This window comes from Melanaphis sacchari, unplaced genomic scaffold (genome assembly GCF_002803265.2).
Source record: "Melanaphis sacchari strain LSU unplaced genomic scaffold, SCAv2.0 Contig134_pilon_pilon, whole genome shotgun sequence".
NCBI lineage: Eukaryota > Metazoa > Arthropoda > Insecta > Hemiptera > Aphididae > Melanaphis > Melanaphis sacchari.
This window is the reverse complement of record NW_020270560.1, coordinates 559,767-631,855: the sequence shown is the minus strand read 5'-3', so window position 1 is coordinate 631,855 and position 72,089 is coordinate 559,767. Positions and strand designations below refer to the sequence as shown.

At 26.1% G+C, this 72,089-nt stretch overlaps 5 protein-coding genes across 6 annotated transcripts in view; 2 read left to right on the top strand and 3 right to left on the bottom strand.

Annotated features, from left to right (window-relative positions):
* LOC112591490 (anoctamin-5-like) overlaps nucleotides 1–19,589 on the top strand; it is a 19,701-nt gene extending 112 nt beyond the window's left edge. Inside the window, exons 1-13 of the mRNA XM_025335338.1 lie at nucleotides 1–297; nucleotides 3,137–3,328; nucleotides 3,699–3,857; nucleotides 5,780–6,016; nucleotides 7,442–7,659; nucleotides 7,749–7,933; nucleotides 10,761–11,548; nucleotides 15,339–15,559; nucleotides 15,640–15,818; nucleotides 16,450–16,718; nucleotides 16,944–17,055; nucleotides 17,126–17,286; nucleotides 18,940–19,589. The exon at nucleotides 1–297 is cut by the window's left edge and continues 112 nt beyond it. Coding sequence (XP_025191123.1) covers nucleotides 1–297; nucleotides 3,137–3,328; nucleotides 3,699–3,857; nucleotides 5,780–6,016; nucleotides 7,442–7,659; nucleotides 7,749–7,933; nucleotides 10,761–11,548; nucleotides 15,339–15,559; nucleotides 15,640–15,818; nucleotides 16,450–16,718; nucleotides 16,944–17,055; nucleotides 17,126–17,286; nucleotides 18,940–19,242 — 3,321 coding nt within the window. The 3' untranslated portion in view covers nucleotides 19,243–19,589. The remainder of the gene's footprint in view (nucleotides 298–3,136; nucleotides 3,329–3,698; nucleotides 3,858–5,779; nucleotides 6,017–7,441; nucleotides 7,660–7,748; nucleotides 7,934–10,760; nucleotides 11,549–15,338; nucleotides 15,560–15,639; nucleotides 15,819–16,449; nucleotides 16,719–16,943; nucleotides 17,056–17,125; nucleotides 17,287–18,939) is intronic.
* A 7,462-nt stretch (nucleotides 19,590–27,051) lies between these two features.
* LOC112591439 (GON-4-like protein) lies at nucleotides 27,052–33,863 on the bottom strand. Its single transcript, XM_025335257.1, has 13 exons — nucleotides 33,829–33,863; nucleotides 31,526–31,655; nucleotides 31,135–31,241; nucleotides 30,677–30,944; nucleotides 30,440–30,605; nucleotides 29,994–30,065; nucleotides 29,739–29,902; nucleotides 29,572–29,679; nucleotides 29,025–29,492; nucleotides 28,849–28,964; nucleotides 28,255–28,395; nucleotides 27,645–27,852; nucleotides 27,052–27,260 (listed from the first exon to the last, which is right to left on the bottom strand). Exons 1-13 carry the CDS (start codon nucleotides 33,861–33,863, stop codon nucleotides 27,111–27,113), a joined length of 2,133 nt encoding a protein of 710 aa, XP_025191042.1. The 3' UTR covers nucleotides 27,052–27,110.
* A 5,305-nt stretch (nucleotides 33,864–39,168) lies between these two features.
* On the bottom strand, nucleotides 39,169–40,576 carry LOC112591468. Its single transcript, XM_025335306.1, has 3 exons — nucleotides 40,370–40,576; nucleotides 40,214–40,303; nucleotides 39,169–40,104 (listed from the first exon to the last, which is right to left on the bottom strand). Exons 1-3 carry the CDS (start codon nucleotides 40,477–40,479, stop codon nucleotides 39,987–39,989), a joined length of 318 nt encoding a protein of 105 aa, XP_025191091.1. The 5' UTR covers nucleotides 40,480–40,576; the 3' UTR covers nucleotides 39,169–39,986.
* Nucleotides 40,577–46,738: 6,162 nt separating this feature from the next.
* LOC112591467 (piwi-like protein Siwi) lies at nucleotides 46,739–60,067 on the top strand. The gene is made up of 18 exons (XM_025335305.1): nucleotides 46,739–47,004; nucleotides 54,609–54,922; nucleotides 54,979–55,027; nucleotides 55,400–55,513; nucleotides 56,120–56,331; nucleotides 56,550–56,735; nucleotides 56,803–56,979; nucleotides 57,062–57,217; nucleotides 57,285–57,430; nucleotides 57,493–57,601; nucleotides 57,660–57,949; nucleotides 58,005–58,159; nucleotides 58,225–58,349; nucleotides 58,410–58,578; nucleotides 59,079–59,200; nucleotides 59,263–59,420; nucleotides 59,550–59,697; nucleotides 59,763–60,067. The coding sequence occupies exons 2-18, from the start codon at nucleotides 54,623–54,625 to the stop codon at nucleotides 59,877–59,879; spliced, it is 2,733 nt and encodes a 910-aa protein (XP_025191090.1). The 5' UTR covers nucleotides 46,739–47,004; nucleotides 54,609–54,622; the 3' UTR covers nucleotides 59,880–60,067.
* A 1,212-nt stretch (nucleotides 60,068–61,279) lies between these two features.
* Nucleotides 61,280–69,843, bottom strand: LOC112591420 (ral guanine nucleotide dissociation stimulator-like 1). 2 transcript variants are annotated; one of them, XM_025335234.1, is made up of 15 exons: nucleotides 69,410–69,843; nucleotides 68,422–68,526; nucleotides 68,133–68,329; nucleotides 65,070–65,132; nucleotides 64,675–64,856; nucleotides 64,497–64,618; nucleotides 64,233–64,430; nucleotides 64,067–64,177; nucleotides 63,813–63,977; nucleotides 63,581–63,721; nucleotides 63,294–63,490; nucleotides 63,109–63,217; nucleotides 62,049–62,235; nucleotides 61,499–61,633; nucleotides 61,280–61,440 (listed from the first exon to the last, which is right to left on the bottom strand). In XM_025335234.1, the coding sequence occupies exons 1-15, from the start codon at nucleotides 69,431–69,433 to the stop codon at nucleotides 61,328–61,330; spliced, it is 2,049 nt and encodes a 682-aa protein (XP_025191019.1). In that variant the 5' UTR covers nucleotides 69,434–69,843; the 3' UTR covers nucleotides 61,280–61,327. The 2 variants fall into 2 exon arrangements, with proteins under 2 accessions (XP_025191019.1, XP_025191021.1); XM_025335236.1 differs by having other exon boundaries at nucleotides 63,303–63,490.
* Nucleotides 69,844–72,089: the final 2,246 nt, after the last annotated feature.

The window sequence follows — 72,089 nt, the reverse complement described above, 5'->3', positions numbered from 1 at the left end:
CCACCGACTCCTCCGTCGCCGCCGACGTCTCAGGAAACGCCTACCGTATCGTTCGAGCTACAGTTGAAGCAAGCGGCGTTAAGACTCGGCGCGCGTGTCGTCGGCCAACTGAAGACGAACTATGGGGACCGTGATCCATCTTCGTTGACCGCCGTAATCGGCACAGCAAACGCCAACAGAGACCACACCAGTGCCGACATCGCCTTACCAATATCATCACCACCATCACCACCACCACCACCACCATTATCACCACCACTACTATCTCCGTCACTGTCGCCTTCTGAACAAACCGAGGTGAAAATAATAAATTACTATTGATTGCATGTGAACCTTTTCACCTCCGATAAACAGGTCTCATTGGCAATAACAAGAGATACTGGGCTTGGCGTCAACAAAAGTCTTTTACACCCCCCTAAAAACCAAATAAAAAATTATTGAAACACGATTTTAGAATATTTTTTTGGTAAAATAATAATAAATATTTTGACTGAAAAAATCTTTATTTTTCCTAAAGTATGCTAATAAACAGAAACCAACAATTATTATTATAAAATTAAATTATTAATACCGATGAGCATGCTTCTGCTGTATATATTCGGTTTGAATTTAATAAATTTATCAAATTACTGTAAATTGTAAATACACAAAAACAATTCTGAGAAAAAACAATGACTATTTTAACGCTTATCAAATTTTACGAAAACCGCGGTATCATCAATTTACCCGAGCCAAAAATCATACATCGCTTGCACATTAATATATTAAATAATACAAAGGTATAAATATATTTAAAATTATATAAGTAATAAGTATGCCACATACATATCATTTTAAAGTTAAAAGAACTTTTGATAGGAAATTCTGGTTGAACTTTAAAATTCAATAATTAACTGTTATTGTTCACTGTATAATTTATAAATAGATATATTATAAATAAAATCAAATATAATATTATTTTAAATAATAGCCATAATTAACCACACATTGTAATTTATAATCTTGTCGAAATAAATATTAAAATTTTTTAACTGAAATATATATTTAATTTAAATCAAAGGCTGCATTATTAAATTTAAATTCTATTTAATTGAGTACCTAATTCTATAGTCGATTTGAGTCAGGCTAAGTAGTAGTAGTAAATATATTCTTGTTTTTATAAATAATATTATCGTTTTTTATTCATGGCAGTGTAATCTAACCAGTTTAATTGTTATTTGAAACTGGTATTTTATCATATTCTTTAGAACAAATATTCTATAATTCAATTAATTTTATTTCAAATGTTCAAAATCGAAGTCACTGAAATGTTAAATGAAAAATAAAAAGTTTTTTATAGAATTATAAAATATTGTTATCATAAAAAAATAATAAAACCTAGGATTCAACTGTCAATAGCATTACCACCATTTTGAAAATTAAATAATATGAGTATTAAATTTTAAATTTTAGGTGTTACTCATCTCTTTCAATTATAACATTAAATATATTAATGCAAAAATGACATATGATAATTTGACATAAGTTAAACAAGCAATACGCAAATGCTTTACAAAAAGTTTGAATGAACAATGGTGATGCATAAACAATATACGGTAATAAAATGGTGCATATGTTTTTACAATATTTTAAAATTGCTGTAAAATATCGTATCACATTTTCAAACTTTAGATGTTTAAATTGAAAATATTATAAAGTTTTAATTATAAAATTATTTGTGAGTACCTATCAAAAGAATTTTTTTCTTTATTGTATTTAAATAACTAGGCACTCCAAAAATGGTACCTGATTTCCGGCTATGATAGGTCTTGGAACTTTATAGAATATAGAGCACACGTTATAACCATAAAATCGTTTCTGTAATAGTATTTGAATTTTTTAAAAGGCACAGTTTAAAAATATGACAAACTTTTAGTTTTTAATTTTGATCTTTTTAAACACTTTTTAAACTTCATGTTCACGCGTTTCATATATTTTATCGTATACAAATGATATTTTATTGACTGTATCTATATACTCAGTAATACCGTTTAAGCATTTTAGTTCCTTTTTTTAAAGTTTTAACTGTTGGTGATCTATTTTAAAGACCTGATCCCCTCATTCAGAATCGTTAGTTGAAACTTGAAATAATAAAAAAATACAGCAATTAGGTATGGCCAGGAGTCCGAAATTACTAATCCTATCGGTTGCTATAGTAAATAAGCGTAGGTTCTAGAGCGTACAAAACGTTACACAATTTCTTGTAGAATTTTAGTACCTAAATAGTGTGTAGAAAACATATATTCTAAAAAAACTTTTTTTATCAAATTTTAAACTATAATAATACGTTTAATATTATTATTGAGTGGTTTTCAAACTTTTTTTACAACAAAGTCTAAACTTAAATTGTTTGCCAGCACACTTAAATCATTAAGACCAAATAGTATTTTAATAACATTAAAATTCAAAAAATTGTTGACAAATTTTTTGAATGACACAACGCGACACATTAGTTGAGAATCACAATGCTATAGGTATCTATATCAATAATTTAACTCTGATCCAATATTATAATAAAAAAAAACAAATTGGTTGTATCTTTGAAAGTTAAAATAAATTTATTTGACTTTATATTATGCGTTATAATCGTTATATTATGAAAACGTAATATAATGCTATTAAAATAGTTAAATATATTTTGCAATCTGAAATCATAATAAAATAATTTATTCAAATTATGATAGGTAGATAGGTATTGATTTTTTAAAACTCATACAGGGAATAATAGAGTTATAATTTTAATTCATTTTAATGTATTATAGAATATTATATTATTTTCAATCTTATTTTAAAACATTTTGAAAACTTTAATTTTTTACTAAACTTATAAAATATGACTTTCTAGTTTCTACTTCACTATTTGTTTTTGGTTTATTTTTTGCAAACTTTAGTTAAACAATTTATATACTATTGGAAATGTAGAATAGTTCACCTATAATTATTTATGTTAATAGATATTTCGTGAGTAGATTTTATATACTTTATATATACACACTTCCTCACGTGATTGAAACTATCAATTGTTTTCCATTAAAAATAAAATGTAGTAGATATTTAGTTAATAATATACACATTTATAAATGTTTTGTATATAAAGCAGCGGGATTCTTCAATCAAAATGCATGTTGAACGTAGAACACTCAATACTGTTGATTTTGTGTTAGCCTATAAAAGACAACGAAAGGTTGCTGAAAACAAAAGTAAACTAGACAACGAGACTGAAAGGCGAAAGTTTTATCATGAATTACAAGCACATGGGATTTTGGTAAACATTGACGACGACCCAACGGTCAGTATTCATTAAAATGCAATTTTTTTTTTTAATTGCCTATACAATAATATACTAAACTAATATTTCCCAACATTTGGAACATAAAATGTAGTGTGTGAGCCACCATAACAAAATTATTGTGAAACCCTCTAAAATTGATATTATACAATTACGCATAATACGTAGATTGTAAGATACTTGATGTTGAGCTTGATTATATTTTTTAATAAATTTGATAAAATTTATTATGGTTTTTTATAACTTTGATGAAGTACATTATTTAAAAAATTTTAAATTAAAATTGTTTGATGCTTGATTTAAGGTAAATCTAAAATACATTTGTTTAATATTTAAAATGTTGTTATAATTAATTTTTATTATATTTAAGTGTTCACTAGATGCAGGCCGGACGTGCTTTGCTTTGCTACAACTATCACAGCGGCTCTTAGGATGTAGTTGCCGGTGTCATACAACAAATAATAATAATAGCGGTAAAAGTGAAGATAAACCAACAGTTTTCAAATCAAAAGATGTTAATTATCAACAGGTATCTAACATATCTCAAATAATTTAATTTAAATGAAATTTAGCACATAAATTACTTGTTACAGTCCGTTACAATTATACCAAAATCAAATATGAAAGAATATTATAGGCTAAAATACTTTATTGTAGCCAACATGGTACCTATTACTAGCGAACAAAATAAACCTAAAAGACCACAAACCAAATATTTTTAAAACATTATCATTATAAAAATATGGTATTAAAAATGTCTATTTAGAATATATTACGAACCATCAACTACAGAATATGTTTACCACATTTGTAAGAAAATTAATCATATTATCGTATACAGTATACTAATACAGAACTACGGGGTATTTAAATAAAAAAAAAATTATGCTGACATTGGTCGAATGATGGGTATACCTACCATTAGAGATAACATAGGATCATTAATGCCATAATTTATAAAATTGTAATTTATTAATCATTATACAAAACAATCTTAAGGAAGCTCGATAATTAAATCTTAAATAGAATATTTTTCTTTTAAAATAAATTGTATTATTTGTACTAAGAAGGTAATATCATATTCAATTATTAATCCCAAAACAAAACAAATAGCTGCAAAATATTACAGCTCTCTCATAACTTAACAACTGTATAAAACCCTGTATATTTTGTTAAAATAAAATTAACTTTTTAATTGTGTAGTCTACTAAGTAATACTAAATACCTACTAATATTAGTGTACTTACTGACTATTTTACTATTTTAGTCCAACTAAATTAAATATGATTTTATTCTAAAAACGATACCTACGCTATTGCGAACTGTATCTATAGTTTTATTGACATATGAAGTAGATATTGAATTAAATCTCAATTATATTTAACAACGTATTCAAAATTTACTTATAATAATTAATATCCAATAGAATAAAATGGTTTAAACAAAGAATATTGTAATATAGATACCTACTTAATATAATTATGTTCATCATGCACATTAATAATAATTATTTTACACCGAAAACTAAGTATGAACGAACAACAATTTTACATGAAAAAATTTCTATAAGCAATTTGTTGTTTGTTATTATTATGACGTGAATTCCTAATTTTTATACAGAGTGATACAAAAAGTATAAAAATATTTTGAAAATTTTATCATATTATAAAAATATTTATCATATTAGGTGAGCATTTCAAGGAACTATAGCTATTTGTTTTTTTAACCACAACAACATTTTAAAAATTGTTTGAAGAGAAATAATTATTTTACGATTACGAGTTAATATGCTAATATAAAAAATTTAAGTAAAAATGCTTATAAAAATTTATTTGACTTTTAGTTAGAATTTTTCTTTTTTAATATATGTTAAACAACTTATTATAAAGAATTTTAATTATAATTCTTAAATTTCAGATAAGTTAATAAAAAAAATTATAAATTTTTAGCTACGAAATAATTTATAAGTTTTTAAGAGTTTACGAATTTTGTCAAAATTTTAAATTTAATCATTTATAAAAAAATATTGAAAATATATAGTCACAATATTTTTTAATTAAAAAATGAATAAATTACAAGGCACCTACTTGTATCAAATATTCAATCATTTAACAAAAGATTATAATCTCACAACCATAATACAATTTTATGTTATTCAAATATTGCAATAATAAATGGCTATTTATCAAGCTATACTTATTTTAAATATCTATTTTTAACTATTTGATTTATTAGAATAATATCTTTTGTAATGGTAAATTCAGGCACTATAGAAACATGCATATTTTATGAGTACTACAAGGCTTGCGTGACTTTTAAAGATAGTTTTTGAAAATGTATATATAAAAAAATATATATACTTTTATAGCTAAATAACTTATGAAAAATATTTTTTGATAATTTCCATCTAATAAAATTTGTTATAATTTGTCCGAACCGTTATCGTTGCAGCATTCAAATGGCAGTATTAATCATGAAAAAAATAATGAAATATTAACATCTGCTCAACGGGCACAGATCGTGTGGCACATCTTACTCCGAATAGGTTCTGGTAATCAACAGGACGCGAATGTTATGAGTCTTGAACAAATGCTTGAGACCGATATAATTTCTGCCGCCTATCCAATACACGACGGCAGTATTAAATTCGAAAAGGGAGAAGACGTGACCAACATCAATGATAGACGAGTGAGTCGACACTTCTAATAGTTTTTACATAAGATTGTAAATAACTACCTATTAATAAAATAATGTTTAACTGTATAATAAATAATAGGTAAGTAAAACTATATAAAAATTACGCATATAATTTTCTGAAAATTTTTCACGTTATCTTGAAAAAACCACGGTGTACATCTAATATAAATTTTTATTTTCTAATAGTACTCGTACTTCATAGTACAAACTTACATAATAAAATAGAACGGATTAAACAAATATAATAAATACATTAAAATAATTAATTTAATTTATGTCTTTTTGCAATTATTTTTTTTTTCAATAATAATAACATCAAATTATTATTTTATTAATAGGTATATCTATTAAATTGTCTGTTTAGAAACCCTATATCATACTTTAAACTATTTAAGTTTTGCATATGGAGAATACTTTACAATGACTTAGGAAACATATAATATACGCATAATATAATAATTTATACATAATTGTGTCTAGAAAACTTAATTGGTAGGTATATTAATAGATTTTTCTTTCATCTCAAACGCAATATTTAAACTTGAACCAATGAGCTGGAATAAAATGAAATCTTATAATCGCATAATCATTATTTTTCTTATAAGGTAGTAATTAAATACTTTGAATACCTACCTTAAATTTAATATAATATCGTAATATTTTTTTAGTTAAAACATTTTAATATTAATTAAGTTATTCAAATCATATAAATATTGTATTTTGTTCAAAATATAGTAGCTAAATTTAATAAGAATTGGACAAAATGTTTAACATAAAATCAAAACAAAAATAATGAAAATATAATAACCTTTCCTACCCTCGAAGAAAATATATTTTTATAAGTATTATTTATATTGTCCTTTTCAAGTGCATATACGAAAATTTATTATATGCAGGTATCAGGTGGTACTAGTGACATAGTCTAAAATTTTAAGTGTAATAATGAAAACTTTAGCGTATCATATGTTGAATACATGCTTAAATTTTATTATATTTTTCTTTTATACATAAGTATTATAAAGTGAATTTATATAATATCCCTCTATTTAAAATCCGGAATGACCTTTTATTCTTTAAAAAAATCCTGACAATCCTGTATGAAAGTTTTTGAATACTTACCTACTATTTCATACTTATTAATCATTCTTTACGATAAACACATAGTTTTTCAAAAAAAATCTTGTGATATATTAGTTTTATATATTTTAAAATAAATACTTGAATAAGAAAAATAATTTAATGATTATACTACAGTATATAAAATATATAGGTACCTATAATTAAGTGCTTATATTTGAATAATTAATTTAATACAAACCACTTTTAAAGTTTCAAGGACTGCCTAAAGTAACTGGGACAGGTGCTAGCTGTCGACTCTTAAGTAGTTTAATTGTTTGTTAAATTAAAATGCTGCAGGTTCTTTACGAAAAATGGGCTAGGCCAGGTCTAATCATACCCCGACAATGGAAATCCGATAAAAACATTACTGCTCTGATTCGAAAGTATTATGGCATTCCTGTAGCTGTTTATTTTTGTTGGCTCCGGTACTATACGATATGGTTAGTAGGTCCTGCCATAGCTGGACTAGTATGGTTTCTGTACGGATTGATAACGACTCGTAGCGATATACCAACGTAAGAAACATTTCAAATACAAAATCAACAATATTTACGAACATATTTTACTATGCTCAGAAATAACATTATTTTGTCAACTTGTTTAGCCATGACATTTGTAATCCAAAATCACAAGTAGCCGATTGGATCCTATGTCCAACTAGAAGGTGCAATGTGAGTTTTTGTGGCTTCACAAGGGTACTGGACACTTGTGGGCTATACAGATGGACGTCAGCTGCGACTTTCGATAGACCAGGCGCAGTCGTGTTCGCGATTTTCATGTCATTTTGGGGTAAGTAGTGAGCTGATTCCATTATTTTTATGTCAACAGTTGTATAGTTTTTCGTTATAGATTAATTTTTTTAATTTTTTACTAGTAAAATTGTACTTTTTAGTAATTTTAAAATAAGTAGTAGGTACCTATAGTACCTAGTATCTGGTATTCATAGTACCCATACACAATTCTAAAAAAATTTAAAAATTTCCAGTCATTTATTTCAACTAAGTAGATATATGTAAATTTTTAATTTTTAAAATACAATGTTCATTTTAATTACAGGAATTGAAAAAATTTTTTTTAAAAGAATTTGAGCGCTTTTAACTTTTTTTAATGTATTATAAAAACTTAAAAACTATATTATATAATCTTTAAATTATCTAGTAAACCAAAAATATAGTCTAAACGGTTAAATGTAAACAAGTAATAAAATTATGAAATAAAAATAACCTTTTTTAACAATCCAAAGGTACAATAAAAATATCTATTTGATCTCCGAGTAAGAATGGATGGTAGAACTGTTGAACAGATTATGTTATACAAATCACAAATTAATATTGGTTTCTCAAATATTATTCTCAATTTGAATAGAAAATTGAAATTTATAAATTTATTTATAATGGAAGAATTGTATTAATATATTCTCACGCGAACGCCCATAAGTAACATTTTAAGAGGGAGAGACAAAATAAAAAAATCTCAAATTTAAACTAAATAAAGATGTAATGTTATTTTAACATAAAAATATTGTATTGATACCAATATTAAAGTTAATTAAAATATATTTTAGTAAGAACAAGAAAATAATAGAAAATAAGAAAGAAAAATATAATCAAATTTATTATTCAGTATAGGTAAATAAAAATAGCACATTTCTTCGTTTTATGAGATCATCAGATAATACTATAATAATATAATATAACAGATTATAAATTAGTATTATTTGTTGAGACAGCCAACAGGCTAATCCCCTGTCTTAGCTTCCCTCCACCAATGGGCGCCCGTGTATTTTCTTAGTAGTAACCACTAAGAAATATGCATTGACTTGGAGCAATTAAAAATAGTTGCAAAGTTTTAAACTCAATAATTGAATATAATTTTAAACTGCTAATATTTTTATGAAGATGTCGTACATATTGTGTTTTCTTTTTATTACCGTAAATTTTTGGGTTCAGAATAATCTATTTTTCTCTGTTATTTTAAATATTACAGCAAATTGAACTATTATCAAATTTAGAAAAATTCATAAACGAGGAACTTCCTCAGGAATTTAAATTGTTTTTATTGATAATAACGGAATTCCTTTTCCCCACGAATTTTTTTTTGATATTCTTGTTTTAATAAAAGCAATGAGTAGTACTTTTAAAATTATAAAGAAACAAGCTGATCCTGTACACTTCATTGTCTATTAAAAGTGCCAATTATAATATTAGGTATGTTTAATTTGATATAATGAATTACTCGAAGTTGCTCGCCGACCGGCGACCAGTAATGAAACATTCCTTCGTAATTCGTATGCGTATTGAAATTATTATCTATGTTAAACAATAAATTCTCACTTATATTTATCACCGAATAAAAAGAAACAGTTTTTTTTAAAAGTTTTTGAATCAATATATTAGAATTTTTAATTATTTTAATCATTACATGGATAAATTAATAAAAACAATTCGTAAATTATATTATTATCTTCCATTATATAATAAGTATAGCTGTTGCCCGCGACTTCGCGTCAATTTCTGTTATTATGATCGCGATTAAAAAGTTTTTAAAAGAATATATTTTAAAGCACTTCTACGTAAATGATATTTTTAGTTTTATTTTCTTGTGGCAGAAGAACATACTGATTTTCTCCGCAATCTGATATTAACAATGCGACATATAGTGGACTGTGTGATAAGCATTCTTGACGTAAATCGATTCCTAGTTCCTATGTGTTTAAATTTTTGCCCCTATGATTTATTAATTGTTACGGAAAAATATAAAATAAAGATTAAAATAAAATGAAATAAAGATAAAATCGTTTTGACCGATCTAATAACCCACGGGATTAAGAATAGAACATAGTCTGCAATGAATGAGTAAATTACAAAGTTCTTTGTAGATAACACTAGCGAGTTTTAATTATTTTTGGACGAATGACGACGACAGTGACGGCGATGCCGATTATTCGGCTGTGCTATTTTCAATAATATATTATTATCATATTATTTTCATTGTTATTGTCACTATAATATTCTGTCGAAATATTATTAGTTTATTTTAATAATGTACAGGTGTATCTTGCTCGAATGTATATTATGTAATAACAACAAATGTATATTTATGTTGGCAGATTATGGTACACTCTATATTTATAATTTTACATACCGTTTAATATATATTTAATTTGATATCCATTTGTCTACGACAAAATGATTAAAATTTGGTACTACCGATTATTATTATTTATTTTTCCCGTTTTCGCAATATTTTTCACTGATGCTCCGCTTCTATTGGTCGCGTCGTAATGTTATATTATAAAATGTTAAGCCTTCCTCGGTAAATGGACTATCCAACACAAAAAGAAATTTTTTAATTCGAACCAGTAGTTCCTGAGATTAGCGCGTTCAAACAAACAAACTATTCATCTTTATAATATTAATAAAAATAAATATAATACGAGATTTATATATATAGTATATATAAATACGATTTTAAAGTCAAAACAAAAAAAACTTAAAAGCCCGAAATAATATTCGGGAGTGACTGCCCCATTATTTGCCACACGATATTCTCTCATAGATGCCCCAGATCCACAGTCGCCAGTCAGTATGCCGATTAATTTATTGATATTGTGCAGCCACGGCGTTTCAACAACTGTGGGCCACGTACGCTGGACGGATGAACGAACGGCGCGACGGCGAAACGCGTACGACGTTCGAATGTTGCGCCAACTGTCGTTGGTCCGGTGGCGAAAAAGTGCCACTGCAGCTACCACCCACTTGGCAGCCGCCGCCGCCGCCGTCGTCGCACGGGCCGCGTTGTGGCCGTCACGCGCGACAACCGTCGCCCGCCGTCCGCGGGTCCGTCGTCCACCACCAGACGGTGGTTTCGCGACCGAACAACGCCGACCGCGGTCGATCGCCGGCGCTCTCGGTGGACGCGATCCGCCAGTGGTGGACGGCCAAACTGTCGGACGCGCTACGGGCCATGGCGTTTTTCGCGACACTGGCCACCGTGGCCGCGGTGCCCATACTGATCGTCGTGTACCGCGGCCGGGTCATCGGGTGGCTCATGCTGGCCGTGTTCCACCAGGACGACCGCGGCGGACGGCCACCGCAACCGGCGACAGCGGCTGGCCGCTACGGCGACCACCACAGACAGCACAATTTCTTCCTGTTGAACTACGCCAACAGCGGCGAGCTGAGCAACTGGAAGACGGCCGTGGCCGCAGCGTGCGCCACTTTCGTCCAGCTCACTGCCATCGTGACCGTCCACCGCGGGTACAGCGGCGTGGCCAAGTGGCTCACCAAGTACTCGTATCGTTCGGCGTACAACCCTCGGTACCAGAGCCTTTACACCGCCTACATGTCTTGTTTCGATTCCGCCAATTACTATTCCAGTTTGGTTTACATCGCTTTTTTCAAGGTGCGTGCGAAACGATCCAAGTGAGTAGCGTCTTTACCTGCTACTCCGTAGTTGGAACCGTGTCCCCCGGTACTGGTCGGAATTAAAGCGTATATACTTACGTGGCTAAAAATAATATTGAATATTGTAATATTATATTATATTACGTCTACAAGATGTGAGCCGCGCAAAAAAAACTTAGCAAAAAATAACTATACTCGCATATTGCACGTGCCCAATTCTTTTTAAACAGTAATAATTATATTTATTTATTTAGTTTTAATTAAATTTCAAGAAAAATTAAATTAATTGTTCACAAAATGGTTGTTTATTGTTATCACTTGATTGTCCAATGATCCTGATGGTATTGACGAATGAAAAAAAATTTACGAGAACCAGGCGTTTGACCTGACTGAAAATAATCACGAGATTTTTTTCGTGAATCTACTCAAAAACAAAAATACTCACATTACACAATGACGACGTCAGGTTATAATTATTAGGGCTCGGAAGTTGAGTTGTTTAATATTGTTCTTTGTGTTCTCGATTTATAACAGACTATGCTATAAATTTAAACTAAACGATAGTAAGTTTAAAAATCAAAAATTTTAAATGTAATTTTATTGATTTTAGGGAAAACTGCATATTTCATTGATTTTCATTTAAATATTAAAGCATACTCAATATTTTCTCCCAAAAGAGGGGATTTACTATACTACTATATTACGTAGGTACAGTACTACTACAGTGGGTGCCGCTTAAAAGACTCACTTTGAGACCAGCACAAAGTGAGTCTTATAACCTAATAAATCTTATAGGTGAAGTGGAAAAAAAACAAAATACTTATGAATTTTATTTCATTATCTTGCTTTTATTTTAATTTACTTTTATACGAATACATATTAAATATTAGGGGAGACCGGGGACAAAAGTAATATGGGTCAATTGTAACATACTGAAGATTTTCTTCTATGATATTATACAATAATAATTAATATTATTGGTTATACGTGCGTCATTTGTCCCCCAATTGTTGTCATCTTATTCTGTTATTAGTTTGGCTTTATCGTGTTTTGTTGATCAAATAATCAGTAAAAACCTATTTTTAAATAATTCAAAAGTGAATTTTTTTTTTACGCCGTCGTATATACCTATGCTGTTTAATTTATTATTTAAAGTAACTTCGAGTAAAACCTCTGGAGATTACAATTTTATAATAATAAATTAACTTCTCAAGTAAGTTCATCATTTGTTTTCGCATTGATTAAAAAAACTCTGTATGGGGCCAATTGTAACAAACAGACTGGAGTCAATACTCAATTGTACCTATAATATTATCCATGAAAATCGATTAAATTATTTCCAATTTTAACATTTTTATTAACATTTCGTATTAATTATTAAACTTAATTTAGTTTACAAAATTACATGAAAACAGAAAAAACTTTTAATTAGTTAAATATTAAAAATAAATTAATACATTACTTATCATATTTTATTTTAATTAAGATTTTTTTGATATTGGATAGGTAGATAATAATTATATATCATGATTTGAGTCTTGTCTAGTTTGGTTACATCTACCTATATGTCATGGTTATCAGGTTTGATTTTTAATAATAAAACACAAATAATATTTTTGTGATTTTTCTTATACTTTGTAGCATTTGTTATGGCATACCTAAATTTAAGAATTCTATCTTTAGACTTTAATTGTTTGTCTTATATTTTCTGAAATATTTAAGCCTCTAATTGTTCTTTTTTTGGCAAAAATATCTTTAAACTTATTTATGTAATTGCGCTATAAATAGTTGAAACATTCAATATTTTTTATTAATTAATCATTCCGGTATGGTTTAACTAGGTGTTAGTCATTTCATTATGCTACTATCTCTGTCATCTAGAAATTAAAATGTGTGGTGAAAATCGATCAGTTTTTTAACGCTTAACGCTTATTTTACAATATACATTTTTGATTTCTTTATTTTCATATAATTTACTGACACCAAATATAATTTATAAGTAAAAATACTAAATACATTTTTTATTATTTCTAGTTTTAAATAAGGACATTTTCTGATGTAAATAGTGTTAAAATATAAACCAATTTAAATAATAACCTTCTTGAAAGTACATATTATATCAAATTATGTATATCAATATTTCTTTTAAAACCTTCAACAATGATATCTGCTTCCATAGCGATCGAAGACAAATTTCAATTTTTAAAGAAAAGATGTTTTTTATAGGATCCATTATTTTTGATGCTTTCTGACAAATACAACAATACTTATTTCTTACGTCAATCAACAAGACTTTTTTTGTTTTAGCTCCAAATATACAAGTCTATAAATATTAAAATAAAAATAATTTAATTGATAGTATAATTTTTTAACTAATCAACAAAATGAAGTCAAATTTTATTTAGATTATAAATTATAACATTTATGTTTATTTAATTGTTGTGAATAGAAAAAAAAACTAATCAATAAACATTTCCTATATCGCTAAAAAAGTGGTTTTTTTTTTTATCGACTATGTTAACCTATGTAAGATGTATATTAAAATTATTAAATAATATTGAATTTAAAACTCAATATTATTTTACGTAGGTATTTGTGTCATCGTCGCAATCTAATATTAATTTAACAACGGTGCGATGTGCATTCAATATGCCGAAATATTATCATTGAAAAGTTATCGTCTTAACTATCTATTTATTGTTTATCAGTTGGTAAATTTTTTGTGTACGATTGAAATTTTTCAATATTTTTTCAATTAAAAAGATGTTTTTCGGGAAATTTAAATTTTTTTTTCTTTTTTTTAACATTTGTTCGTGCATATTTGGCATGTTTTAGCTCATATAACTTCCGAGTACTAATAATTATGTTACATTATGCATAATTTACTAAAGATAATATGCGTACAATGTACACTATAATGCCCCCTACATTAATGCAAAACACAATTCATTATTCACTAATTTAAATAAAATAATAAAAGTTACAACATATAATTAATTATCATAAAAAAATATGTTCGTTCTTTTCTTAATATAATAGTTTAACTGGCCATTTATTTCAATACAATTTATATTAAGTATATTAAAAATTAAAACGTAGTATGAATGTTTAATTTTGTGATTCAGACAAAAATTCAACTTGACCAAGCTTTACAATAACATAATAATAACTAGGGCTAGGATAGTATAGGATTTTGCATTTTTTTTTTAGGATTTACAGGATATAGCTTTTCAAGCACAAAATGTGATTTGGTCATCTACGAGTTCAAATATATAGTTTTTATTTTGCATATTTTTGCATTATTTGTACTTTTTAAATTTAGGGTCATTTTTTCAATTTTACGATCATTTTTTTATACTTTATTGAAATCTGGTTATATTTAAACTTGAAGGAGTCACTAATTGTCCAGTGCAACAGTAAATAATTTAAAAGTATTTTTCAGTTTACAAATATTAAGTATCTATAATAATTTTAGTTTTACAATATTATTTTAGGTATCTTAAAATATATTAATTTCAGAACAAATGACGCTGGCAATTATACCAGAAGATGAATTTATTTTTATATTTATAAATATTAATTATTATTTATTAATTTATTAATATAATTATATATTTATCAATCATTTTATGAGGTCATTTTTTCTTATTGAGTCATTTTTTAATTTTTATTAGGTCATTAAAATCCTAGCCCTAATAATAACATTATACCTATTTATCTTTATGTAGGTATCGTAGGTATACATAATAAAGTTAAAACGGTTAATATTATTCATGGTATTTACATAGGGTCGCTTCGTGACTGAAGACAGACAACATGTGGATAGTTCGTCCAGATTCATGCATTTTTGGCCCATTTCTATGTTTTGGAATGTAATACATGATATTAGAGAAGACGTTTGCGATCCCGCGGCTGCTGGAACGGGATGCGTACCAGAGTTGTGTACCCAATTGGCCATTATAATGGTGGGCAAACAGCTGATAGACAACGCGATTGAGTTGACAACACCGTTAGTCATATAAACCAATTAGTATAAAAATCAATATAGGTCATTTACGATTTAATAGTTGTTGAATTAATAACTCGCAGGCTAACTTTAAATGTATGGCGCCGATGGCGGGCAAAAGAGAGTCGCCGTCGAAATAAATTGCATGGAAAATTACCGGACACTATTGTTGAAACACTCAGACACCCAAAACAATGGCAACTCGACTATCAGCTAGAAGATACTGGATCGTTGGGCCTTTACCAGGAATATTCGGAGATGGGTACAAAACAAACCATAGAGTAAAATGAATTTAAAAAAAAACGCACATAATTTAATACATTGAATCGGGGCACCGGGGCTTAGGTACTAATTAAATTAGTAGCCAACTTAGTGCGGTTAAAGTTATAATATCAACTATCATCTTTGGAGATTTTACTTTTTTACGCCTTCGGCGGATAGTGGTTAGATTTTCAATGTAATATAATTATAAATTTTACACTTTTCGAAAAAAAAAAATGAACAATCAAAACAATTGCGTAACTAACTTTAAAATCGGGTATCTTAAATTTTATTAAAATATTTGTGAAGGTATTCAAAGCTTAACAAATTAATTTTTTTATCTTAATAAAAATGGGTTCTTAACCATTGCACCCGCATCCTCAACTTATTTAACCATTTGGAATTAATATAATAGGTTACATGAGTTTGTACTAGTTTTATTTTGGCGAGACACAATTTAATTCTTGTGGATTTAACAAAACCAACCGAGTTATCGCCTTATGGCTATACTTAAAATATCGTTTACCATTTGTCGTTGACAATATACTATTACCTATGCACTGCACGGTTTGGATGATGCACTATTAAAATGCATTGATTGCTACGTTTATAAATATTTACATATATTTAAGTCATTCAGTACGGATTTGTGGTCATGTTCACAACGGCATTTCCACTGGCTCCGTTGTGTGCTCTATTAAATAATATATTGGAGCAACGTCTTGATGCGTACAAAATGGTAGCGGCTCAGCGACGTCCAGTTCCTTCCTACTTCTGTACTAATAAAAATTATCACGATAATATCATCCGAGGAAACATGAAGTGTTGCGATAACTGCAACAAATTGTGCACATGGACACAAGTTTTGAAGATTATGTCAGTAATCTCGGTCTTGTATAACGTAAGTAGTATAATATACTAATAAATTATATTCGTACCACGTATTTTAGTTCGGCAGAAAAAAAATTTTTATCAGAATTTAAATAAGAGTTATGACCAAAAGTTATTAAAAAAAAAAAAATGTATTAATATTAAATTCAAGCATTTTTGAAAATAGGTAACCAAACTTAATGTCAACTTAATTAATTCACTTATGATTAGTCATCCGTATATTTATCTGCATTAGGCATTTATGATTGCATTTACCAGCGACCTGTTACCTCGGTATGTGTACTCTCAAATCTCAACCGAAGCGTCGTCTTCGTTGGACGGCTACGTTGCTTGGTCTTTATCCTCGAGTACGTTAAACGTCACGTTATCGATTGAGTCGTGTGCTATTTATAACTTAAATTTGATCTCAATGTCTAGAAAGAAATGTGACTGAATACTATTATGGACAATTAGGAAACATAGATGCACCTGAAACATGCCGATACAGGGGATATGGTGCTGATGCTGATTCGGAGCACAATGACTATAGGAATTGGCAAGTGTTGGCTGCCCGATTAGCATTTGTCGTAATATTTGAGGTACGCATAAATATGCTATTAACTGAAAACGTGTGCGCACACGAATTGTGTATAATATATGTCAGATAAATGTAACTTTTTGAATTCGTGTAGTTATTTTTTCACCTACAATAAATATTTTTTATCATTATGAATTATAAATTATTATCATCACATTTTCTATAAAATATTTACTTACCTTACAATTTAATGAACCAAAAATTAACAATTTATTATCTATAATAGTAGTATAGGTATTTTACAATAGCTGCATACCGTAAGTAATACATAACTACTCATCAAAAAGAAAAGTTATATTAGTTAAGTGATTATATATTTGATATAGTATGGCTGTTAAAATATAACTATAATCAATTAATAAATAAAAATAATAGAAGAAAAAAAAAATCTTTTTTTAATATCTTTAGTTTATACGTCACATTTTAGCTTTATATGCTGTAATATTTTTAATTATTATTTCATTATATGATATTAAAGTATTTTTATTAAAATAAAACCAATGTTATAAACTATACAAAATATAATATTTGATAAATTTATAAAACTTTTTAATTTTAATTTATTATTATTTTGTTAAGTATTTAAATAACACCAACACACCATACGAGAAAACGAGAAAAAAATTATAATGATTCAGCTTGAGACACAAACAAAAAGGATTAGTATACAATTCGTGTGCACGAAAAACTTAATTATTAGAGTAGGTGCTATAGAAATAATAGATACTTAATCAGATTTAAATCAGATTTGAGTTACAAAAATAATTAACTACAATAGACCGAATTAGTAGTATTTATTTAAATTGTTCATGTATATTTAATTATATATACATACTATTTAAGTTGATGATTTAAATTCGTAATACGTATACCTAAATAATTATAGCATAAGTATTTAACGTATTAAATGGATGCACCTATCGATTGTGAACGGTGGAGACTTAAAACGCTAACGAAATTGAAAAAAAACATTATGTAGGTACCTATGTGTAAAATGTAGGATACACGAAATGTTGAAGATAATTAGATTACCTACTTAGTACCTATCTATATAGTATATACTACTTACTATAGCTGATCCTGCATGTCGTTATTAGTGATAACTTAAATAATGACGATGGCTTTACGCCTTTACCCTATCTTAACTCCGTTAAAAATGTAAGCTACAGATATTTTTAACACGTTCATTTGGGTGGTTTTGACCAGACATAAAATACAGTACTAAAATCATAAATATTTTATTTTCTGTAACCACTAACCAATGGTAACGCTATACAAGTAAACAAATATTCGTTTTCGTGTGCCATAACAATTCTCTACCAATTATCAGAACCATGAGTGTGATAGACTTGACATTTGGATCGCTAACACACACACATACACATATTGCTTTTTATTAACACAGATACCTACCACCCACCTACTATGCAATAAATATAGGCACATGGTTTTTTCCAATCAAATTTATTTCCACATGTCTTATAGAGAGTAGTTTTTCTTGTGCAGGTCTCTTCCATCCCGAAAACTGAGCTTTATAGACCAGTAATTCAATGCAATTTCTTACCCGTGCAGTTTCAGTATAGGTCCTTTTATTATAATACGTTTTCGATGTGCGTATATGTACCAAATACATCACACGCGTGTGTCTCGACAGCATTGCGTAATAGCATCCATCGCGGCCCTGGTGTATTTCATCCGGAAAACGTCCTCCAAGTACAAAATTCACACGGATTCGAACGTCAAAAGTCCGTCCAGCGACAAATTGGCCGCAGGTACGTCGGCCGTTAACAGCCCCAATGCAGGCTCTGCGGCCGTCATCTATGCAACAGACAGCTCTTTGGCCGCTGCAAACGACGAGATGGAGGAAGGACGGCCTCGGGCGTTCAACGGAAACCCGGTGGCTGTACTGTCAACCATGGAAGTAGTCGATATGGAAAATGATGACCAAGATAAGTAAATGAATCACGAAGTCTCGCCGCCTTCCAGGAGGCGCTGGCTTGAAGAGATAACAGGATTCGCTACGTTTTGCCGTGACTTAATCCACTATCATACAATGTATAGTAAATTTTTCTGTAAATGAAACAGTGAAAGCTAAAATTGTTTGCGACTAATAATTAATGTATCATTAATAAAAAAATTTAAAAAAAGTGTATAACCCGATTCACCTCAAAGGCGCTAGTAGTCGCTGTTTTACGGTACCTCGAAATATATTTGCATGTGCGTGATTTCCTAGCAGCTACTAAGAGCTTTTAAATAAATCTGATTTCAGCTTTTTCTACGGTTCATTTTTTAATTCATAACTGTTCGTGTAAATCAACATGTATATTATAATTTATAAGTTTATAACTCATCTCTGCAAATTAATATATATTTTTTTATATCAAGAATTTTTTAATATTTTTGTTTTTAGAAAAACGATGCCGGTCTTTATAAATACGTGAAATAATTTCGTAAACTTTTCCGTTTAAGTAATTATTGATTATTGAACCTACAGCAGATACTTATAAATGTAACCTATAAATTATATTGTGGGTAGTAAATAGGTATTATTTGTAAATTCTATCCTTGTTTTTTAGTTACGAAAAGATTCTATGAGTCTAAATATCTTAACATTGTTTGATAGAATCACTAGAATATAACCAATATAGCATCGAAAAAATTTTATATTTTCTATTATAATTTTATTATCCATTGATATTTTATTTATAAAGTATACTAAGCAAGTTCACAAACTTCCATACTTAAAACAACATATTTAATAGATAATACATGTATCATATTCAAATAAATTGTCTTATTTTTAAGAATATTATTTTAATTTTGATGTCAATTTTTACAAAAATATTGTTTTAAAGTTGTCTTACTGCTTTAGTCAAAGAAACTTAATGAATTTTAATAATTTAATTTTTATTAATTTTAATTTCTGATGCGATTGTTATGAAATTGTAAATTAATTGATCCAGATTTCACATTTATTTTATAACGAAAATTATCAGTATTCATTTGCTTGTGACATCAAGATATTTGATTTAATGAGTATATTTAACAATAAATGAAGTTCTTAAGTATATTTATTTTACATTAAAATTACTTTACAATTTAAATTATTACATGATTTATTAATTTATAGATTTATAAATTATATAAATTGTATATAAATATTTATTCATTTATTGAGATTATAAATTATGTATTATCATAAATTGACATAATTTTATTTTATATTGAAAATATTTATATGTTTAGGTACACATATTAAAATTTTTTAATTGTATACCTAAGTTTACATCAAGGTCATTAATTAATTATTTTACTAATTGGTTGTAGGTTTTGAGTGAAGTTCATAACAAAAACATCTCTCGATGCCAATAGCGACGCCTAAGGGTGCAATATTATTTTTGTATTAGAGTAATTGACTTATAATCAAATTTAAAATTAAGAGTATTAAATATAGCCCCCACGCCCCTAAGATTTTAGATTTTAAACGAAGTGATAAATTTGTTGTAAAACAATGTGAATTTTTTTGTATATGACACAATATGAAATCAATAAAATGCTTTGATTTTTAAAACTGTTGTATTCTATTTGATAGCAAATTGTATCTATAGTTTGTACTTTAGAGAAATTAAAAATGTATAATCGAAAAAAACCAAAAAGAAAATTAAGGTAAAAATTGTTTTGTGTGTATGTGTGTAATTTGAGAACAAATAACCATAGATACTTGAATTTTTTAAAAAAATTTTAAATTATTTAATATTCAATACAAAGCTTATTTAAGTTGTTGATTTCTCAGTTAAAATGTATCAAAAATCTATAAATATTTTTTAAAAGCATTTAAAGTTAAAATTTTGAAAAAAAAAATGTATTCAAAACGCAAAAATTAGTAAACCATTTTGTAATTCATTCTATGAGTATAGGTACCTATTATTTGTATTATTATTAGAATACACCACTAATTATTTGCTAAAAAAGAATTAATACAAAAATAACCATAAACATCAATAAAAATATACAAATATTTAGAAAAAATAATTATATTGTATCTAATTATTATTTTATTTTGAAATGTTTTAGTTTATAAAAACATTTGTATTTTATTGTTCTTCAATTTAATCATAATCCGCAACTTAAATCTTTGCTATTACAAGATAACCAGACATTCTAAATAATTTTGTCTACAGAATATGATATATTGAAAATTTAAACTTTGAACAGATATTAAAAGAATTAAGTTCGTAAAAAACACGGAAAAAAAACTTTTAAATAAAAAATACTTAATTTAAATTACTTATTTATTAATTCTTATAGTATTATAATAATAATAAATAGTATATGTTAACTATTTTTGTTATATTATTACATTATAAAAAATTAATTATAATTTATTTCATGTTTATAGTGACTATTAATATTTTTTGATTTTTATCTTGCGTATAAAATTTCAATAATTTTCTTAGATTAGGTAGGTAAATGAAAATGATTTTATCAATTTAATTGATATTATGTGTAATATATTATTTTAATTAACAGTTATATTATTTCTTAACAGTAAATAATTATAAATGTATATTTACCAACAGTGATTATATATTTTAAAGTATTTAAACAAAAATAAGTAGAGCAACGTATTTTTTTTTACATTAATAATAGGAGCCACACCATCAAATATCAGCTCCTGGGCCCCTAAAGGTATAAATTCGTCTTAAGTATATCTTATATGCAACTTCTTTTACGCTCGATTTCTAACCAATACATATGGAATATCAAAAAATATTAAAAATATTGAATTTGAATATACATTGTAGAACAATTGTTCGGATTGTACCAATTATTTTTATTACAAATGTTATATTCAAATAAATGTGATATTAATGGTGAATCTTTGACAGCCTTGAAGAAACAAATTTCACATATGTGTACATACGATTGGAATAAATAATGTTTTGAGCAAACAATTTAATTACAACATTAAATATAACTAAATAAAAAATATTTATTATTATTTATCAATAATATAAAAACAGTAAAAATAATAACTGTTGAAATTTTTAAAAGAAATGTAAATAGCATTTTCAAAAAACAATAAATAATTTTTAATTACTCAGTAACATACTAACATGGAGTTACAGTGCCCTATCTTACATCTTGAGAAACTAAAAATATTTGTACCTACAGTTCATAATATTTAATCATTATTTTCTAGGTACGTTATATTAACACTACCAAGTTAAATAAAAAGTTAAGTAAAATAAATGTCAAATTATAAGCTACCCATAGAATAGAATCAAGTTACTTCGATTTATTTTAATATGGATATTTCAAGGTAAAATAAATTATGTAGATATAGCTTGCGTGATTGGGTTTGTAACATCGCTATCAATAATTGTACAAGGTCGAGGACTTTCAGAGCCTCTATTACTAGGATACGTTTCATGGCTGTAACAAAAGCTAATAGAATAGAGATTTCTCAATAAAATTATTTACAAGTAATGTAACAAAAATTAAAAATTAAAAAATGTAATTACAATATAACTTAAAGTAATTTAATCAATTCTACCAACAAAAATCTAACTTCGGCCTTAGGGACATGCGATATTTGACCTTTGTTAACTTCATCTCTATAGACTATATAGCCTATAATATACAATAATGGAAGTAAGAATTGTTCCATTTTTAGTCCTGTACTTGGCCTATGAATCTAAAACAAAATAAAATAAACATTTTTTAAATCTTTTAATCATAGCGAAATGTAAACAAATCGATTAGCTGACTAACTATCTATTCTTATATGTTCTATGTTCTTATTAGACTAAAGAGGTCTCGATAATTGAGGATCGAGTTATGGTTGACTGATATATTAATACGATTTTCTAAATAATATTTTATTATCATAGAAAACTGCGCGACTAATTCAACCTAACACGATCAACACATAAGTATGTATTCAATATCTGAATTAGTTTTAACATAATAGTCACCATAGTAAGAATTGTATCAGAAAATTCACATTATTTATAAAAATCAATTAGAAATGTAGTTTGTTGTATAAATTATTCCTATATCTCTAGTAAATTAATTTGACTGATTCAGTATAGGTATAAATACTTAAACTAGAATTTCCTTTATCCTACTTCTATCTAGCACATCTGCTGAGCAAAACGTATGACTGACTATACGTAGCTAATATTTATTAAATTGTTATAATTGTTATTGATAAATAAAATTTAATTTTAAGTTTTTATAACATTTTAGTTATGATATAACCTATCATACTAATTTTTAAATTAAAGAAACTAAACGTGAACTTCTAAGCTATCATAATTTGCTATTATGTTGTTACGCACACGTGTAAGACAGAGATAACAAATGCAAGTATAACGTCCTCTTAATACATACAAAAATGTAAAATATTGATTTAAACTTACTTTCCATCAAAATATATTAGAGTTAACAGAGTAACAAAATTCACGCTTGAAAAATTCACAATTACATACTATGACTTATGCCGATAGCAAAATTAACAGAAAATCCCTCATTAGCTTCCACAAAACTGAAGTAGGTACCTAACTTCTATAAACACCATTCATGGTTAATAAATCTCCGAGTAATATACTTTCAGTTGACTGTCATGACACATTGACACGCATCAATATCAACGATCTATCATCCCTTACACAATTCTTAAGTAATTGCAATTGAATTTGTATACTCAATAAAATTAAACAGTTAGGTACTTTTTAAGGAATAGTAACTAGTCAAGGAGCCTCTTTAAGTTTGCAATAAAATTGATTTGAATTGCAATTTTTATGAAAACATATAAATTGTTGTTTTGGATATTTTTCAACAGTACTGCTTGTGATGGAAATGAAAAAAAAATGTTTATGAAAAATACAATAAACTTAATCAAATCAATAATATCTTATACGTAGATTAGAAATATACAATTTAAAATAGGTACTGTTATATCAACACATAGATTTTGTTTAAACAAAGATACTACTCGCATAAATATCATCACGTGGAATTGGAAGAACATATAAAATTAATGATGGATTCGATTTATTAATTCAAAAATCTTTTTCCAGATCGTTTAAAAATGTAAATTTAATCTTCCATCAACCGTGGAAAAACTAAAAATTATACTCATTAGCTTTCAAAAAAATAATTTTGTAATAAATATTTAGATATTATACCTAACAAGCTTTAATAGTGTACATTTTATTCCTCTTCTGTCCTTATAAGACTTTAAGCTTTAAGCAAATAATAAATTACAAACTTGACGATTCTTTAAAAAAATTTGAAATGTAGAAATTCGTTAGAAAATATAATACAAAATAAAATAAATTTTTTTTTACTTATAAAGTTATTTTTTATTATTTTAAATCTATTCCAATCCAGTTGAGTTGCGGAAATTCGAAAATCTTCAAAACTTTTTTTCGTGCCTTTGAAGCAACGGAATCAAAAAAATAAGATATTATTATTTTCATTATTAGGCATTTGTTAAATTTTAATTATAGACTTACCTTACACCTACATGTAAATGTTTTCAAGACAAAAGCACCTCCCAAAAAAAAAAAAAAAAATTTAAACTCAAATTGTGCCTAAGGATTGATTGAAGAAAATCACCCGGATGAGAATTTAAGGAGTGGAAAGAGGTTATGTATTCACCTAGTAATCAAAATATATTAGTAGTGGTCAGGTAAATATTATTTTTGAAGAGGCAACTTATATTAATTATGACTCATAATTTATGAGTACCGTCTACACTCTACTCAATACTCATTATAGGTATACTTCGTCAATCAGCATAGAGCTGATCACATTAGCATTAAATTTTAATACAATAATAATTAAAATTATCATTTATAACATAAATAAAAAACTGTACAAAGTGGAGACTATCTTTCTGAATTCTGATAACCTTTTATAACTGAAATTCAAGTTTTTATTTGTAATAATATCAAATACGGCAAATTGTATTATGTCATATTATAATTTTGATATGAAAAAATATTTTTCAACACTGAAAGGAAAGATATACCTATTATAAAATAATGTTAATAGGTTCGTGTTACCTTTAATAAATATCTTTTAGTTAGTCAAAATATTTTGGAAATTTTACTATACATAGAAAATAGTAACAAATCACAAAGTATTTACAACAAGTATATTTATAAATTATATGAATTATAGAATCATAAAAAATCTAACATAAACAAAATGTGAAATTTTAAAGTATCTACGGTTATTTGTCTATGAATTAGATACAACTTTAAAAGAAAGTAAATCGTTGATGAGAATTCGTTATTTTACGAATGAATTTATCTAATTTCGTCAAAATTTAAACTTTTGACGCTCATGAAAAATACTCGAGTGATTAAGCTCAATTTTTATTTCAGTCCTAGCATAGAAAACTAACTTTTGAAGAATCTTGTATTCAATTTTCAAATCTTGGGTACTTCCGTATATTATAAAGACGACTACAAACAGTATACTATAAATTAGCCTTTAAATGTAACATTATTTGTAACTTTGTAAGCCACATTCTCCTTACTAATCAGTAGACAGTAACCATTATTAAATTTGTTTCACATTGTTGGTTTACCAGAAAGAAAAAAAAATGAATCATTTAACGTTTTTATATAAACTTGTAAATTATATTGTACTAATTGTCCAAAGTTTTCTTAATTTTAACGTCCCTCGGCATAGAACTAGATCTACTACCATTTTTTGCATTTGTTTACAAAGAACAAACTATGCTTTTGCTGCACCTATCAATAGAATTATGTCATTAACTAATGATCAAAAAATTTATTTATTTAACTTTACTTTCCTTACAATCTTTTAATAATTGTATGAATAGATTTTTATATTTTTAAATGATTTTTATTTGTATTACCTATTATTGTTTTACTGTGGTTATTATTATTATTTTTATTTGTCATTTACGTTATTAATATCATTGTCAATATTGTATTATTATACTGTAACTCGGATCTTATGATATGTCAAAATTTAGATAAATAAAAAATATTTATGTAATATTGGGGCACAATATTAAAATATCAATGTTCTGTTACAATCTTCCATAATCTTCTGACTTGTCTTAATTTTTTATGTACATGAACAACATTTGTCTAAATAATATTCTTCGAGAAAACTGAAAAGTATATTAATCTTTCGTTTAATCATTTTAAAATCCTAATGAAACAGATAATTTATACTATTCAAAAATAATTTGGCAACTGATTTATTTTTTCATACACATTTTTAGTTTATGCGCTATATTCTAGTCTATAAGAAAAGTATCTTAGTTAAAACTCGTTTGAGTTGACGCATTCCTCGCTCATAAAATATATTGACAATTAAAGGGCATTTACATTAATATCAGTTGCTATGGTTGGTCTTCATATGCAAAATAGTTTTACTTTTCTTATGGGCTAGACTGCTAGAGTATACATGTAAAATAGTAAGCATGACAGAGTGTATGATATAATAAATTTCATTCAGGTAAAATATTTATATTATGCCTAAAAAACTTGGACAAAGAACTAAATAGAAGAAGCTATTAATCAGCTTTTCTAAATATAGCACATGTAAAAAGGAAAAATAAAAAAGTAAAAGAAACATTTTAAAACCTTAAAATATAAGAATAAGTAATATTCTACGCTTAACAATCAAGATTTTCATAAATATAAAATGAAAATATAACATTTTAATCAATCATTATTCTTTATTTTAAATGTTCATAATAATATAATAAATATAATAGTAATTAATTTTAAAACTTATAATTTAAGGGCTTATTTTCAAAGTAAAATGTTTCTATTTTCTTAACTTTAATTGATTTCTAATTGACTTCCAACTTGATGGAAACTTTCGAACATCACACTCATATAAACGTTTTTTCGTAAAGAGAGCTTTAATGTCAATTACATAAGAAGATTCTTCAATTTTGCCATGCATTAAATAATTCTGAAACATAAATCACATTTAAACATTATAAACACCAGAAATACAAATATTAAATTTTTCAAATTCAATAATTCATTATTGTTTTCATGATTAGATAAATTTGGCTCAGTAACTCAACCAATTTTAGTAGAGAAAGATACAAAAATATTTTTATAATAATTATTATTTTATTTTTTATTAAAATAATAGTTTTTTTTTTTTTTAAATTTTCTAAAACAAATTTTATAACTATTTGTATTTATCAATCTATAATAACATAGTTTAATTCTTTAAGAAAATATATCACTGTTATAATTTACTTATTATTTTGTAATCAATGTATAATTAAATGAATCATAAAAATCTAAATATAATTTCAATAATAATAATAAACAATAAACATACCTTAACAACATTCATTTCAAAAGAATTTTTCTGTCGTGTTATTAACTGTTTTATATGTTTCATAGCTCTGTTTGAAAACCATCTCCGGTGTACAGTTTTTAATATCATTGGCATCAAGTCAGATAAACTCTTTTTTTTATATTTCGCTCGAGTATTAGCACTCTCTTTCAGCTTCTTATAAATATAATCTATTTTTAATACCAAAAGTCTATAAAAAAAAAATTTAATAATATTTTAAAATAAGATTTAAATTTAAGAAAATATATATTATAATTACATCAATATTTTTTTAATTATGTCTCTCGTATTTAAAACAAATTTGTATTTATTAGTTACAAAGTTTTTGTGAAAATATAATTATATTTTAGCATACGTATACTTTATATTACTTTTTCAAGACATCAGTACAACTTCAAGAAATTCAAATAAATAAATTTTTTTAAACTTTTAGATAATGCCTTACATTTTTTATTTAAGTATTAAAATTGCTTTATTTGAATTTGTTTTAGAATTTTCAAGTATGAATTTACTTTGATATACATTAAAAAAATAAATCGAAAAAATATTGATGTAATGTCTTTCCAATTAAAAAGAATATAGAAGGTAATACTTCTCTTCTGAAGGTCCAATAGGACAATGTACAATTTCATGATGGTAAGTTCTTGTTGGTAACAACTGAGGATAGATAAACACAGGTTTATCATAATATAGCATAAACTCTTTCACATTTAATGGTAATACAACATAGTCGCTAAAAATAATAATAAAATACTTAGTGATAATAATTATTAATTTAAAAATGAATGATAAATCAAATAACAATTCCAATAGTTATTTCAACAGATACATAAAAATAATTAAAGTGAGATACAATTTAACCAATTTTATGTGTTTAGCTTAAATGTAAAATGACCTATTATTATCAAACTTAAAAGTAATAATATTATCTGTGTTCTCTCATCAATTAGTTTGTGTAATTAAATTTACAAACAAGTTATGAGTATGTTAAATATTTACACATTGTCTATAATATATTTTAAAATGTTGGATAATAGGTCATTTCATTAAAATATTTAAGTTCAACACACAAAATTGGTTTTACTGAACAAAAAATTGTCATGTTGTACGTTTGTAAAACATCAACACATGCAGATATAACATTCTATTAAGATTATAATAATTTTTAAGGTACTAAAAATATTACCTATTAATATCCTTTTCTCTGGTTACAACTTCAGTCCAATCTCGAATAAATTTTAAAGAAGGATGTATATTAATTGGTATATACTTTTTATCTTTACAAAAATTTTTGATTTGCTCCTAAAATCAGTAAGTATTAAATTAATCATAATAATATCTAAAATAAATTAAATGACTTACCAACATAGCTTTATACTTTCTGCAATTATTTTGATACTTTTTTGACATTGTACTTAACAAGTAATTTTGAGTTATTAATTGGACATGTTGTGTGAGTTGTTGTTTGAATAAAATAATTTGTTTTTGTGTCATTATGTTTACTTGGTTAATATTTACATATTGAGGAACTATATTTGTTATCACAGACATTTCTTCATTAAAATTGTTCTGTTCAATGCCCAACTGAAAATTGTCTTTAAATGTTGGTAAAGGAAGTATACAGCTACGCTTTTCAAGATTTTCATTGATACTAAGTAGACTATTATTAAACTCTGAAACATTAAACTGTTTATCTATTTGTGTGTTATATCTGGCCACTTCTACAGGTTCTGCATAATAATTTGTAAAATTGGTGGTTGATTTTGGATTAGAATAATTTAACATAAAAACTGGATTTAATTGACAACAACTTGTACGTTTAACAGCATTCTATAAATAATAATCATACACAATTATGATAATAAAAATTTAATTTAATGAATAAATCAAAAAAAATATATAAAATTACTTTATTGTTTAAAGCACTAGTAGTATTTGATTTCCAATCATGATAATTATTTTGAATACTGGCATGAACAGGAATAGATTGATCATCATTTTTAAGTTTAACATCGTTCTATAAAAAAATTAATTGTAAAAATAATATAAACATATAAAAAGTTATAGATTGAATACCTCATCATTATCAATTTCTTTAATATCAGTAGGAATTTCTAATGCTTCTTGACCGTTGAATTTAAGGAAGCTTTCAGTAAATTCATTCAATTCATTCATTAAATCATTATACTCTTTACGTGTGACTTTCACTGATTTATCAATACGAAATTCTTCTTTATCAACTATTAGAAATCACAATTATTTAATCATTAAAAATTATAAGAACACTGATATAATACAATAGTATTATACTCTATTTATTTTAGTAGTTACCATTAGTAAAATCATCATCACCAAGAACATTATATTCTGGATCATCTTCACCATCATCATTCTGAACCGACTCTAAAACAAAATAATAAAAATTAATAATACATAATTGCATAAATATATATAATGTACAAATACATAAAAATACATAATTATATAATTAAATCTAAAAGAACTTGATCTATAAAAATAAATTATAAAAATAAATAAGATAATAATCAATATTTTAATACATTCTAAATTACTAATAATAAACTACAATTTAATTTTAGCTTATACCATCAAATTTGTTTATTTATATTTGTATTAAGTTATGTGAATACTAAAAAACTACAACTAAATATATACTTTAAATTCTAAATGTAATTATGTTTATCATAAAAGATAATTTTGTTTTTCAAAAGCTAATAACCATATCAACTATAATTGTATCAATAAATTAAACACACCTAAAGGCTTTGTAAATTCACTAAGAAACTCCAACCATTCATCATTTTCACAAGCTGAATCATACATATCCTCGGTGATATCTGGTGGTATAAAAGCTTGTTCAATTATTTCTAACGGAGTATCATTTAAAGATAACTTTGACCTTGTACGCATTCCAATTGTTTCCTTAACAAATCAAATATATTTGAAATCCAGTTAAATTGCTGCATATAACAAACACATTCATTATTTTGTACCTTTTCATTTACATCAACTATAGTTTTATTATCACTAATATCAGGATCATTTTCTGTATCAAATGATTTATTAACTTCTCTTGATTTAAAGTCATCATCGTCATCTTCATCTTCTTCCTCCTCAAACATTTTATCTGGATGATACTCTTCATCTTCAGAATCATCAGGAAATTCTTTTTCAATTAATGATTTGCATTCTGATAAGATTGATTGTTCCTGGTTTGTAGACAACTGATGAGTAGAAGTTGGATAATTATTTAACATTTCTCTGAAATAATCAAAGTATATTTTTTATGTAATATTGTTTTATTTTTTTCATGTCTTTGAAAGACATAAAAATAACAAATAATTTTATAATATACAGTAAAAAAAAATTAAAGTAATAAAAACATGACAATTTAAAATAATCACCAATGAACCTATAGCAAGGATCCTTAAATAAAATTAATTAATTTTACCTTATTTTTGCTCTTGTAAATTTTGGTTCATATAAGCAATTGGCGTCTATATTTTCATCTAAAGTTTGTCGTAACATTGTAGCTACATCAGCATTTGTAATTACATTCTGGAAAAAAAATACTAGTAAATTTTTAATATAGCTAAGTAATATTAAAATTAATTTATAGTTAATTAAAAAACAAATTTCCATTCAATATAAGGATAAAATAATTGTGTAAGTACTAAAAACTTTGTATTTTTAAAAATTTGATATTTGAAAATTGTTGTTTTAATAATCATGTATTATATATTATATTAATGACCACAAAAAGATAAATCCTGTTACTACAAATTTAATACTTAATTTAATATATTTTATAGAAAGAAATTATCAATTAGATTTAACTATACCTTGATAAGATTCTTGACATTTGTTTTAGTAAATTTTCTTTTCTTTGCTTTATCATTCAGTATTTTATCTATATCAAAATTTGACTCCATTTGACTAGCAACTATTAATGCATCTAATTCCTTTTCAGCTCTGAAAATCAAATCAACAGTAAATTTTGTATTAGTATTAAAACATGATTAATTGACATATATCTAGGCAGATAACATTACATCATGCATTTATGATTTATAACTTTATCAGCTTTATTATACACAGCAAAAAAAAAAAATAAAATATAATATAATCAGTATATATGAATAATAAATATGTATAACTTTTGTATTATAACAGATTATAATATATAATCTATATATTCTAAACCTAAAGTATACATAATATAACTTATTGTACAAAATCATCTTTGTACATTAATTAGATTTTAAAATTCCTATATTACAATATTATAAGCAATTTAAACAGCTTCACAAGTAAGAAAATAGTAGTCATAACCAGCATAATGTTTTAAAGTTAGTGTATTTTTATACAATCCTCATAATTCACTCATTTAAACTACTTATCTTGATAAACAACTCATAATTTGTCTAATTATATTGTTATTTTTAATTTTTTGCAGACAATATTTAAACTATAATTCATATTATAGTAGCAAATTACACACTTTTTAATACAAAGTGTGATCATAACTTTAGATGATTTTCTCGAATCAATGAAATAATTTTTTTATTTTTTTTATTGAACTTAAGCTTTGGCGACTAGGGCCATTAGCTGTTATAGGGGTTATGAACTGTGGTAGGGGTAAGATTGGTACAGTAGGTTTTTTTTTTTTATGATTGTTATGGTTGATAGAAAACACGTGTATGTGTGGCAAGGTTTTTAACCACTATGATCCCGGATGGTCACCCATCCGGGAGCTAGTAGCTGTAGCCGTTACTTACTCTCAGTCACATTCCGCGACTGGTAGCAACCAACGCGCCATGCCAAGCCACCAATGATGTAATATGTAAGGTTATTTATTTAAAACTCTTTTTATAAATAACATAAGATAAAATATACAGTGCACAGAGGCAATGTCAATTTAATCATTTATTGCTCATTATTTTAATTTAGGTTCAAATTAATAGTGGTATATAATAATAAAATCAAATGAGAAATATCTACTCGTCTCCTGTCATCATATTTCTTTAGTGAGTTAAACCCAGATCAAAATAATGAGCAATAAATAATTGCATTGACATTATGCCTCTATTATGTCATTTAAATCTATGATAATAAATATTAAATACCATTATATTATAAAAAAATAATATATTTATTATAATAAATTATATTATTGAATTCAAATAATGAGAATTTATATTTTTTAATGTCAGTGGCAGTGTGTTTACACAACTAGTAAACGTTTGTTTACTGTATATGCATATGCATAGAAATAAACTTATATAAGTTAGTAATTTTTTCTTACACATTGAATAGAATAATTTATTGTATTATTTTGTGGTACCAAAAACAAATAGATGAAAACTATTGAAGTATAAGATGTGATTTTTGTTTACATTATTACAAAATTTAATAAACAGGGACCTATAACTTGAAAATTCATAATATAGCTAGCATAGACAGCACAACTATTAATATTCAATAACATCTATTGAACTAGTAAAATATAATTTTATGTGTTTAATATATCATGCATATAGAGGAAAAATATACAATATAGCCGATAGTTATCAATATGTATAAATAAATAGGAATAAATAATTAACAAAACATAGAATGTCCATGTATTCATGTTATGTGTATGTAATTCAATATAACATAAAGCATACATTATTGGCTAACAACATATAATCACGGATAATAATGTGTTAATTAGATTTAATATTTGAAAATAAAATTGAAGTGGTAAGAGTGTACTGACAATGTTAAACAAATACACTGTATTAAGACTTACACTTGATTATTACTTTTTTTATATAAATTATTTCATATTTTATTTACTCAGTTTTTTTATTTCTTGTAAGTAGTAACAAAATTTTACTAATTAGGGTATAAACTAATTGGTATTTGTTACATGATGATTATTACATTGAAATCGGTTTTAAGTTTCAAAAATATTAATTAAATCATAAGGAAACACTACCAATTATAAATGTAACTAAATATGGTTTATGTACGGTATCATTTTAAGCCATGGTCAAAGTCATAATTTTTTAGTTTTTTTCAATAAATGTATACAATATGTCTAACAACAAATAAAGATTTGTTTTGGAATTAAAATACAATAATATTTGTAAATACATACGTCATTTCCATTTCGTCATACAATTGATTGTCCATTTCGAAAAAAAAAAACCAAAATCTTCGTAATCTCGTAAAATAAATCTAAAGGCACAATATAGATTTTATTACAAAAAACGTTTTTAAACACTGTGTATGTAAAACTCGCATCAGAAAACCGTTCACAACAATAATGATAAAAACAAAAGAATTGAGGTGGTTCTAAAAGGCTATCTAACAAAGCTAAACAACTATGAATATAACATTAAACAAAAAAAAAATATATATATAGTGTTAGTAAATGGTTCACAAATTGTATTAAACTCGCTAATTTAATTCCTGACTAGAATCCAAACATTTGGCCCACTAATTTTCTGTGAAGTAGTTAACTGAAAGTGATAAGCATTTATTCGAATAATGATAAGAGTTCGAGATTCGAAAACAAAAAAGTACCAACCAAGTACAACTCACTACCGTCAGTTGTTATCGAAATACTGTGTTTATCACTTTGTTTATCATGCACCGATCGTTTACTGTTACGAATTACAACTATATAGTACGATAATAAATTGTTACTTCGTAGTCCGTATCAACCTTACCGCTCTGTTAAACATACAGATATATTATATACAATACATTTATATATCTGTGGTTAAATATAAATTTTTTATTATTCTGTGGTAAAATATAACTCGGGTCTCGGAAAATAATATTAATAATATGATAATTAAATAATTAATGAGTATAACAATTAATATTATGTTCATATTGTATTATCTGTTTTTTATGATTGTACTATTTTAGCATTTTATAATATTATCTACAAGCCTTGGGTTACTGTAATATTGGATATTATATTGTATTTATGTGACTATGTGTCCGTTTTTTGTACATTATGCAAAATAATTCAATAATTTAAATTATAGGTATGCTGAAATATAAATGTATATATATATCGAATAAATAAACACCTAAGTAAATTATTAAATAGATGTACTGATGTACATAGTAATATATTATATAGTAGATATATTAGTACTGCAATATAATATTAGTTTCATATTTCAGTATCATCATTTGAAAACTACTACAAATAAGAGAGAAAATACATATTTATTTTTCTATAATTAGGTCAATAATACTTTATTTATGATTAGGGCTCGGAACTTGAAGACCTAAAAATCTTTAAAAAAAAATGCATACAAAAAAGCATTAAAATGACATAAATTTCAAAAAAATGACCCTAAAATACCGAAAAATAACATAAAATTTTCAAAAATTACGTTTTTTAATAATAGGTCATAAAAAATCATCATTTTTAAATTTAATATTTTTAATCAATTTTTGTATATTAAATGGATTACATTTAAGTAAAATGAATTATGTAAAGTAGTTTAAAACTCATGATCTATAACAAAAACAAATGGTATAAGTTTAAAATTGTTCAAAACAAAAAAGAATGTTTTAAAAGATTTCAAAAATGTATACATTTGAAACCGTAATTTACATATTATCAGTGTCGATCTGGCCCACCCGGCTACCCCGCGATTGCCGGGGGCCCCTGGACATTTTTATGTATTAGGAGCCCATTCATAAACATTTTATAGTATGATATAATGGAATAAAGGTTTTTAGTTTATTTAATGTATTGTATTATTAAATTGATGTACATTATAAACAATTTAAAATAGTAAATGATTCATAACAAATCTAATGGTAATGGTTTCAAAGTTGTTAAAACTGATTGAAGTTATAATTTGTAATTTACAATTTACATGAGGACTGAAGTTATTGATGATAGTAAGTATTATCATAATTTTCTTTGATATTGTTGAACTGAATAATGAGTAATAAATGTCATCGATTTGCTGTCTCAATAAAACAAACCAAATTTTATCTTTTGACACCAGATACCATATGCCAGTACTATTTTTTGAAACATTGAACTTAATAATATTGTTAGGTATACAATATTATACTAACTTTTTGAAAATACTATTATGTAATACATAGAAGTTATAAATTTATATTTTATCATTAAAACTAATGCATAGCATATTGAGGTACCAGTTAATAATAAATAATAAAACACATAAAAATATATTCTTTTGTTTAAAGTTTTATTAATTTCAATAATCATACATAAGAATAGTTATTATATTTTCAAAAACAAGGTTGCATAGTGCATACTATTCTTATTATAAATAAACACAACTTAAAAGTTGATAGGTATAATATAAAAATAAATAATGAAGAATATAAATTCAAAGTTGTGAATTAAAAACTGATTATTTTATAAACATTTAAGTACCTATTTCAATTTTACATAGGTACATCACATAATTATGATATAAAATAATGAATTTCTAGATTAAATTAAATTTCTAATAAACTTATTGGACAAAACAGTATATGATTTTAAATTTAAATTTCATTCTGAATCTATTGGTTATAGTTTCAAAGTTATGAATTGAAAACTGATTATTTTAAAAATATTTGGAAATTTGAATTTTACATATCTCTCACGGTTATGAAATTAAATAATCATTTTAAAAATTATCAAATATAGTATATAAATTTAATTATATTATATTTTATTTGCCCTTATACTTATGTTGTTGAACTTGCAAATATGTAATCATTTTATATAATTAAGTGTCTTATACGTTTACACTAAACAAAGTTTTTATTCTTTCTAGTTGGTGTATCGTGGTTATAAGATACCTATCTAATAATCCTTGTAATATATATTCATGAATTGTTTGAACAACAGCACAAACGTGCGACAACCTATTATGTAAATGATGTATATGCACTACTTTCAAATTGCAATAATCTATAGATACAAGTCATGGACAACTTAAAACTAAACATCAGTATGTACTAGTCAAATTAAAATTATTTTGTGGGCTTAATTCCTGATCTACCAATAGAAATTCAACATAAAGAAAATAATACCTGCCAGCACTTTGCAACATATTCAAATAATAACAGTTAACAAAAAATAATTTTCGTTTTATCACATAGGTCATCTGCGAGTATGTGGATGTGTAATGTATATTGAGTATAGTAAAATATGACAATGGCAATAAATCATAGAAGACTATTGACAATAATTTATAAATAGACTGGTTGCGTCACAGCGAAAACCAATGGAGAAAAATAAAAGGACGAGCTAATTTAAGCAATACAGTGAAATTCGTGGTACGTAGGAAAAAATAGATTACACAGCCGTACCGAACCGACACTCACTCAAAATGAATCTTATTACCATTATCAAACGGCGGTAGACTGATAATCATAATTGCCCATGGTTTCAGTAATTGAACCTGATAAATTGAAAAGAGACATATGTACAGACTACACTCTACAGACACTGAGATACACACATCGACATGTACAAAAATACTGCTTAAAATTAAGAGGGCGTCACAGTAAAAGTGAAACGTATACAACGCTCAAGAGATGGCGTTGAATTTCATATCGCCGCCGTCGCGGTAGGCCGTAACCACGCCTATCGTGTACGCGACGGGGTCCGCGTGTTGTTATTGCGGGAGAGGTACATTATTATTTCACAGACTGTCGTTTAGAACGTTTCGCGTCAAACGTCATTACAGGCCGTTACGTAAATTGTCGCCCGTGAATTCTATACGGTGTGCTGACTCGCTACTGGCTAGCAAGTCGCAAACCTATTTTTTAATTAAAGCTCCTGTTTGCTTAAAAATATTAACCAATAAATTAAGCATACAAATTATTATACACCAGAACTCGATTTATATTTCTAACCCAATTACTTTTTAAAATACATATAAAATAATAATTTCACTACGATTAAATAGATTTTTTAGTAAAAGTGTTACGTATTTTACGTTGTAACTTATAAATGACATGAAGCAATTTTTTGTTCGATAATTTAATTTTTTATTTATTAATAACATTTTAAATAGTTCTGATTAGTAAATATTGATGTATTTACTTATTTTAATTTTAAACATAATACCTACATAAAATATGAAGTTGATTGTTGTACATAATATTTATTAAATAAATACCTACTGTAATAATATAATTATTTATATTATTGCAATTGCAGTACCTATATGTAAAAAAAACAATATGTATAAACTAAACATTTTTATTGTTCATATAATATATATAAATTAAAATTAAATTATGTAGGTACTTACAAATGTACAGAACACATTTATTTACACATAATAATTAATTAAAACACAACATTTGGATCAATGACAATTTATAATAATTGATAACTTAAATTAATGCTAGCGGTCATATAGATAATGGATAACTGACTTACTATAATATAATATTACACCTATACTTTAATTTTAAAAATGTCATAATATGTACGTGAAATTATCTATATAAAATTTGCATAGTTATGTGTACAATAATAAAATGAAATATAATACATAACATTATGCAATTAACATTTTATGTATTTATTTTGCGTTGTAATAAAAAAAAAATCATCTGTAACAATATTTATAGTTCCATATAAAATTAATTTTTATACAAACTAAATAATTTAATATATTAATAAATACTTATGATACAAATATTTTTAAATAAAAATGGGTACAAATATTTTTTAATTTTTTAATTTTGACGGTTTTAAACCATTTCAAACGGAAGATTTGGATAAATATTGGTTTTATTATTATAATGCCGAACATTTTTTCTTTCCAAAGAGAAATCATCAAACTCTTAATTTTTTTTGTATTTTTGTTTATGAGACTGGAGTATTAAGTTATGGGTAATACTAGAAAAAAATCCTGCTAAAAGCTTTGTACTCCACCCAAAGGTTTGATATAAAAAAGTTATATTAATAACTGTGTCAACAATAGTTAATACTAATTTTGCAACAAAGAATATTCCCATTAGCCCAGATACAAAAGTTCCAATTGTTGTAAACCAACCCCATATTTTAAATAGCTTATCTTCTACCATTTTTCCAAGCGTGTTTTCATCTATCAAATATTTGAATTGCAGACCTTGGTTAGTGGTATCATATCCCATAGATTGTCTGATTATATTATTCGTAGCAGCTTTCACTTCTTGCGGGAACAATATATGCTGTTGGAAAGCTTTCATTGTATCCTGCGTATATATACCGGCATTCATAAGAAATTCCGGACTTTTATACGACCATGTCCAGGACATGGCCAGTTTAAGCTTTTGTGGTTTTTTAATTTCTTGAATATTTGGTAGAACGGCAAACCATTCACCGCCCAATTCGAACGCAGGTGGTAAAAGCACATTGCAGTCCACCTGTGTTCCAAATTACTGTAAAATATGGGTTTTGGGCGCCATAAATAATGTTTTGTTGTTATATAATACTGGCAGTTCATTAAAACAATCTTTTTTGTGAAATTTCTACGTTGAATTTTTTACATTTTATTAAGTAGATAATTTCACTGCCTTTTATTGCGGTAAACCCTGGTCCACCACCTATTAAATATGCCAATTCTGAAAGACTAGAAGATGCTAATGTGAGTCGTTGCTCAAGTAATTTTCTGTCTAGCTCACATTGTTTAAGTAGTATATCGTTATACAACGATGTAATAGTTGATTTGAAGAAATTTTCGACATAAACAAATTTTGTGTTTATGTAAGCTAATAAATTAGTATTTTGAGCAATTATGGTTTTTCGTGTGAAATAATTAAAAAATGTAGGTTCTGTTAAAATTAATAACTGCATATGTTCAGTTCTGAATAACTGGGATTCCTGTGCAAGCGAACGTTTTTTTGACTTTTTTTTAAAACAAAGACTATTTTGTCAGTCTCCACAATATAAGTATATGTATTTGAACTTTCATCAATAGTATTTGACGTAATTAATGACGCTGGTCCATTATATAGGACACTGATATCGTGTTCTTCACAGTTTATGTTATTGTTTGACCAGATAGTTTCACCTTTAAAAGCATCAATGCCGTAATTGTCTGATAACTTAAGTTTTGTACCTGTTGGAAGTATATCCACTATTCGTCTTCCCGAACTTTCATTTACATCGCATGGTCTGTTATAACATTTAAATAATAATATTTAATTTTTAAAACTGTTATAACCAATATTCGAAACGGATGAAATACGCTGATTTTTCAAAAATAATAACAAATTCGCGAATTAGTAGACTCATATATTCAATCAAATTTTAAATTAAAAATCATACTTGGATTCTTGATTACTACATATAAATTTATCAAATGTCAAGTTATGTAAAACTTTTTCAGTACCCCAATCATTAGTTTCATTATCCCTCAAATCCACCATTTTGCTAAAAAAATTTAATAAAACATATGTATTATAAATAAAAAATAAAAAATAATTATAGTTTTAGTTTTCATACAATAAAACTTAGATGGCTACAAATAATTAAAATTTACCTAATTGTTTCCCTCGATGAGCATGGTGGTTGATTGCCAGCACCTAAGAAAAAAGATTCCACAACAGGTTCTACGACATCTGGGTTGGAACTTTGTTCACACAAATTTAGTCAAATTAATAACCATATTTGATAATAATATAATAAATAGTTATACTTAGTTTTGGCACGAATTCCTAGAATATTCATCACTCGAGAACTCAGCGATTTTTTAACTGATAATTTTTTTGATGGGAAGCGATGAGTTGTTTTTTTAGGTTGATCCATTTTCACGTTAAAAAAATTTAAAAAAATATAAAACCGTAATAAAATTCCAATGAAAATCTAAGTTATTACTGATGTTAACAGTTGGACAAAATGACAATATTTGATATTTACTGTCATCAATAATTGAATAATTAAATAATTATTATTTAGATACTCACCCTCTTTCATGTTACCGACGGGCGACGACGTGAATACGATAAGTGTTGATAACAAATAAAAATATAAAATTTATACCGATCAAGCGAATGATTGACCTTTGCCATATAATAGACTATATGGATTATTTATCATATCATGCATTTATTCAAATCGTATTACAAAAAAAAACTCATGATTAGGATACTATATACATCTAGCTATCTATGAATGAGTATAGGACATGGATAGTTTAGACTAAAAGACGCGAGTATATCTTCAAATACTATATAAATTAATAAATTACATGATACGTAATATTGGTAAAATATATTTGTAAATAATATATAAATTATTGTTTTATGTATTAGGCATTAGCAAATTGTGTTTGATAGAAAATAACAAAATTTCTGTGTATTATCACAGAATAGAAAATACGTAAAAATAAAGAAAATGTGCAAATTATTTTGTTAGAAATTCATAACAATTTTTATTTTTAAATCTAAAATCTAAAATTTAAAAATTTAGTACAAGATTCTTCATAAATTTGTCTAATTTTATGAAAAAAATATCTACCGGAAATACAAATTTAATTTTTATGAGTGTTTGAAATTCAGATTTTTACAACATTGGATATTCACTCTATTTATCATTTAGCGATTTTCTTATGTTGTAATTAAAAAAATGAATAACTGTAGATACTTTTAATAATTTATACTATATATCTATTGTATCAATTCCTATACTTGATACTATTTTCAAAAAATTTTCACTTTTTCTGAGCTGTTTACGAACATTTTCAATTTTTTTTTTATAGTTGTTGATAAATTATTAATTATAAATTTGTTGGGTCAAGAAGCGCGAAAATTTAATTCAAGGCTCCTGCACATGTTATTGTTACAATAGCAGTTGAAAAATATTAAAAATCAACGTGCACAAGTTTTTCTTATAAGTTTTTTATGTTTGAATTTTGAAAAAAAATTGTCAAATTTTAAATTATTTTCTAGTTACAAATATATATTATTATAATATATCATAGGCTGATTCTTCGTCTTCGTTAGGATTCGTTTTTCTTATACAATATTATATCACTAAATTCAAATTTAACACAATCCAGTAGGTATGTAGTGACTCACTTGTAATCTACTGTAAAGCAGAGCGACACCCACTTGGCTACCTTTTTTTACTTATACAGTTCAACTAATTTAAATTTTAAAAAATTCGTCTTGAATATCAATACGCTAATTTTATGGAACAATTGTCTATAATTAAAAAAAAAAATTGTTTAAATCGTATGTTTTCTAGCTGATGTGTGACAATTTTACAATATAATATGATGTAGTTCCATTTTGCGCAAAATACGATTTATAACATCGAAAAATAAAATAATATTATTCTTTGACAAAATTATTATTTTCGTATTGACGTATTTGGCTATTTATAAACCGTGCGCGGCTACGATAAATAACCAGTTTTGACCTTAGATGCGGTACGGCTGCTTATGTAAGCGGGGTGGTGGAAGAAGTATTATTTCAGAACGCTGCCGCTATAATCGTTTTAGCAGCACATGACGACGGCAAATTCATAATTTTTTTGCCAAAACATGCTTTCGTACTTCCAATAGTACTCAGGCCTCGTTGATCGTAGAAACATGATTTTGGTATCAAAATAATCACGAGAAGTTGTACTAAATATTCTTGGAACAGATTTTTGATATCTAAATTTGCCGATTTTATATAATTTTTTAAAAAAATGAAAATTTTACAAATTTCAAACACAAATAAAATTGGTTAGAAAAAATATTTTAAAATTCTGTTCCAAGAATATTTAGTACAACTTCTCGTGATTATTTTGATACCAAAATCATGTTTCTACGATCAACGAGGCCAGAGAACTATTGGAAGTACGAAAGCATGTTTTACGGTCGATTTTTTTCTACTGTGACGCCCTCTTAACTTATTTTGATAATAATTTCCAGGCGCATCGGTGCATCAGTGGCGATTATCATGACAAATTGACAAATAATTATTTTGTCGTGGCCATAATGACAGCACACACGCAAACCCTCTCAGATTCCATTCTAGCCGCGGGCGGGCACACGGAAAAACATTACGTTACGTATTATTGCTGGATCATTCCTGAAAAAAGTCAAAAAACACGCAAATAATAGTTGTTCTTTCTAAAATACATTTTTCCCAACGTGGCTGGTATTCTCATAGGAAACTTATTATATTAACTCCAGTGGATAATTTCGTAAACATAAGTACCTACTTGTATGTTTACCCGATGTGACCCCGAGTATCAACCTAAGCTAACAGAACTTTTTCTTAAATATAATAGTAACGATAAATACAATTAGGTATTCATTACATATATGACATAACGAAAGTAAAGAAAATGTAATAAATTTAATTGGATAAGCTGTTGACGAGAAAGCTCAGACAGGCGTAAAACTTGATTTGAAATAAATGAAAACGAAAATTATTAGACGACGAGACGATAACTAACCGTTTCGTAAATTAAACATTTAAATATAATTCATAAACATAATTTTCGCACACAAGACCCTAACGGTTTCTTCAGACGGTTACCGGGTAATATTATGATAATAATAATAATAATAATAATAATAATAATAATTAATAATTAATAATGTATAATTTTTTACTAACAGATATCCACACAACTGACGGCCCTTTAGGACACGTATGATAACAATATGATATAAATGTACAAAAAGAATACCAGCCACTGGCCATGGTGATTTTTTATAAATTATGATACAAAGAAAATACGTTACTAATAGTACGTCATGCATGTGACGTGTTCCCATAGACACATGCCATTAGAGAGTGCAACGGCAGATCTATGTTTTCATTCTCCCTTGGTGTTAAAACAGCGTACAAAAAAAAAAGGATGTAACAGCCGGAGTTTCTTATTCGTTGATTCGACAAGGCTTCGGATGGCCCTAACCAAACCTAGGACACCATTAAGTGTTGCGTCGTCGAGCTCTTATGAAATGGTAGTAGTTGATCTCAACGACTAATGAAGACGTGTTAGATAGGACATAGGTAATAATTTCCAAATAATAAATGCATGACATCTCACGTAAAATGCACAAATATGTAATAAATAATTATAAATACTTTATTGACGGAGACGTCTCTCAGTAGACGACGAAAAAAAACACAGTAAACTTGCGATGTAACGAGTCTCGGTATAATTTATTATTACAATCTAGATAAAACAAATGGAACTGTCATTCCCTTGAAAGCACTGTTACATCATACGAATATCAATGTAATGAATTCTTTATATTATAACAAGCGTTTTGCCCTGTCCCATGAAATTCGTTATGCCACGATTTGGCTACAACATTTAATAAATAAGAGCTGTTTCAAAATGATTTTGATAATAAATACCTACCGCACGATTATTACTTATTAGTTATTACATTAAAACCAAGTAGGTACGGTTTATGATTACCTACACAGGTTTGCTATTAAAGATAAATCTAAAAATTGCATTGATAACTGCGGTCAGAATGCATTACGCCGTTATTATTTACTGCTATAGTAATCTTTCTCGTCATAACTAAAGAGCACTAATAATAGGAGTGTTAAATTTTTATTGACTTGAATAACCTACATAGTCGATTGAGAGTATATCACTAGATTTAGCTGTATGAATCTATTATACCTATAGGTACTAAATTGTATTAAAAATTTAGATTTAAAATATAAATATAAATAAATCTACAAAATTTTTTTTTTACATTTATGTTTACAGAAAACTGCGAATCTCTAGACGAACCTGTTGTAATATATTAATTAATACATTTTTGTAATAGATTTGAGGAAACTTAATGTAATTGTAAATATTGATAACAATTAAAGATAATTCATAATTGGTCTGGCGGGTAATTTGTGGAATTGTTGAGTGGTACTCAGGGGAGTTGGAAGATTGATAATAAATTGGCAAAAAATTATAACCTTTACAGTGACACTTACAAATTAATTGATTTACAAACAAAGAATTCTTTAGATATGAGATGTATACTACAGAGTAATAAAACTTTCACTAATGTATAAAAATCATGTAAGATGAAAAATGAAGAAAATAATTTGCAATGATATAATTGAACATTTGAACATAAAAGAGAAATATGTATAATGGACAATGGTATATGTATCAACTGCTCATAATAAAAAAAATTATAAGTCGGCATTTATATGAGGATTGAAGTTTATTGATGATAGTAATATCACAATATCGAATTTTTCTTTGATATTGTTTAATTGAATAATATATAAAATCAACAATTTGCAGTTTCAATAAAACAAACTCAAGTTTATCTTTTGACACCAGGTATATATTTTTTTTTTTATCATAAGACAGTACTCTTTTTTAAAGCATAGAACTTAATAATGGAGTTAATTACATGAAATTGTACTAACTTTTCGAAAAGACTATCATGAAATAGATAACTGTGATTTTTTACAATATTGTAATTAGTTTATATTTTATGGTTCGTCATAATGCAAATTAATAGGTACTTGATACAATGAAATATTATTGATATTAAATACATAAGAAACATAATTAACAATTCTTGTGTTTAAAATGTTATTATTTTCAATAAACATAAATCAGAATATTTAGTACCTACGCTCGTTTTTTATTTTTACATAACTTTCATGAAAATGTCAAATATATCTATATTTTTTTTACTTTCTACAATATTATTATTGTCAAAAATAAGTTAAATCGTAATAAATAGATGATTGATAAAATAACCATTGAAGTTATCGGAATAAAATTGTAGTTTTATCAAAATTACCGTAATAAAAGTCTCTTTACAAATTAGGACTCAAAGAAAGGAAAAATTATCTGTCATGTTATATTGTTGTAAATATAGTGTAGGTATCTTTCTAGCGTGTCGGTAAATGTCAATCAGTTGTTATAAATGTTCTATACAATTTGATTTCAAATTTAAAATAGACACAAAAATACCAAAAGTTAAATCTTTTTCAGTATACAAAAATATATTAGTACCTAACAGGATAAATATTAGCGAGAATATCTTGATCAAATATGTACATGACTATAAATTCATTTTTTTAATGTATTATTTAAATTTATTTATTTTTAGATATAAATGAAATAAATGCTTTTTTAATGATTTATTTTGTAACAAAATTTGATTTCTAATAAGTAATAATTATTAATTTATATTCATAGTAAATACTGCAGTCTGAAATTGTAATTACAATTCTATGACTTAATCACGAATTAAAATACTTATATTATACAAGTTATATACATACTATACGTCTATACCTATATATATATATATATATATATATATATAAATCTTACTAATCTTAGTTTGAGATTTAAACACATTAAGCTCTATATTATGATAGACGATAACATAATAGTTATCATAAAGTTCAATAGAGATACACACCGTCTGTTACTCATCCATCATTCACTATATCCATAGTATAGATTTATAATTTGAAAAACACTAGTAAAAGTAAAAGCACAGATATATACCTATATAAATAAAAATTATTATCTGTCTGCGAGTGAAAGTAAATTACTTAATCTATGGTTATATCTAGATTTTAGAGAATCTATAATATACATTTCTAAATAAATATTATAAATAGGGAGAAAGAGATAGGTTCATTAAAGATGGTCTTGATATATACACAAAGTTTATACGTTAAGATTTTCTACTCTCTGATGACATCTATGCATTACTGCGCGTTCGTTGTAAAATAGTATGGAAGTGAAAAAATTGTATAATAGTGTCCATCGTATTATTATTATGTCGTAATTTCCAATAATTATATTATTACATATGGGTGAATTAACAACAGTGACCGGTTAAACGATTGGGTATCGGCTCACCAGTCATTACGCTATTCCATGTCTGCAGCGGCTGACTACCCATCGGCCCTAGCGGCGAACGCTATCCAGTCTATATTTATACACTCGCACTACAACTTATAAGTTATAACTTACAAGTCATTCCGTTTGTTCGTTATTTCCTATGGCCGCCGTAAGTTATATTCGTACAATATTACAATAAATACTTTACATGTCTCGTACAGGTCTACCGGTTCTGAGTACAACGTTGCCGCTCGCCAATCGCCACCACTAGACCACTGCCCGTCGTCTGACCACAGGTACGACACACGCGCACTCTCGTTTTCGTTTCTATTGTCTCAGTCCGTCATGTCCGACATTTTCGCCGTTTTCGGTTAACCGTTACATTTTACTTTCGTCATCGTGCGCGTTCCGCGTGCACATCAATTTTGGTTTTATTAAATTTGACGCAAACACTGTTGGTTTAATTCGATTCGACACCCAAGACTTCAGGTATGATTGTTTTATTTATTTTAACATTAGCAATGTTAATTTTGCGTCATTTAGTTTTATCGTTCAAATAAAGGGTCTTAATTAAAGCTGACGTTCACAAAACACGTTCGATGAAAACGTGGTTTTACATTATTTTGCCAAACGGTCCGTGCGTGTTACACGTTTAATGCGCTTACCGTGTATTCGGCATAAATAAATAATAAACCTGACTATAATATAATGATGCCGTGTTTTTGTGGCTTCATCGCGTGTTAATTTTTTTTTTTTTTTTTTTTTTACTGAAAATTGGTATGACTTTGATAGACATCGACGAAATTCAATCAGACTATAGTATCTTAATTTCGTTAGTTAAGCGTTTTGATAATCAGAAGTTATTTATTTCACAAATTTATATAGAAATATACCAACTTGAATATTAAATACTTATTAGAAATTAAGGCTACTGTATGTTTATTAGAGTTTAGTGCAGTATTATTTTTATCAACAACCATACAAAATAATATTGGTAACTCAATCAATTTAAAACTAATTAAATTTATTGCAACAGCACACTGCAATAAGTTGTTGGTAGTTAGTTCCTGTATAGATTTTTAAATTTACTTTTAATTATAAAATATTTTATAGTATATAATTGAATAATGCAACTTCATAAATAAATACTTATCAATTATTTAAATACAATATCTATAGCAAAAATTCTACCTTTAATTTAAAAAAAAAAAATTAATTTACTTATTTTTTATTTTTTAAATATTTTATCTACTTATGTATGTTATCTTAATAAAGTAAAATTAATTAATGCATTTATTGTAGTATACTTAAACTATAAATATACTTTATCAAAGTTTGATTCACAACTGTAAATTAACCTTACCAATCAGACAAATGAAGGTAAAAACAAGATTTTGGTATTATTAAATGTTATTTTATTTTATCTATGTAAATTATGGCTTTTTTTCCATACTGATAAAGTTTTTTATAATATTATGAATAAAACGTAAATAGTACATTGGCGGCAATGAGAGGTGTAATACATTTTGACGTAATAGTACGTTGAGCAGTTAAATATTAGGTTAATACTGAAAACTGGATAAGTAAACACCACAGTCATATGCATCTACTGACGAATTAATGAGATTTATCTAGTAGTAGTGTCGAGAATTATGATATAGTCTTGGATATAATACTTTGTATTTTTACTCTTATTAATTATTTTATTTTCAAATTCAAATTTTGAATTTAATTTATTCATTTTTTTGTTTTTAAGGTCCCTTATAATGATAATGAATTTTTTGATTTTTCTTAAATGTTCACAATTAAATTGTCAAATGATATATTTTCAATAATCCTAAGAAATTAATGTTTTGTTCACTTTAAGTAGTATAATTATTTTCTTGGAGTATTAAGACAATTATTCGCACTGTCATGATAAATTTATTTCCACATTTTGCTGCATAGTTATAATATCCTTTTTAGTTTCATGAGATTATATTTTATCGTACAAATGTTTTCAATTATTAATATCATCCATATAAGTATTCGTCATTACAGTTATAATCGTTTATGCACTCTGTCGTAAATACTAAATAAATACTTGCCGACATTTTAGACTACAAATTAATATAATGTTTTTAATAATAGTTTTAATATTAGGAAAATACCGACTAGCTCAACAACATAAATTGCGTTATCGAAAAATAATAATACTTTTATGGAAACGACACTCAAACGTGTTACGATCCGCCCGACATTTAACGCGCGCCAATCGTCAGTTTATTATTAATATTATTATGATTATTTTTGTTTTATTTATAATTCAGCTACTACTATTTAGCACTTGATAAAATTAAGTAAAATACATTTTTTTCTTCTTTAAAACATTTAAGCATTTTATTTTGAGGAAGCACAAACTAAACACGGACGAAGACTTTTTCAGTTGATAACAATATAAACAATACATAATAAGAAATACTTAGTAATTTAGACTGACTATTAAAATCATTTTTTTGTATGCAATGATTTATCGTAGAAATTAAATTTTACATGTATATTGTAGATGATGTTGGTACATTTCTATGTAGGAAAGTATCTTTACATAATTATGATTAATGTTAATAAAATCTCAATTTGTGTAAATTATTAACTTTATTTAAGTAAACTATTAAAGTTACCAACATTTTAGTAGAACAGTATAGTTTTAAGGAATAGAACACGATTGCGTACGTTTGTCCTTTTTGGCAACACGAATGCGTATTTTTATAGATGGGTTATCAAATGATGTCAAATTTATTAATTTTACCATATACTTAATAAATATCTTGTAAAATATGTACATTTCTATAACAATTAATTTAAAATAACAAAATATATTATCTAATGAGTAGGGCTCGGATTTTGTAGCAAATGCTTCTTTTGAGGGGAGTGTAATAGAAAGACAATTATTATATATATAAATACGTTTCTGATTTCAATGAAGTAAACTTTATTTTGTTTTTTTCCACAAAACCTGCTTTTAATTCCTATTTCTTCTATTTGCTTCTTTTTTTCTTAATTCTTACTAATTTTACTTGAAAATTTAACTTATTTACAAATTATAGTCTAAAAATACCATAATTATTATTATTGTCAGAAATTATAAAGTCGGCGAAAAAACCAGTAATAAATGAATGATTGATATTATAACTATCGTTATTGTGCCGAAATTTTATAGTTTCAAAATAATCTGAATTATATCTGCGTATTTTTAAAACACATACTAATACTTTAGTTGACCGGTAAATATCAATCAGTGAGGTATAGTGTTCTAAATAATTTCTCTATAATCGTTATTAGCACTCAATAAGATGTTAGATGAGTTTTAATCAAAGTAACTTGACTAAATACATGGTCGTAAATTCCTTTTTTAATATTTAATTTTATGCGTAATTTAAATTTATTTTTTTAGAATTAAATTTAATAAATGCTTTTTTTTTGCTTTTTTAAGGATTTATTTTGCTACAAAATTCGAGCCCTACTAATGAGAATAACTAAATAATAGTAAAATAATAAATAAATAAAAAAAATCATTCATAAATTATTAATAAAGCCTAATATTTTGTACATAACAATGTAAAAAAAAATTATGTAAAATTGTACGCAATCGTGTACCTTAATAAGATATTACCAATAACGAACGTATGAAATCGTGTTTTACCGGTATTAAGAAGTAGCATTATATTATGTATATAAAATCACATTTAGTTTATTACATTCTCAAATGGCATCAGTGGCGGTTTTGGTTCTATTGTTTTAGTGGGTGAGACAACTCATGTATCACTCTCCCCCTTCCATAGCAAAAATTAAACTTAACAGTAATGGAATTTAAAAACATAAAAATAATTTAATTTTATAAATTATATAACAACTGATAATGTATGTTTAATTGTTAATCATGCCGCAACCGTGGCTGACCAAAATATCTCTATTCTATTTTTAGTACACAGCGGCGATGAAAATCAAGCCTCAGAATGATTATTGCGTATGATAATTCTACTTATTTAACTGTCGTGTACATAACGTGCGTGTGTATAATTCATGTACACAAGTACAAACTTAGAGGCGACGTTAAATGATGCCTCTCTGACGTCATCGAACATTACCGCCGACTAAAATACTGGCGTTTGTTAATGTAATAATTATTTCATGCATTCCTTATCGGTGTAACGCTATTTTTGATAATTTACATATATTGTTAATATACAATATAATAATAATTCATACTATTAGACTTCGCTAAGAATTTTTTCTCAAATAAAATTATAAGTACGTTTGAAGTTATTAGTGAAATATGTACTATTGGTGAGCCAAGAAATATATTTTATTGAGTACTATTTACTACGAAATTTTAGATGAGGTACTGCTTCACTTGCCACACTCAAAACTGCCACTGAAAGGCATAGTTGCCTCTGCTTGGTTACTAGTTGAATCCAGTGGCATAATTATGGAGGGGAAAGGTCCCTTAGAGCTTTTTTTTTAATGTGATTTATACTTAATATAAAATTATTTGATTTAAAATAAATCCATATTATATGTTATAATCACGATATAATATGCAATATAGGGTTATAAGGGCAAGGTGTGGCGTGGTGTTTGGACTTTATGTTTATCCAATAAATTATAATATCACCCCTTTACAAGAACAAAATCATAACTAGGCCACTGTGGTTGGAACCTACCAGTCTGTAGTTTTAACAAATGTAATTATAATGCTATTTTCAATTTTATTCACATTAATCTTAACTTAGAAAATATTCCCTCCAAAGACTTAACAAGAAAATTATATGAAATAATAAATTATTCTTTCACAATTTTATTATCTAAAATCTCTATGATGAAAATTATTTTCCTTTATGGGCTGATAAAAATCTTTAAAATTTAATAATTAACAAAAAAAGTACAATATTAGTGGTCTTCATTCTGACTTCTTAATTTTTTCAAATCTTCATAAGCAATGTAAATAATTAATATCCTCAATTTATTCAAAATGTATGGCTAATATTGATGATAATATTCAAATTGATATAAAGGTTTTTTGGAAATATGTAAATTCTCTAAGAAAAAAAAAAATAGTAATAATTACAGCTGGAATTGTAATACAGTGGATTCCGCTTAATGTGGCCACCGGTTAATATGGGCATCCGCTTATTGTGGGCAAACATGTCTGGTCCCAATACAAATGTATATTAACAATGTTAAATAAAACCGCGTAATATGGACACTCGATTCGGTTTATGTGGGCAATTTTTTTTTTTTTTTTTATCATAGCGTTAGAATATACACATAAGTATTTAAAAACGACTAATTTAATAGGATTTTGTCGTATTTATGAGATTGTGTTTATCGAAAGTAATAAAAATCATTAACATTCAAACAAACAAATTTCACCAAAGAGAGGCGAAAAAGTGCATTGATTTCTTGCAGAAGTTCTTCATGCAAGAGGGAAACGAAAATAGTCCGTCTGATAAACTTGAAGCGTGTGACTATTTTGTCAACCAGATTCATACTAAACAGCTTAGACAACGAAAAATTACAACGTTTTGTATACCTTCTACAACCAAAGATTAATTTTATTTAATATATTATAGGTATTTAGTTTTATTTATATACCTAGTAATTATTTAACATTTTTTTCAATTATATGATAATACAAATATATTTTTTTATAAAAATTATTTTTTTTTTACTAATTTCAGTTTTTATGGGCAACCGCTTAATGTGGGCAAACAGAGCTGGTCTCAACGTGCCCACATTAAGCGGAATCCACTGTACCCTAAAAAATCTCAAAAAATGCACTGTAAAAATGGATTTAAATTTATTTGTTAAAGTATAAAAATTCGAAAAAAAATACTACTGTAGTATATATATATTTTTTTAAATATTATTGTACGTTGTTATTTATTTAGTTGAATAGTCTTCTGTTTTTTTTTAATAATTAGCAGAAAAGTCTTTCTATGATAAAATGTTTGTTGTTGACAATAACTTGTCGTATTAAATAATTTATTATTCATAGTGTCGACAGTTTGTCTTAAGTTTTTTGTTAATCTCAACAATTTTTGTTCATTTTATGAATAAATTGTGAAAAATGTTCTACAAACTAAGAAGATGCTCTAAAATCGTCAAAAAATGACCTTTAAATGCATTTAAGGTTGATTTAGTCAAAAAATGTCCTAAAATATTACTTTTAAATCAGTATCACTCATAACACAATTTATATTTACAAACCAAAATTTTGAAACACCAGAAAAAAAGATACCCTTCCATAAAAATCCCACCCCTAGTGATATTGTTTCATATTAAGGTTTATCTTCATATGACAAAAAAAGTTCTGTTTTTCGCCAGTTATTTTTCTTTTGTATATGTTGAACTTTTTATCAAACAATAGTCTTAATTTATACAAATGGTCGATTGGTGAATGTGAGATTTATATGCACTTAAATTCATTAGATGTTTGTTCTAGATTGGGTTTAATGGAGTGCCACTTGTGTTTTGAATAACTGTAAAAATGTTCTTATTAAACCACCATATATTATTTTTAATAAATCTTTAAGTGTGTACCTATTTCCAAATTCAGCTATTCCTAAAATATTCGAAGCCATTATCACTAAAAAAAAATTTATTATTGATGTCTCGATAATTAGTTATATTAAACATGGTTTTGACAAAATAAATCCATACTTATAAGTTCAAAATTTTGTCATTTACCAAACTTAAATTATTTCATTATTTAATGACAGGTAGCAAAGTGATTCAATATATACAGGTTTTCAAAAAGCTTACAACTTTTATCTGCCTCTATTCATTGGCGTGCACACATGGTGTGCTTTAGGCATGCTCTGTGAATTTCTTGGGCCGGAGTGCCCAATGTCTCAGTCAAATTTCTCATGTATTGATAATAATTTTATTGTAATAAATATATCTTGTTCACCAAAATAAATTTTTGATAAGTTTTATAATAAAAATGAAAACGGGATAATTTACTGTGGTATACTTTGTTATTGAAAGTCTGTATTTAGTTTAACGTATTGAAGTGTAGTGACTAGTATCATATATTAAAAATTATTATGAGTTAATTGTAATTGTGTACTGAGAAACCAATTGTTCAGTTAACAAAGTAAAACTTGTGATCATCTATTATCAATAATAAAATTACTCATTTATTTTCTTTTTTTTATTGTATTTTAACTCAAATGTTAACCTGCCATGACTACTCTCTTAAAAATGGTGTGCGATAATGTGCAACTTGTATTTTTCTATAATATGTATATTATAAGCACATTCAATTAAAAAAAAAAGTCTAATAGTATTGATATAGATGGCTGATAATAATATATGGGCACTACCTACTTTTTGAGTCTGCGCACGCCTATGCCTCTATTAATCTATTAGGAAATCTCTGTTTCAAATTAAGTATTGATCTATCTAAGGATTCATATATTCTGCACTCTGCTTAGTTAGGTATTACATCTTGTAACATATAAGAAAAGTTAGTGATCTAATTTTTTTTTATAATTTGTTTAATAGTTTCATAGATTTCCCTGAGTTATTATTAATGGTTGGCTTTCATATGAGTTAGATTAACTTCAGGTCAAATAAATCGTTTTTTATTTCTAGTTATAGCTCAACATCATATTTTCCTTGAGTATTAATGTTAGAAAACTTTGTTGATACCTTCTTTATAATAATTATCCTATGAAGTTTTTAAATCAAATATTTACTATGCCTTAACAAATTGTAATAAGTAATTAATTTTTTTACTGTTATATATACTTATTGTAATTTGTTCTAGTATTTTTTTGTTTTTGTTTATGTTATTTTTGAAAATTTGAATTGTATTATGTTTGTTGTAAACGGTCAGATTTAACTTGTATCTATTTATGATGTCTCTATCTTTTGTTTAAGGGTTCACATTCGTTTACAATTAATAAATAAATAAAAACATTCATCACTGCCACATTGTTTAATGTTAGTTGATTTGTATTAAATGGTGTGATAGTATTTTATTTCTTTAACAAATATTTATTTTATATTTTTTGGTTGTAGCATATTAATTAAAACTTTTATTTTAGTAAAATTATTCTAAATGGATCCCATAAGACCTTCAAGGGGCAAGGCTCGTGGACGTCCTCAAGTTCCAGCAAATCAACCCGGTGTATCAGGGTTAACAGGCTTACTTCCACCTCGTGGACCTAGACCAACTACATCACAGCCAACACATTCCTCACAACCATTGCAAATACCAGCTACAGGTGTAGGTATGCAACGTCCGCCTCGTTTAATGCCACCACGGCCTGCTGCACCTCAACAAAGAGCACCAAGGCCACTTGGACCAAGACCTGGAGTAGCTACTGATAATACAGTTAAAAAAGACCCAATGGAAGGAGTAAGAATCCTTTTCCAATTGTTTATACTAACATTTATGTATGATATTTTTTTAAGGTGCAACAAATTACAGAAGGACTTAAAACTTTTAGTACAGCCAGTACAGGTAATATGTTTTCAGTTTTTGTTTTTTGTTAAATATGTATATTGTAAATGACATAATCTATTAATGTCTTATAAATTTAAGTTCTTATTTTTAATTTTTATGTAACAACTATACTTCGACTCGCAGAAGAATGCTTCCAATAATATGCATTTACATACCTATAATATTAGCGTTAGTAAATGTCTCCTAATTTAATTGTTAGTCTACATGCAAAAAAAAGGTGCATTCTCTCATGGGTCAGAGTATAAGTTGTTTATTTTAATATAGACCTAGTTAATTATTTAACAAATTTTATTAATTTAATTATTTTATTTTTATCTCAAAACACGTTACTTAGTAGTATTTTATATTAATTTGTTTATAAAAATTTAGGAGATACACTACTGCCATTAGGACGTGGAGCAGTACGAGGACGAAGACAAATTGATCTTGAACATTTTAGGACACCAAGACCTCAATCTTCATTAGGAGATATTGGAAAGCAAGGTGAAGTGTAATTTGAATTATCTTATTTTATAATATCTAAAACATATATTACATACTCTATCTTTTATAATTTATTAACAAAATGATTTTAAAATTAAATGATTCTTTATTGGGATAATACTAAAAATCATTCGCAATTAAAAACAGAAATCTTAATTCATTTCTAGTTATTTTTAAATTAATTTAATTAAAATATCAGTGCTAGAATTAAAATTTCTATTGAGCATAAAAAATAAAAACTTATGATCTAACCAAAGTTTCTTTTTGAACTATAAATTTACTATTTTAATTTAAAAAAACAAGTTATTTATAAAATTTTGCCAAAACAATATGTACCATTATGTTCGACTTGATGATTTTTTTTTGATTGCTTTATCTATAAAACCAAAAAGAAACTAGAAGTTTTAAATGTCCCCCATATGTATTATAATTTAAGTTTTAGTAACAATCTATATTATAATATCAAGTTTTTAGAAAATTATCTAATGGAATAATTCACTAAAATTATTGTTAGATTTGTAAAAACATAACAGTAAAATTTAAAACAATAATAACTATCTCTAAATTGATGATATTCATATTTTAAAAATGTATTATATGCATTAGGAACTACTGGGCAACCAGTAAAACTGTTAGCAAATTACTTTCCCATAACTTCATATACAAACTGGTGCTTGTACCAATATCGAGTTGACTTTAGTCCTGAAGAGGACAGGATTGGTACTAAAAGAGGATTAGTAGCTCAGCATCGAGAACGTTTAGGCGGATATTTATTTGATGGAACGATGTTATTTTCTGGAAAGCGATTTGATCCACCAGTAAGTTGTTCTAAAAGTAAATAATTTATCTAATGTATTTTATTTAGATTTTATCGATTATGTTAGGATTTGCATTAATTTTTTTAACAAACAATTGGTTGTTTTAATAATAACCACTAAATTTTGTTTAAGAAACCATTTTTTTATTGAATGTTCAATGAATGTCTTTTCAACCTGGCATTAGTATATTAAAAGTTTATTTTAATATTTTGGTTTAGACTTTTGAACTTACATCTACACGTCGCCCAGATGACCAAATTGTGATAATTACAGTAAAGTTTACAAATGTAATAGAGACTGGCGATTATGCTAATATTCAAGTTTTCAACTTGCTCTTACGCAATTGTTTAAGACATCTCAAACTAACAATGATTGGAAGAAATTTTTATGATCCAGATGCAAAAGTAAAGTTTTAATTATCTTATTACTGTATTCATTACTTGACTTACCCTTATTTTATGCTTCTCTAAGATTGATATGGTACAACATAAACTTCAACTTTGGCCGGGCTATGAAACAACCATTGGCAGGTATGAAGATGACATATTATTATGCGCTGAAATATCTACTAAAGTCATGCGTCAAGAGACTGTGTTAGATTTTTTGAATCAGTGTGCTGCTGATAGGAACCGAAACAAAGATTGGATGGTAAGTTTATTATTGATTTTATAGGATTTCAATATTGTAGCTATAATAAATTATAAAATAATTAATATATTTTTTTATTTAGATAAATTTTAAAAGTGGTGTTGTGGGTACTACAGTGATGACCAAATATAACAATGAAACATATAGAATTGATGACATAGATGAGAGTTGTGATCCTAATTCTGAATTTACTAAAAAAGATGGAACAAAGATGACTTACATGCAATATTACAAAGAAGTATTTAACTCAAATGAGTAATATTCAATATAATAGTTTTTGTAATTAATAAGTTAATAATTATTAGAAATGGAACATGACAATTCGTGGAGGGAGACAACCGATGTTGATTTCTAAAAATAAGAAATCGATAAGAAAGTTTGGAATTGAAGATACATTGGTTTATCTAGTTCCGGAATTATGTGTTATGACTGGTATCACTGATGCCATGAGGTTGTCATATTAAAAATAATTTATTTATGTATTCTGTGTTGACTATCTTTTTTAAATTATAGAAACAATTTTACGCTTATGAAAGATATGGCCATACATACCCGTGTAAATCCTAAAGAACGCATGGAAAGATTAACAAATTTTGCAAATCGTCTTCTTTCTACACCTGAAGTAAATTTTTTAAATTTATATAGTTTGTTTAAATTGAAAAAAAATTATTTTTATATAGTCTGTAACTGAACTGAAAAGATGGAATCTTACATTAAGTAACAAGCTAGTTGAACTTACTGGTCGTACATTACAACCAGAACCAATTCAAAGTCGAACTAAAGGTTATAATGGTGGCGAAGAAGCTGATTGGACAAAGCACTTACGCTCATTACCAATGTTCACCTCTGCATCTATAAAAAATTGGGTTATTTTAGTACCTAAGGAAAATTGTCGAGAAGTTGAAGCTTTTTCTCAAAGTCTTTTAAAGGCTGCTCAAGGGATGACATTTATACTGCCTAAGCCTGCTATGTAAGTTTTTGTTATAACATTAACTTATTAAGAAACTAATTAATATAATTTTTAGTTTTCCCATGGTTGATGGAAGATCAAATACATTTTTAAGTGATTTGGAAAAAGTAATTAATGAGTCAAATCCAGCAATGATTCTATGTGTTATCCCGTCCACACGTGGTGATATTTATAGTATGATTAAACGAAAATTATGTATTGATAGAGCAGGTATATTTCTAATATATTAATTATTATTGACTTTAATTATATTTATTTTAAACATTCTTTTTCAGTGCCATCACAAGTTGTACTTTTGAAAAACGTGCAAAAAAACAATATGTCTGTATGCACTAAAATTGCTATTCAAATCAATTGTAAGCTTGGCGGTGCTCCTTGGCTAGTTACTATTCCCAAAAAAATACCTGTTTTTTATCAAGTTAATAGATTCAATGAAAATTAATTTTACATTTTGTTTTAGGGGATGATGATCGTTGGTTTTGATGTGTGTCATGACAGTCAACGGAAAAATATATCATTTGGAGCTTTAGTGTCAACCATGAATGATGCTCACACAAGTTACTTCAGTTGCGTTGAAGCTCATGAAAGTGGCGAAGAACTTTCTGTTCATTTTGCTACTGGCATAAGTAGTAAGTTTTTGTGGATTTTATAAGTCAACAACTCATGTATATTATGCTAAAAAAATAAGTTAAATTTAATATTAGGTCTAGCTAATTCATTAACCGTGAAAAAAACAATTTTATTCTCTTTATATTATTTCTAGTTATTTTTTTATGAATAGTATAAAACGTCTGCTGTTATAACTTATAACACTTGACCTGTGAACTTTTTAATATGGGAACTGCTTACCAACCACCTATTCTGTAACAATATAGTATGAAATTTGAAAGATAAATTATGAATATTATCAGTCCTTTCTGTTCAAAAATAATTTTAAATAATTGTTAAAAACGTTATATAATTATATTTATTGAACCACAAAACTCAATTTACCATATTGTGGGTTTCTTATAATATTATATCTTTAAACATTGCTGCTTTTTTATTATTGTTTTATAATTGTAGAATAAAAATAATAATTGTGCATTTATTTACTTATTTATTTATTTATTTTTTTTGTGTGTCTCAGAGGCATTGGCCAAGTATCGAAGTAAAAATAATGCATTACCTACTTCCATTATTGTATACAGAGATGGTGTCGGAGAAGGCCAGATATCACATGTACATAAGACAGAAGTCAGACTTCTGAAGGTAAAATTAATAAAATTTTTATTTATTTAATATTTTTATTTATTTCTTAAATTTTTTATTAGACTGCTTGTGAACAATTTTATGGTGCAAGTTCTGTCCCATTTGCATTTGTTATTGTAACTAAACGTATTAGTGCAAGATTTTTTGCTCCTAGTAGTAGAGGCCCTGAAAATCCTCGACCTGGTACAATTATTGATAGTGTTGTCACAGACCCAACCAAGTAAGATATTTCAACTTTGTGTTTATTATATAATTGAATCAGAGTATCTTTATTCGCATTCATTTTATGAATAGTTTATAGTTATAAATAAATTACTTTTTTACTTGAATTATTTATTATAAATTTTAGGTATGATTTCTTCTTAGTTTCACAACATGTAAGACAAGGTACTGTAACTCCCACTCATTATCAAGTGATTGAAGACACACTTAAACTACCTCCTGATATAATGCAAAGACTTACATTCAAGTTGACTCATATGTACTACAATTGGTCGGTTAGTACGCGTTTTTATGAACATTTTTTTTATTATCTCTACCAATACATTTGTTTTAATTTTAGGGTACTGTACGAGTTCCTGCTCCATGTCAGTTGGCTCACAAGTTGGCATTCCTTACTGGCCAGAGTCTCAAACGTTCTCCTAGCATTGGATTGGATGAATTGTTATACTTCCTTTAATTTAATTTTGTTCTTATACTATTCATACACTCTTTACCCTATATAATATCGTTTTCATGGGAAGAAATATTTTAAAAAAAATTTATTTATCTTTTAAAAATATTTAACGATTAAATATTGTCTTTTTTTTAGTATTAAGTAAATTACTACTTAGCATTATATTATGTCACTCAGTACTCAGAAAAATTCCTTCAGTTATTAATTTAATGTTTTATGTTATTGATTTAATAATAATAAAAAAATTTTAATTAGTCAAATTGTTTTAGTGTTGCATTTAATTGTTTGTTTTTAAAGCTTGAAATACTAAAAATACTTAAAATGTAAAATTTTTTCTTTGAGATAGGTGAATATTTTACCTTTATAGGCATATATTTGAATTTAACCAGCATAATTGATTTATTACAAGTTATTGTTCAGCAATGTTTATCTCAGATCAAGATTTTAAAGAATGAGGAGAATGTATGTGTGGTAATCGTTATGTACATGAAAGTTGCATTTAGTACGTAAATTAGTAAATTCACCTTTGATCGGTTTTTAATGTATTTATGTTTAGAATTTAATACCATCTAAATTATTTTCATTTACATAAACTCTGAAACAAAAAATATTTTTCTACATAAGCCGCCTTGACAATTAAAATTGAAAATTGGATTATTTGTAATGATTACAAAATAATTTGAGTACAGTCTTGATATTTTTAGATTTTTTTAAAAAAAAACAATAGTTGTTATAAAAGAAATAATTTTATTTTTATACTAGATTTTTTTAATTCTAGTAAGAATAACTGGTTGATTTTAATATTGCTAAGCTTTTAGGAAGGTCAAAACAATTATTTTAATCGTCTATATTATGGCAACTAGATAAAAAAGCTCTCAACTCCTTTTTTATTTTGATCCACAAATTTAATAATATTGAAGTTAACAATAACAATATTGGTGGTGGCATGTTAGTAATTCTATTTCATTAAAACAAAAAATCAACAGTACTTCAACTTCCTCCATTAGAACCTTAAATAATACTTTACCATAATATGCCATCTAAATTATGTGTATTAATGGATTGCACTTTGCTATCATCACATAAATATTTAATGACAGTTATTATTTGACATTTTGAATTGTTTGTTTAATAAGATAAATTATTCAAAACAAAATAAATATTACTTATTATGGTATGCATATAAGATTTGTAACCCCATTCATTTAGATGATTTTATATTAATTACTTGTTGAATCTACCAGTTTTTTAATTCATACAACTTATTTAACTTCTGAATGCATTGATTCCTGATACTGCTACTATATAATATATACTCAAACAAAAATCATTATACACAGAAATTTTATTTATTTTATTGATTGTCTTTTTTTTATACACAGAACAGTCAATTACAATAAAATATTAAACTTAATTATACATAATAACATAAATTCATTATTAGAAATAATTTATTTTTTAGGAATTGTGTTGTTTTTCCATGTCTTTTTCCGTAACAAAAAATTTAAATCATATTCTGTATTTACTGCATAATACACATTGGCTGTCATTGGTAAAATCATTTCTAAAAAATAAATTCAGCTAAGAATAATGACATGAAATATAATAATAGTTACACAAACCTTTATCAGGTAAAACTTGAGATAGAGTATAGTTTTCTGGATCATCGTCAATACAAAATTTCAGCATAGCATTTCTAATAACTTGTGGTGTTCGTTCATTGTTACTTAACATAATACTTTTGTATAACACAACTCCTAAAATATAGATAATATTTTTTTAATTTTTCAAACAGCATAGTTTATTTTATATTTTATATTGGTATTTTAAATTAAATTTTAGGAATAATTAAAATAAATCATATTTTTTTTTTTTTAAAGACATTTAATCTATTTCCAGTTTTGTGGATTACATGTAATTAATTTAAAATATCAATTTTTTTAAAATTAAAATTACAATATTTCAAATAGATAAAACATTTTATATGACTCATTCTAATTATATTTTAAAAGCAAACTTGAGTTTTGAATAGTTTATATATGAGTACATATATAAACATTAAGTAATTAAGTATTTAGTATTACATTAAGTAATATAACAATATTACAGTATGATTATATTCAATATTTGTATGCAGTTTTAAATATAAATTAATTTAACAATTGTACATACCGTCAGTCTCAACGTTTTCAGCATCAACTGTTATCCGAATAATATAAAAATCAGACGAAGTATTAAACGTTGAATTATTGACACTATTTTTAACTATAATATTAGTGTTATTGCTTCCATTTAGAGACATGTCAAAAGATTGTAACGAATAGCTACTCGATGAAGAAGATAGGTCAAGTAATGAATCCTGCAAATCAAAAAAAAATATATTTTGTATAATAAATATTAATTTTGAATGCAATAATATAATTTAAACAGTGTAACAAAAAAACTAGTTTAATAGTAATTTTCACTTTTTTTTCTAAATTTTAATGTAATATATTATGTAACAACATTGTTAATTATTTAATAATAATAATGAAAAAAGAAAATGGATTATTGATAAGAACAAAAACTAATATATACAGTAGAACCTTAATTGTCCGTCAGTCTGGGACCAGAGCTTTAACGAATAATCAAAAAGACGGTTAAGCGAGCAACAAACATTTTTAAAACATATATACATATTTTTTTAATAATTATGACATGCATATTGATATACTTAGGTACTATTACTTATTGGTATGTTATTATCATTATTTTTTAATTTATATATACATATGTACTTATCGCTTATCTAGTAAATATTGTCGTTAAGTATCGGATAAACCTACTCATACACAAGGCGATAAGATTTTACTGCAACGCGCAAATTGTCGTGCAAGTGTGGCACCTAATGGTTAATCGTAAAAGACATTTAGTCAGGGACGGATAACTGAGGTTCTACTGTACTTAATTACATTGGTGAAGTATTTCTATTACACCCTAAATACTTAATAAATATTATAGATTAAAGTTTTAAAATAATATAGTTAATAGCTAAATATATATATATATATTTAATACATTAAATTTTCTACTAATAAGCCATATGTTTAATTTAATAATGGGATTACTTTTATTTCTATATTTTTAGTTCCAACATTTTAATCTAGTTTAATGTTTTATTTTAACTAATTAAATAGTACATATATTTCAGTATTTAACTAGTAAAAGTTTTGCTGAACTATATTTTGTTTACCTGTTTATCTAAAGAGTTATTCGGTGAGTGCAAACCATCATCGGATAGTCCATATAAACTTTTGCTGCTGCAATTACTAGAAATTGAATCATTTTTTTTATGTTCATAACTGTAAAAATATCTTTGAATAGAAATCATTCATACATATTTAGATTTAATAATTTAAGAGTTTGTAAACATTATACTTGATATACTTTTGTTTTTTTCCAGTTCCTATTATTGAATTTGCACATGACGAGTGTATATTATCTGATGGTTCTATTTGACAAGAAATTCTAAACGCCTCTCTATCATCCAAAACTAAAATGGAATGAAACCATTGATCAAATACTGAATCCTCAGGTATGTTATATGAATTTGCTGCTCCTTGAAGAAGCTTAATCTAATATCCAAACAATTAAGATAAATATTTAAGACAATTACAGATAATTAAAATAAACATGATTTGAAATATACATAATTATAAACATACTTGAGCTAATACTTCAAACTCTTTTCTTTTTTTATCAAAATTAATTAGACCATCAGGCAAGAGATCGGGAGTTGCAGCATCAATCATAGTCAAATCAGTCAGAAATGTCCCCAAGTATGGTATAGTTCCAATGTTTAATTTCTAAAAATATTTCATTCACTTAATAAAAATATATATATAAAAAAAAGATAACTGGATTTTATTAGCTAAATAATTTACACAAGTAACTCACACTCATTGTACTTTGTTGCTTTTGAATAATTTTTTGTAAATGTCTATCATTGTGTCCAAATGTGTCAGCAAATTTTGCTGTACCTTCTCTTATTAATAACTTTCGTTGCGCCCATTGATTATTTTCTTCACTAAATATTCTTGCTAGTTCTTGAAACAATTCCACCTAGGGATTTTTTTTCATATATATATATATATTTTTATTAGAAATATTGTATGTATTTAATTTAATACAGTTTACTCCATTAGCATTACCTTATCTCGAGGAACAGAATGCCAAGTTTTCTTTAACCTAAACACAGAATTGGATTGTAAACCAGATATTATAGCTTTTAATGAGGAAAAATTCTTGAGCACTCTTAATTCCTATAAAAATAATAAAGTTTATTTACAAACTAATTATAAATTATCATTACTATACTTGAGCAATGTCAATCCAAGTTTCAATAACATGTGGTCTATCTGAATTGATTGCTAATATAACAGTGCTGATAACTCTAAGTGATACAGCATTGAATTGATCAATTGTAGCAAGGACTGTGGGTGCAGACCCTGCTCTTTTATTTTTAGACCAAACTGCACCTAAACATTGGTGAGCAACCATATTTCTTAAAACATCCTATACAAATCAAATATAGGTTAGAAATATCGATAAAAATAACAGTAATAAAATAAAATTACATACACGATCCATTCGAGTTAACTGCTCAGCAAAATGTCTTTCTGCTATGTTAGGAAAATTGTAAGGAGAATGTGGAGAATTAGCAATAACTAAGTCATAATCATCACTAATAAATGTTGTAGCATCTAGAAATTGTTTATAATTAGCTTTAAATTGAAAAAAAATATAGTTAGGTACACACCTGATTGTTTACATTCTTTAAGAAATCTTTCAAGTCTATATGTTGCTTTTATGTGAAGTTCAGTTTTTGGCAAATAAGTAAAAGTAAAGGAATGTAAACATCGTAAACAAGTATGTAAAGGTGGATCACGAAAGTCTTCAGGATATGAATCCAACCACACATGTAATGCAGATACAACAGTCCTAAAATAATATAAAGTTAAGTATTTACAATTGCTAATATAATAATATGATTGAATTTAAGTTTTTATAAAATATGTTTAAATAATGTTACACTTGTCATTCAACCATAACAGACAATAATAATATAACAAATATAACTAATATGTTATCATTTCAAATTGAAAAAATAATAATAATTATATACAAGCATTTTAAGTTAAAACAAGAAATTACTTTTTATGTGGATCGATCATTGATTCCGATAAAGCTTCTTTGTTGTTTACTAAATACTCATACCTAAAAAGAATAAAATAAAAATATGCATGAGTATAAAACACTAACTTGATACTTGTTAAATTTTATAAATACAAGGTACTAAAATTATTATTTAATTCAATTTCATAAGTAGTCTAAAGTTCAAAAAATATTTCTTTAAATTTCTTTAATTTCAATGTTGTTTATAGAATCTCACATTAGTGCTATTCAGATGCTGAAAAATTATAAATTTTTCAAACTAAAACCATTACATGAGAAAAAACATGAACACCTATACTAGAGTGAGAGCATTATATATGAGATATGTTTTCCAAATTTTGACTCATCATTGAATTTGAAAATTATTACCTTACCTACTGTCTACTATAATTTTCATCTTACTTTTTCATTTGGAACTGCAGCCCAGTATTATTAGTATAAGAGTAGTTGTGGCCTATTCATTTTTTTATAATCTATTATCTTATACTGATGAGGGCATGTCCACACATCGTATATGATATACACTACAAATATTATCATACACATTTCACAACTTACAGATGCAAATCAAATTAATAGATGTTCAAAAACCTTTTGTATACTATGCAGTGTTATAAAACTAAATTATTAAAATAAATTTTACATATTATATTATAGCTAAATAATATATGAACAGGTATATCATTTTTACCAAACATGCCATTTACTAGTTTTATTAAATAGTAAACAAACAATAGTATTAAGTATGAATACTATTTTTCTAATTAAGAGAACGTCGCACCTACATGTGTTGTCTCCATCTTACACACAAACGACATAGTAAATTTTCATTCATCAGTTTCAATAGTGGGTTTTTAGTTTTTATATTAGAGTGAATTAACCTATACCTATTATCAAACTTTTAGGTAAGAACATAGGTAACTTTTTTACATTAGGTAACGAGAGTGTTCTTTTGTTAGTTTTTTACGATATTCTAATATTAAATGTAAGATATGAGTATGAAAAATAGAAATATTTAAAAATGCTCATAACTCACTTAAAAATTAAATTATCATACAGCCAATAAGAGAACATAAATGAAGTTCTTAACTAAAAGTTTGATAATAGGTCAATTTACTCTAATATCAAAATTAAAAGCACATTATTGAAACTGGTGAAAGAAAATTGACTATGTGTAAGATGGAGATAACATATGCAGGTGCGACATCCTCTCAATGATTCAACTTATGTTACAATGAAAGAAATAAATAAACTGCTTTATGATCTGTTGGGATGGTGAGAAATGTGATTTACAACAAACATAAAATTTTGTGTACATCCATGATATTTTCAATTAAATATAATCATAAAATAATAATTTTAATTTTTAACTGAAATAATTACATAGACAACAATGGTATAATTTAGTCAGATTTTAAATTTTAATGAATTCTGAGACATATTGGCAGAAAATAAACATTTAACTAAACTAGAAAGAATTAAAAACAAAAGACACATACTCAATTTCATTGAGTTAATTAAAATGCACATTTTCATTCACTTTCAAATTCCAGAACTTTGCTTAAATCAATGCAATTTAGCTTTTTTTAAAGCAATTATGCATTATTGAGTATATTAGTATACTTAATTTTTATTTTATTAGTGTAAAATTACAAAAATTTGGTAGTCTTAAAAATTATATTTCAAATAATATTATAGCATAAACCTCAATTTTGCACCTAACCTTTGCTCTAGTTAATGCACGTAATATTAATAATATAGGTAAGGTTGATAAATTATAAATTATAATACACTATTCTAGACTCCACACAGAAAAAAATTATCAATTTAAATATCAATTAAAACAAAATGTAGATTTTAGTACCACTGAATTTATTTATTTATTTTTTAGTTAATAAGAAAAGTTTTCCATTAAATATTGTTCAAATAAAATAATGAAATATTGAAGAGAACACATCACTTTCATGCGATATCTCTATCTTACATGCATGTAAACATAGCAAATTTGGATACAGTAGAATACAATTTATGTTGTTAACTTTAAAATTGCAGTAAATTTATTTATAATCAAACTTGAAGCTAAAAATATTCTTTAGATCGTTACTTAGGCTTTTATTGATATTATAATTTTAAAGTAGATTATAGCTAAGTAAAATATTACAATTTTAAAATGTGTATAACTCACTTTAAAAATTATATTTATATTTTATTCAGTATTTTTCAACTATCTCTGCTACAAATATTGAGTGCCTAATTAAATAAATAATGTACTTTATTTTTGTTACTTTTACTATACATAATGCATTATTTTGTTAAATTTATTATATTGTTCTTGAGCCTACACAAGTGTAAAATAAAATAATAATATTAATAAAAGCCAATTTGATAGTCTAGATAATATTTTAATGTTTAGTTAATAGTAGTTAAATTTACTATAAAATTAAAGCTAAGATAAACAAAACTGTTGAACAAAATTTTGCTATATTGTATGCATGTAAGACGGAGAGAAGATACCACATCCGGGACATCTAACCTGGATGAGGTGTCTTCTTACACCAATAAATAAATGAGAAATAAATGTAAACTCTTAAACTTCAAATAATACCAAACAAATGAAATAAGTAAAAAATTTAACTCTAAAAAATAAATTAATAAGCATGAAAAATATTTAACAAATTTTGTTAAGTAGAATAGCATTCAATATTTAATTATCAAAGCAATCTATTTGTTTACAAAGCAATAGGTATATTAGAGAAATAACTAATTTTGTCACTTAAGTTTGTTGATTTAAAATTAGGTATTTTAAAACTAGAAAATTTGGCTTAATTAATGCAGTTAATGTATTTGATTCAGGCATTTCATACTAATAAATACATTAATTCTATTGTTAAATCAATGTTAGAGAATATTATAATACAAGAATACATACGACTTTAATAATTTATTGATTAATAAAAAAAAATATCTAGTTCAAAGAAATATTTATTATATATATAAATAGACCATTATGTGATTTTGTGTAAAATAAAATAATATTTATACCTTTCAATTAACAATGACAAAACATGATGAGGTGATGCAAAAGTTCTATAAGTGGCAAGAAATATATTCACAAATGTAGATTCTAATTCACCATCGTCTGATGCTAAGCTATTAACCAATTTTTCTATCGTTCCAGCTTTAATGAACTTTACTCTAATCGTTTCCCATTCTAAATGTGATCGTTCATCATCAGATTCCTATAATAAATTCAAGGTAATTACTTCTTTAAATATTATAAATCAACAAATATAAATTAAAAAATCAATTACTGATTGAAAAAATAACATACCAACAGTAAAGTTTTTGTAGGATTTTGATACCGCACTTTTTTTAAATAAATTGTATAAATAGCACCTTCTTCTCTTTCTTCACCCCATAATTTCCATGTTGGCTGCTATAATTCATAATAATATGAAGATATTAATATTTTTCATTTTATTTTATTTTAAAATACAGAATGAACCTATTACTATATTATGTTATGTATAGTATAAAATTAATGATTGATAAAAACTATAGGCTTGTTTATTAAAAAAAAAAAAAGATTTGATATTGGAAATGTGTATTAGATAAATAATTGGTGAGTTAAGAAAATAATGAAATATGACATAGGTCAGACGAATCCATTATTGCATGGCAAAAAACTTTGAAAGAATTGCGAGATAATAATTCGAGGCTGACAGTTTTGTTGAAAAAAGATTAAATAGGAAAGACTAATTTGCTGAATATTATCAATCAAAAGATCTTTCAAAAATAAAATAAATTGGACCTGTAATAATACTGGTGGATTTAATGATTGATAAATAAAAAGATTCTATGATTTTTATTTTTTTAGAACAGTCAGTGTATCTGTTGATACTCTATGGACTATGATAGTCATCAATATGACAGATTGGATGCATCTTGATCTATAATTTAAAGTTCTAAATATAATTTAATTTTTTTTATTTTCTAACGATTAATAAAAGCATAGGCACATAACATACATTTAACAATTATCATAAGTCTCAGACAAATAATGGAGACATCCCTATTTTAATGAATGTAATCTATTGTATCTTGTGTGTATATGTTTAATTCAAGGGGATTTCTTTCATGAAAATTGGTTCCTGCCAAATCATCACTGACCCAATTGAATAAATTAAAATTGGGACGTCCCACTTTCAAATGACTCTTTTTGAACCACCTCAACTTAGGTTTCTGTAGTCTTTCCGAGTGACAAGTCTAGTGTTAATGACGTCAAATAATTTCTGAAAAGAAAATCGTCTCAAACTCACCGAGGTTTCGGCATCAAAATTCATACTTGTCCACCTGCATCATAGTGTTTTGAAAACTAAACCGAATCCTGGTCGTGTTATCTTTATCGTCGTTGGAATGCGATAGGGGTCTTGTGCGTATATACAGCCACCAGCAATACGGAGTAATAACGATTGTTTAAAGGCGATTTTGAAATGTTTTAGTTATTGTCGTCGAACGGCGTAGCGCGTCCGTGTGAGCCACTTACGACGGTCGACGACGACGACGATGATAGTGATGATGATGATGATAATAATAATAATAAGAATAAGAATAACAGTACAATGGCACACACTCTCACACGCACACGCGGACAGCTGCTGTTATCTATCTCGAAAATTGTTAACAGTCACTTATTCGAGATGAAAAAAATAATATTATAATATACTAAATCGACAATACGAACATAACTGCAGGACTGGCGCGCTTCGACTACAACAAACAACATTCAACAGGTACGCGTACAGACTACAACGACAAAACTGTATGCACATGAACCGGTCTCGATAACTCCGATGTGTCTTAACGTTGTCGATGGTGGCATACAAAATTGGCGTCGTTGCATGTGTACATTATAAACTATAATGCATTAAACAAATAAAAAAATAAAAAACACTGAATTATAATATAATATAATTATTATAATAGGTAATATTATAATATAATCTGCACTGTCTGAAGTTAGTAAACAATACTTATTGAATAACTAATAAGTAGACATTTATTATAATGTTGTAATGTAGTGTTTTAAACTTCCTTGTCGAATATCTATCATTGTAATCTGTGGACCACAATGTATTTTAGAAGATTTTTAGTACTCTTAATTCATTTTTCATAAGATATTTTCAAATATTTTTCAAAAATAAAAAAATTTTTGCTTGGACATAGATACAAAATACAAGCAATTAGAAAAAAGGTTTTTTTAAGAATTTAAGAAAAAAGACTCTTAACGGAGGCGGTCAATTTTTTTTCAAAAATGAGACATCATGAGACATGAGGGTTATATTTAATTTTCCTTCAAATGATTTTTGTTGGCTAGAATAATGTCTATTTTCCTGTATAAGTATTAAAACTATATATACTATTTTTTTTAAATATTAAAATTATTTTAGTATTTAGGTAGGTAGGTAAGTAAAAAATTACAACACAGAGTATTTTATTTATATTCCTCATTTATTATTTCTTGATGTATTTGCACTCTTTGTATTCATAATAAATAGATAATTAAAAACAATAATTTATATAACATAATGTATATGTTTTAAATTAAATTTTTAGTAGATAGTGCTAAATTTTTATAAAAATTAATATTTACCTACTATATTTGATCACAATAATTTTTAATTTTATTTTCTTTCATGTTGATCTTTACATATACATACAAGTTTATTGAGCAATATCCTTGATGAGAAAACCATAGGTATCTATTTAAATTAATAAGCGGATGACAATTTCTTATTTCGGTAAATACGGAAAATTATAATACGATTTGTTTTGGGGTTTTTTATTTAGAAAAACAGTGAAGGAATACATTATCTCGTTTTTGGAGGCAAATGAATACATAAATTAACCTATATTATTATTTATTAATATATCGTATTATGTATTTGATATGGTAGCCAGTATGTTGACTAGGTTGAATTAATTGATTTTTTTTTTAATTAAACATATTGCATTTATTTTATTTGCAATTATTATAATGGTGTATATTATATCCCAAAAAGTTTATAGTAAGCATGTCTGTTTTTGATAAGTACAAATGTAAAATATTCGACGTACGTGTGTTATAGTACACAAAAGTTTTTTTTCGTTTTAGTAACATTTTTTCTCTTAGTATAATATCAGTCAATCAGCTACTATTTTTGTGTACTTTCACTTAGATGTAAATATTTTGCTACAAACGTGTTTAAGTACGAAAATGCATAATTTTGTCTTGTAGTGACTTCACAAAATATTTGATATTTTGTACAAAACATTATATAATATAATATGAACCGTTACTATACATGCTTATATACCTTTAAAAATTAAGTACATAATATTAAAAAACAAGAATAATGAATAAATATGAACTATGAAGTGACAATACTTAATTACTGCAATATACTTAATAGGTATTCATTGTTGTATTTTTTTTTTTAATTTTAACTGACGAACAAGAACATATTTGGTTTTATTTTTTATGATTTATAGCTTAAACTATATTACTATGCTTAAAATGTACGTTATTATTAAACGTAGCATATCATAAATCAATAAATGTCATTAATCATTATATTCAATATAAAGTAGCTTATGATAAATTGAGTACCTACCTATTTTATAAAAAAAAAATTGTTTTTACATTTCGTTAGTTATAACATTTTTAAAATATTATAGGTCTCTTTAACAAAAAAATCTGCCTAATATTGTCTCTATTATTTAAAAAAAAAAACGTCGGTGAATTACTAAGCAAATAATTATGTAGGATATTTTATAACTGTTATATATGTACATAACTAGATACATAACTTATACATATAACCATGCAAGTATCTCCAAGGGTATTATTTTATTTTCAAAATTGATTTCTTAATTTTAATCCTAGAACTTGGTTTAATAATTAAATTTGTTCACTTAACAAAAATTCACAATATGTTTCTAGGGTCGGCTCAAAGATAG

Coding starts and splice junctions, on each gene's coding strand:
- LOC112591439 (XM_025335257.1), bottom strand. CDS start 33,863: ATGGACAATCAATTGTATGACGAAATGGAAATGAC. Junction 31,656..33,828: donor TATGACGAAATGGAAATGAC/GTATGTATTTAC, acceptor TTTGATTTTCAG/AGCTGAAAAGGAATTAGATG. Junction 29,680..29,738: donor AAGAAATTGATAATGATGAG/GTATTCAATCTA, acceptor ATTTTTTTATAG/AACGATGTTAAACTTAAAAA.
- LOC112591468 (XM_025335306.1), bottom strand. CDS start 40,479: ATGGATCAACCTAAAAAAACAACTCATCGCTTCCCATCAAAAAAATTA. Junction 40,304..40,369: donor GGAATTCGTGCCAAAACTAA/GTATAACTATTT, acceptor GTGTGAACAAAG/TTCCAACCCAGATGTCGTAG. Junction 40,105..40,213: donor TCATCGAGGGAAACAATTAG/GTAAATTTTAAT, acceptor AAATTTTTTTAG/CAAAATGGTGGATTTGAGGG.
- LOC112591467 (XM_025335305.1), top strand. CDS start 54,623: ATGGATCCCATAAGACCTTCAAGGGGCAAGGCTCGTGGACGTCCTCAA. Junction 55,514..56,119: donor AGGAGATATTGGAAAGCAAG/GTGAAGTGTAAT, acceptor TATATGCATTAG/GAACTACTGGGCAACCAGTA. Junction 56,980..57,061: donor ACCGAAACAAAGATTGGATG/GTAAGTTTATTA, acceptor TTTTTTATTTAG/ATAAATTTTAAAAGTGGTGT.
- LOC112591420 (XM_025335234.1), bottom strand. CDS start 69,433: ATGAATTTTGATGCCGAAACCTCG. Junction 68,527..69,409: donor ATTTTGATGCCGAAACCTCG/GTGAGTTTGAGA, acceptor TATGAATTATAG/CAGCCAACATGGAAATTATG. Junction 61,634..62,048: donor TGAAAACGTTGAGACTGACG/GTATGTACAATT, acceptor TCTATATTTTAG/GAGTTGTGTTATACAAAAGT.